The sequence below is a fragment of the Muntiacus reevesi genome, chromosome 5 (assembly GCF_963930625.1).
Source record: "Muntiacus reevesi chromosome 5, mMunRee1.1, whole genome shotgun sequence".
Lineage (NCBI taxonomy): Eukaryota > Metazoa > Chordata > Mammalia > Artiodactyla > Cervidae > Muntiacus > Muntiacus reevesi.
In genome coordinates, this window is record NC_089253.1 from 60,293,979 (window position 1) to 60,366,067 (window position 72,089).

Consider the following 72,089-nt stretch of genomic DNA (forward strand, 5'->3'; position numbering starts at 1 on the left):
ATATGTGCACAGATATATCACTGCATTTTCACAGTGCTTTTATTAATCACTAATTTGTTATAGCTTCCATTATGTTTATTAAGTCTTACTGAGAACAGCCTCTGTTCACCTAACTTTGTATTTTGCCAACATTTTCTTTTATGGTGTTCTTGATGTAATATGATAGGGTTTATTTTTAAAACTAAAAGTATAATTTTAGCTAGTAGTTCACAAAAGCTATTCCCTGTACTCTTTGCTGAGTACAAATAGTTTCATAGATAGCTGCATAAATGGACATTCCCATATGAATTTTTTAAAGAATTCTTTCTTTTGTGGGCCTTGATCTTTTGAGAATTGCAGGATGGCTTATACTCTATATCAACCCATACAGAAAATATTTGAGGCAGTCTAAATACTTGTGATTTTTGCGACTTTTTAAAAAGGATAAATGATTTTGTATATTGTGTTTTAATTGTTAACAGGAGCCCATTAAGTTGCAGGAAACTTTGGTAGCAGAATTGTGTTAAATCATTTTCCCCTTTCTTCCTTCCTCCCTTCCACCCCCCCTCTCTCTCTCTGCTTTAGAGCATACAACTTCTCCAGGAAAGGAAGAAGACAGGTCAGTATGGACATAATGAGTGCAAACTTTTATGGACAGATGACTTCTGTTTACTGCTAAGGTAGAGGTTTCAAAGTATATTCTTACAGGATCCAGCAGGGACTTAAAAAAATAGGAGTGGGAAACTCTAAGATAACGAGAGCTGTGAAAACCATCGTGGTCTGGAAACTGCAGTCATATGAACCAAACAAGTCACTTCTAAGAGCTTTATGTGGTTTTTGAGGGCCTTGTAGCTTCCTTATCTTAAAAAATGGGTCACTTTTGAGTAGAAGAGCAGAGAAGGTAATTTCTAAGACTGGAACCCACAGTCAGCATAGGTAAAGGGAAAAACGCAGATGGTGGGTGGGAGTGGAGTGAGGGATGCCAGTGGCCTGAGGGATGGGAGTGGCCTTAGAGATGGGAGTGGCCTGAGGGGTGGGAGTGGCCTGAGGGATGGGAGGGGCCTTGGGGGTGAGAGTGGCCTGAGGGGTAGGAGTGGCCTGAGGGGTGGGAGTGGCCTGAGGGATGGGAGTGGCCTGAGGGATGGGCGTGGCCTGAGGGGGTAGGAGTGGCCTGAGGGGTGGGAGTGGCCTGAGGGATGGGAGTGGCCTGAGGAGTGGGAGTGGCCTGAGGGGTGGGAGTGGCCTGAGGGATGGGAGTGACCTTAGGGAGCAAGCCTGACTCAGAGCAGGAGTGCTCACTCAGGGTGATGCTCCCTCCCTGGGATGCGAGGTCACTTCTGTAGGTGTGTTTGCTTATCACGGATGGAGGAGGGTGCTGCTGGCCTCCTGTGAGGAGACACCAGGACATCCTATAATACACAGCCTGTCCCCCTCCAGGAGAATTATCTAGTCTGAAACGTCAGTAGTGCCAAGGCTGAGAAACCCTGCTGCAGATGAATCTATGTGGAGGGAAGCAAATGGAGAGATTTTAGATGTTATGTCCTGCAATTTATCGTTAAATGCTTCAGCATAGAAAGTGCTAGTTAATTTAGTCTATACTCTAAGTTTGATTGGTTAGCATGTAGATACTGTGGTCAGGCATACGTACTTGAGGGGCAGTTAGTCAGGGTAGAAAGACGCTAAACAGAGGCCCAGGCAGGAGAGAGCTTCACTGTCTTTATTTCAGTAAATATCAGTTGCCTTATTAATCCATATAAAGAAAGAAAGAAAAGAAAGTGAAGTTGTTCAGTCATGTCCAACTCTTTGTGACTCCATGGACTGTAGCCTAACAGGCTCCTCAGTCCATAGAATTTTCCAGGCAAGAGTTCTGGAGTAGATTGCCATTTCCTTCACCAGGGGATCTTCCCGACCCAGAAATTGAACCTTGGTCTCCTGAATTGCAGGCAGATGCTTTACCATCTGAGCCACCAGGGAAGCCCATTAATTCACATGAAGGTGAAGGTGAAGTCGCTCGGTCCTGTCCGACTCTTTGCGACCCCACGGACTGTAGCCTACCAGGCTTTTCCATCCATGGGATTTTCCAGGCAACAGTACTGGAGTGGGTTGCCATTTCCTCCTCCAGAGGATCTTCCTGACCCAGGGATCGAACCCAGGTCTCCCACATTGTAGGCAGACGCTTTACTGTCTGAGTCACCAGGGAAGTCTACATTAATTTATATAGTGGCTGCTAAATATTATTTTTTTAATCCATGAAATGAGGGTGATCAGGGTAGAAACCTTGTACAGGCTTGGCAGCTGTGGCACAAACAAGGCACAGAGATCCCACGGACACTTGCTGTGGATGATACCTGGGCTCAGGTTTCTGCACCTGAGCTGTGCTCACTTGTTGAGCAGAGGATACTGTTACTCAGCCCTGATCAGGTTGGTTGCATCCTCCCATTAGAAGAGTGTAGAGGGTGGAAAGTGGAGAGATGCCCATTGAAGGGTACACACACCCTGTTATAATCAAATAAGTTCTGAGGACCTAGTGTACAGCACGGTGATTGTAGTTGGTAATATTCTATTATATACTTGAAAGTTTCTAAGAGAGTAGATCTTACTGTTCTCACCCCTCAAAAGAAATGGTAATTATGTTATGTGAGGGAGGCATTTGCTAACATAATGGTGGGAATCATTTTGCAATATATAGAAGTATCAAATCAACCTGTTGTACACCTTAAACTTACAGCATGCGGCATATGAATTGTATCTCAATAAAGCTGGGGAAAGAAATAATGGGGTAGAATCTGCTTTAGGTGAACATTCCATACAGAACACCATTGGAACACCAGGAAGAATAGAGGATGCGCCTCCGCCAGGCTTCTGGAATGGGTGGCATGGTTATTTTGGGGTCAGTCACTGTTTGCATAGGTGGTAGGCGCAGCTCTCAGACTTGCTCTCATTTTGGTGTAACTCTGAGTGCTGGAGTCTTGGGAGGAAGACTTATAGCTTCATCTCCCTCTAACCATTGTTTGCTACTGAAAACGACAGAGAAGAATCCATTGTGTGTTACCAATACATTTAGGTTGTTTTAGTGATGTCAGGTTACAGAACAACTTGACAGTGAGGCACAAGAATGTATTCAAGCCAGGAACTTGAAATGACGGGAAGTTGACGTTCAGTTCAGTTGCTCAGTCATGTCCATCTCTTTGTGACCCCATGGATCGCAGGACACCAGGCTTCCCTGTCCATCACCAACTCCTGGAGCTTACTCAAACTCACGTCCATCGAGTGGGTGATGCCCTCCAACCATCTCATCCTCTGTCGTCTCCTTCTCCTCCCACCTTCAATCTTTCCAGCATCAGGGTCTTTTCCAATGAGTCAGTTCTTTGTATCAGGTGGCCAAATTATTGGAGTTTCAGCTTCAGCATCAGTCCTTGCAATGAATATTTAGGACTGATTTCCTTTAGGATTGACTTATTTGATTTCCTTGCAGTCCAAGGGACTCTCAAGTGTCTTCTCCAACACCACAGTTCAAAAGCATCAATTCTTTGGTACTCAGCTTTCTTTATAGTTCAATGCTCACATCCATGCGTGACTACTGGAAAAACCATAACTTTGACTAGACAGACCTTTGTTGGCAAAATAATGTCTCTGCTTTTTAATATGCTGTCTATGTTCAGCATAGCTTTTCTTCCAAGGAGCAAGTGTCTTAATTTCCTGGCTGCAGTCACTATTTGCAGTGATTTTGGAGTCCTCAAAAATAAAGTCTGTCACTGTTTCCATTATTTCCCCATCTTTTTGCCATGAAGTGATGGGACCAGATAGCATGATCTTAATTTTTTGAATATTGAATTTAAGCCAGCTTTTTTCACTCTCCTCTTTCAGTTTCATCAAGGGGCTCTTTGGTTCTTTGCTTTCTGCCATAAGGGTGGTGTCATTTGCATATCTGAGATTATTGATATTTCTCCTGGCAATCTTGATTCCAGCTTGTGCTTCATCCAGCCTGGTATTTCGCATGGTGTATTCTGCATAGAAGTTAAATAAGCAAGGTGACGATATACAGCCTTGACGTGCTCCTTTCCCATTTCGGAACCAGTCTGTTCCATGTCCATTTCTAACTGTTGCTTCCTGACCTGCATACAGATTTCTCAGGAGGCAGGTAAGGTGGTCTGGTTTCCCATCTCTTGAAGAATTTTTCACAGTTTATTGTGATCCACGTAGTCAAAGGCTTTGGCATGATCAATAAAGCAGAAGTAGATGTTTTTCTGGAACTCTCTTGCTTTTTCGATGATCCAGGGGATGTTGGTAATTTGATCTCTGGTTCCTCTGCCTTTTCTAAAGCTTGAACGTCTGGAAGTTCACAGTTCATGTACTGTTGAAGCCTCGCTTGGAGAATTTTGAGAATTACTTTGTTAGTGTGTGGGATGAGTGCAATTGTGTGGTAGTTTGAGCATTCTTTGCCATCCCCTTTCTTTGGGCTTGGAATGAAAACTGACCTTTCCCATTCCTGTGGCCATTGCTGACTTTTCCAAATTTGCTGGCATGTTGAGTGCAGCACTTTCACAGCATCATCTTTTAGGATTTGAACAGCATCATCCAACATTCTCCTGACAATGGTTGTTCAGCAGCAAGTTGTAATTTTGGACATGAGTTTGAGCAAGTTCTGGGAGTTGGTGATGGACAGGGAAGCCTGGCGTGCTGCAGTCTATGGGGTCACAAAGAGTCAGACATTTTTGAGCGACTGAACTGAACTGAAGTTGAAGAGGAAAAAATTGATGGTAAGAGAACCAGTGATAAAGCTCTCAAAATAAGGAGAGGTGTGAGGTGATGAGTTAAGGTTCTGTTGGAGTCAACAGCAGTTGAGAAGAGGCAGAATCTGAGAGAACTGTTGAAGGCATGAATAGGAAAAATACCTAAAATGTGTAGTTCTCTATTTTTTACTTATTGTGCTTACCCCTTTTCATGTATGGTCTTAAACCCCTGAACAACTCTAAACGCTAGATATTATTATCACCATTTTCAAGTGAGACAAGTCAAGAGTTTAAGTGTTTCCCTTGTGATTTCAATACTATTAAATGATGAGCCAGAATATTTGGGATAGATTAGCACAGGTTTATCTGGTGAGCCTGGTGTGATGCCAGCTTCCAAAATGGGTGTGTTGGAGATGGAGCCAGTTACCACAGGGAAGGGAGGAGGGTGGGTATGGACCTGCCAGACCTGCCAGGGCAGAGTGTAGTAGGAGTTGTTGGTTTATGGAGCTTCCATCGAAGCTGAGCCAGAATAGACAGAGCCAAAAAATGGTAATTTCATGAAGTTAAAGTGTCCTGTGTTCCTGGATCTGCCTGGGTTTCTTGAGTAGATTTATTTAACTTTCAGTGCTTCAGTAATTCTACATTGCAGCTGCTGATGAGTTTTGGTTTAGGAGTTAGACCCTTTGGACTCCAAAGACTTGTATCAAGAAAACATTTATTCATGATTCTTAAGCATGCATATATGATACTCAGACCTACTAAAATTCACCATTTACTAAAACCAGAGCTTTCTGCCGATTGTAATTCCAGACACTTTGGGTTAACTAGAACTTGTAGTTTTTAAATTGTCGTCTGGATAGCTTCTATTCTGTGATTTTGTGCTTGACCTCACAAGCTCGGAGGATGACGCTATCTTCCTTAGGATTTTGTGAAAGATGGTTACAGATTAATCTATAATTTATACTATAATAGATTAACTGATTTAATCTATAGAGTCCCTCCATTCATGATGGAAAAATAGGGTAAACCATTCCATCCAACCTTTTGCCCTCAAACCTGAGTACTGAAAAGCCAGTGAATATTTCCAGGGGTCCTTCCTATAGTGTCTTGGAGTCTTTGCTAGACATTTTCCAAAAAATAATTTTTCTTATGTTTCCCTCATGAATGACCTCCTCTACCATTCACTTCCCTGGCAACCTACACTTATTTAAAGGATTTGATCCATGCAATATCTTTTTGAAGCTTATTTTTCTTGCTGGCTTCTTTTGTAGCTCAGCTGGTAAAGAATCCACCCGCAATGCAGGAGACCTGGGCTCGATCCCTGGGTTGGGAAGATTCCCTAGAGAAGGGAAAGGTTACCCACTCCAGTATTCTGACCTGGAGAATTCCATGGACTGTATAGCCCATGGGGTTGCAAAGAGTTGGACACGACTGAGCGACTTTCACTTTCTTGATAGAATAAAAGCTTCTTGAAGATAGAGAACTTGTCTCGTTTGCAGGTCTACTTTTGGTGCCTAAATTAATGTATGACATATTGTAGGAACTGAGAATAGAAACAAATTCCAGTTCCTGTGTTAAATGATACTGGGGCCAAGCAATACAAAATGTATTGATTTTGTTTGTTTTATTCCAGGAAGCTAAGACTGTAGACCAATTAAAATGGATATCATAGCTTGCTTCTCAGCACTGCTTCAAAAACAGTTTGTGTATCAGCACCCATCCCCAGACCTCACTTCACTGTGACAAAGTACACACAGTACTGTACAGAGTTACTGTGTCCTTAATTCTGCCCAATCCTGGGTGTTTCTCTGCTTTTCAAAAACATCTGAAAGTTCTGCAACAAGGGTCCTCTAAGTAATCTTCCTTTATTTTTTTCCTTTGGAGATTCTAACACTGTCTCAAGGCCGTGTCCTTATTTGCTGCAGTAAATTTAGGAAACTTCTTCTGATCAGTGAGCGTTTTGGGTTGTCTTCCTGGGGACTTCCCACTGAGCTAACACTGGGCAAGGGATCACTGGTATTGATCCTTCTGTTTAATAGGTGTGGATGCTAAAGCTCAGAAGGGTGAAGTACTTGATTAAAGTAAGTAGACTGTGTGTTCAAATTCATTCAGTCTTTCTGCAAAGCACTATTTGCATATGGCTCTTCTGTGGTTTCTTTTTTCCTTCAAGGTTGCCTTGAAGTTGTTTGAACCTGATCCAGGGCTGTGTTATGGGCAGGGGAGAGGAAGGGGGTGAAGAGCATTTGTACCCTGTGTGTTGTCTTGACCACCTCTTTTAAGGGGAGCACCTAGACTTGGGGTGTGCCTGTTTCACCAGTTTGTATGGGAAACAGAGTAGCTCTGTGTCCGTGAGAATATGTAATTTAGACAATGAAAGAGGCAGGTAGAATGAAGCCTCTGGTGAACACAGTCTCAGCAGGGGTGACCTTGTTCCCAGGGGATGAAAACAAGTTCTTGGGGGATCAAGAAAATCTCGGGTGCCACAGGTTTGTGGTCCTATAAAGGGCCATAGTACATAACCAGCTATAGTGTATCTGAGGTATTAAAATCTTGTGAGGTGAGGACGATAAGAAAAAAAAGTCTAAAGTTGGGTGTTAATGAACAAAAGGTTGAGAAACACACCTCTAGTGACAATTTCTTCTAGATGAGCATGATTCAAAAGATGTCACATAGTGTTCAAAGATTGCATATCTAATATTGGATCTGGTGCAGCCACTCATGGACTCAGAAAAAAAAGGCATTTAGTTTCTTAAAAACAAACCACATTTAAAAAGACATTCTTAAATAGAAAGAAAAGTACATACAGACAGTGACTGGGATCTCTTAGCCCCTCTTAGTAGGTTTGGTTCTATATGCTGTTAATTCTGAAACTGAAGTGAGTGTGTGTGTGTTGGGGGGGCGGGGGCACAGAGAAAGATAGATAGACAAGACAGAGAGCAAATTTTCTGAGATAGAGGACTCTGAAAACTTAGGTTCCGCTAGCATGAACTTCACTTGGTAACGAGATTAAGTGGAGTCTAGCATCTCTGGCAGATTGCATCAGTTCAGTTCAGTTCAGTTCAGTTCAGTCGCTCAGTCACGTCGGATTCTTTGCGACCCCAGGAACCGCAGCATGCCAGGCCTCCCTGTCCATCATCAACTCTCGGAGTTTACCCAAACTCATGTCCATTGAGTTGGTGATGTCATCCAGTCTCATCTCATCCTCTGTCGTCCCCTTCTTCTCCTGCCCCCAATCCCTCCCAGCATCAGGGTCTTTTCCAATGAGTCAGCTCTTCGCATCAGGTGGCCAAAGTATTGGAGTTTCAACTTCAGAATCAGTCCTTCCAATGAACACCCAGGACTGATCTCCTTTAGGATGGACTGGTTGGATCTCCTTGCCGTCCAAGGGACTCTCAAGAGTCTTCTCCAGCACCAAGTTCAGAAGCATCAATTCTTTGGCACTCAGCTTTCTTCAACAGTCCAACTCTCACTAGCTACAAATGAAGCAAGTCATTAGAGACCATGATTTCCTAGCCCTGGAAAACATAACAAGCCCCAATATTTACTGTCATCTATCACATTAGCAAGATGTACCAGTCAAAATTAATCACAGCTGCTGGAAAGCAGATAATTAACATGTCTCATATTATTCATCCTCTCAGCTTGTGGAGAGCTGATAATGGGATCTCTGTGTGCTACTTGACTGTTTGCATTTAATTTGAATTCTAATGAGAAAATGCTGAACGATTCCTGAAACATTAGATGGCATAATATAATAGCCTGAGCTTATTGACACAAGATCTAGTGTTTCTTCCTAAATAATCAGTTTCCAAGAAATATCAGATAAGAAAATAGATACCGTCTATATAAGCATACTCCCTTGTGACTCAGACAATAAAGAATCTGCCCACAATGTGGGAGACCCAGGTTTAATCCCTGGGTCAGGAAGATCCTTTGGGGAAGAAAACGACAATCCACTCCGGTAGTCTTGCCTAGAGGACTCCACAGATAGAGGAGCCTGGTGGGATACAGTCTGTGGGGTCACAAAGAGTCAGACAACTGAGTGACCACACTGTCACATAACCATATTTACTGAAATAAAATTATCATGAAACTTGGTCCTTCAAACACCTTAACATTGGTAGGTGTGATTTCAGAGAGAAGACGGTCCATAGTGTAACGTAATGAAGATCATAATAATCTGGATTTTTATGAGGCTATTTTGCTTTTTATGAAATCTTGGATGTAGGTTATTATTGTAAGCAATGTAAACTAGTAGGCCTATACTTATCACTCTTCAGTTTGCAGATTAATGGTTACTGTGTTTCATACTTCTCAGGTGATTGAATCATCACATTCTAGGCAGTTAACACTAATTTTATTTAATTTTTTTAGGGCCGTTTTAGGTTCACAGAAAAATTGAGAGGAATGTGTAGAGATTTCCTGTATACTCCTTGCACCCCCATTATCAGCCTCCTCCCCCATAGTGGTGCATTTGTTGCAATTGATAAACCTGCACTGACGTATCTTAATTGCCCAGAGTCTGTAGTTTACACTACAATTCACTGTTGGTCTTATACATTCTATGGATTTGGACAAATGTACAATGACATGTATCATTATACTATCACACAGGGTGTTTTCACTGTTCTAAAACCCATCTGTTCTCTGCCTATTCATCCTTCCTTCTTACCCCAATTCCCAGAAACTTAACCTTACTGTCTCCATTGTTTTATCTTTTCCAAAATGCAATATAGTTGGATTCACACAATATAAAGCCTTTTAAGATTAGCTTCTTTCACTTAGTAATCAACTCTTAGGGTTGCTCCATGTCTTTTCATGGCTTGATAGCTCATTTCTTTTTAGCACTGAATAATGTTCCATTGTCTGGGTGTACCACAGTTTACCTATTGAGGAACATCTTGGTTGCTTCCAAGTTTGGGCAGTGATGAATAAAGCTGCTGTAAATATCTGTGTGCAGGATTTTGTAAGGATATACGTTTTCATTAATAATACTTTTAATCCCTAGCCTTTCTTTTTGGCAGCCCTACTTCATGCATTTTGCAATTGCATTTTTGGACATCTGCATTGTTGAGAAGTTTGCAAAATGACCAAAATATGTATACATTAAAAACTATTCTTTCTTTCTTTATTATAGACGCCTATTTTAGATTCCTGAATTTATTTATTGTAGACTCCTAAAGTAAGCATCTCAAGAGCTTATTTTAAAACATATACTATATATATTATATACATTAAAATAACATATTAGGGGTTGACAAGTGTTGTGAAGAATAATGTCAGGGGAATAGAAAGAGGTGGTGATGATAATGTTATTTTATGTAGGGTGATCTGAGAATATCTTTCTAAGACATTTGAGCAGAGAACTTGACTGAGAGCATTCCAGGCCCAGGGATTAGCAAGTGCAAATGCCTCGGGGTATAGGGAGAAGAGAATGATGAGTTCAAAGAAGAGCAAGGAGATCCCAGTGTCTGGAGCAGATGGAAGAGTGATGATTTTGCTGGTGGTAGAAAATGGTAGGAGGAAGATTAATTAGCCTTGTTGTTGAGGTACTGGTGGGTCTCACTGTCCAAAGTAAAGATTTGGGGTTTTTTCCTTCAGTGTTACTGAAATCGCTGGAGAATTCTGAAGAGTGACATAATCGGACACATTTTTAAAAGAATATTCTGGCTCGTGTGTGTGGTGTGTGTGTGTTGGGGAAATGATGGCAGTGAAGAGGCAGAGGCTGTACGGCCAGCTAAGAGTCTATTGCAATCGTGCAGGCACAGTGTGACAATAGCTTGGTCAAGTCGTGGCAAAGAAACTGATGACCAGACTGACTTCTGCATGGCATGTGGGCGCTGACAGAAAGAGCAGAGTTCAGGAAGACTTGAGGATTGGGGTCTGAATATATGGCGCATGGATCACATTGATGATGGTCACTGTGGGCACTCAGCGGTGGCAGAGGGATAGTGCTCTAACCTGGAGAGATCATGAGAACTTTGGGAAAACATGGTGGAATTTGAACTGGATATTGAGGGAGGTACAGAGTTTGTTTAAAGCCAAGAGGAAAGGGGCAGGACTTTAAGGCTAGTGAAACAGGGCCTGGAACAGGGAGGGGAAAGTGCAGAACTTGGAAAAGGCAATGGTGTTTCCTGAGATGAAGAAAATTGGGAAGGAATAGTTTTTGAAAGACTGTTAAGAATTCATTTCAAACGTATCAGTTTTGTAATGTCTTATTAAACATCTCAGCTATTATGAGTCCTTTCATATTTCATAGACTTTTTATGTATAATAGTTCTTTGTCATTTTTTATGTATAATAGTTCTTTGTCAGAAGCAATAAACCAAGAACAGATAGTGTTGTACTCAAAGTACTTTATAATCTCTTTGTCTTTATCTTCTTTAGTTATGATTCACATGTAGATGATGTCACCAATTCCAGATCCCATTAGGATGTTTTTAAAAACACACTTTTCTCTCTCACAGTGATTTAGTTGACAATAATTATTTTATTCCATGTTGAACTTTTAAACTGCCTAGTTGTTTTTCAGAATTATCATTACCTCTAATGTTTAGAAAACTTTGTGTAATATTTATCATTTTTTCTTAGAGTTCTGGTTCATTATGTTTTCTTTTAATGTGATTTAGTTTTTGTTTTCCATGAAAATTTATGTTACTTCATTAAAACCATGAAGCACCTTTAACAGCATTCACTTCTTACTTGTGGAGACCATTACGGAGGGCCTTCCTATTGCTCTCAGGTGATCTAGATACTGGAATGGAGATCGGCTTTTGATGAAGAATACTTTTTCTAAAACAATGACATCAAAAAACAGATAATAAATTTTGTCCACCTGAGGAAGTCCTACATGTGGGTTCCTATAAGTAGGAATTTAACATTGAAGACAAAACTAAGTTATGATTTTTCTACTTCTAGCTGTGTAGCCTAGAACAAGTTAAATGACTTAACACTTTGGACTCTAAAGCCTGTCTGTCTTGTAAAAAAGAATAAATAAATAAAGCCTGTCTTGTCTGCTAAACAATAAAGGTAATAATGGAACCAAATTCCTAAATTTGTATGAGATTTAAAGGAGATAATCCACATGAAGAGACTCACACATAGTAAATGCTTAGTAAATTATTACTATAATCATCACGACCAAAGATAAAATACCATATCAAATATGCGTTTAGCATTTACTCCTTGCAAACCACTGATGCAGTCTCTGGTCGATATAAAGATGGAAAATATATTTAGTTCCCTCCAAAAATTTATACTCTAGTTACTGAAATAAGAGTACTATTTTCAAGAAGAATATGATAGTAAAAATATTAAAATGTAGTTCAGTAAAGATAAAACTTATGGCAAAATGGCACAAGATTTCTGGCCCATGGATTTCATTGATAATAGTGGTTGAGGGCATTCAGAGGTGAGAGAGATGGCTTTCTGGCCTGGGGTGATCATGAAGCACTTTAGGAAAACACAGTGGGATTTGAACTGGATATTAAGGGAGAAACAGGATTTATTTAAACCCAAGAGAAAAGGGACAGACATTTCATACAGGTGAAATTTAACAGGGAAAAGTGCAAACTGAGAAGAGTCAAGTTTGTTTATAGAAACAGTGTTCAAAATATAGAGAGCTATGGTTTATATCAAGGTAAAGTAGACTTTTCTGATGAGCTCTTTTTTAAAGTTCTATTGACAAAATAAAGTATAAAAAACTAGAAATATAAGTGAATAGATGTATGATATAAACAAGAATTAAAATTTCCCTTGCTAAAGACAAAAAGTTTCAAAATTGTCAGTAAAGAGTGATTCTAAGTACTCCTTATTAAATCTTTTATTTACTTTTGACATTTGAGCAGAGAACTTGACTGAGAGCATTCCAGGCCCAGGGATTAGCAAGTGCAAATGCCTCGGGTTATAGGGAGAAGAGAATGATGAGTTCAAAGAAGAGCAAGGAGATCCCAGTGTCTGGAGCAGATGGAAGAGTGATGATTTTGCTGGTGGTAGAAAATGGTAGGAGGAAGATTAATTAGCCTTGTTGTTGAGGTATATAAACATTATGCCTGGGTTTTCAAGACAACTAGACAACCATTTGAGAGTAGAAAAAGTCTTTGCTTGCTGATAAAAATCTTTAAATATAAGGTCTTTGGCTTTACTACAAGTTTCAGATCTTTATTTTGGAACTCAAAAGCCAAGACTTTGGCCATTTCCTTTTTGGGCTCTGTTTTCTTGAGCTATTATTTGCTGCTGACAAAATAGGAGAGGGACATAGAAATGCAAGTAAAATGTATTTTTAAAAATTGAGATATAATTGACACATAATATTGTATTAGTTTTATGTATACAACATAAATATTTGATATTTGTTTATATTGTGAAATGATCAGCATAATGTCTTTGGTTAGCATCCATCACCACATGTAGTAACAAAATTTATTTTTCTTATGAAGAGATCTTATAACATTTACTCTCTTAGCAACACTCAAATACGCTGTACAGTATTATTGTTATTATTGTTAACTAGTCACCATGCTGTACATTACATCTCCGGGACTTATAACTGGAAGTTTATACCTTTGATCCCTTCATTCATCCATTCACAATACCCACAACTTAAAAACCTTGGTTAATATCTCACATATTATTTTTTTGCTACAAATACTACCTAGTAATGAAGGTCAGATCGACTAAAATATAAAAATAATAACAGATAAGAAAATAATTGGTTGTATTTAATGCAAGCACTAAATTTACATATTTTGAATATGTAAAATTAGGTGCATGTATTTTAATGATTAGAAATTTTATGCAATGGATCACATGTTTAAGGACTATCACTTTGTTTTTTATTTTTATTACTTTTATTGAAGTATAATTGACAATACTATATTAACTTCAGGTGAATAACATAGTGATTCTACATTTATATATCTTAAAAATTGATCACAATGTCTAGTAACTATCTGTTACCATACAAAGTTATTACAATATTACTGACTATAATTCAGTGCTGTACATTACATCCCAATGACTAATTTATTTTATAGCTGAAAGTTTATGCTTAATCTCTTCACCTGTTTCACCCAATTCCCCATACTCCCAGTCCTCTGGCAACCCCAGTTTGCTTTCTGTATCTGAGTCTCTGTTATGTGTTTTCTTTTGCTTTTTAGACTCTACATATAAATATTGTATGATATTTGTACAGTATTTGTCTTTGATGACTTATTTCACTTGGCATAAACCCTCTAGATTCATGTCTCAAATGGCAAGATTTCATTCTTTTTTGTGGCTGGGTAATATTCCATTGTTTGTATATATACCACATCTTCTTTATCTGCTTTAAACATTTAAGTTGCTTCCATATCTTGGCAAGGAAATTGCAACCCACTCCAGTATTCTTGCCTAGAGAATCCTGTGGACAGAGGAGCCTGGTAGACTGCTGTCCATAGGATTGCATAGAGTTGGACACAACTGAAGCAACTTAGCATGCATGCATGCATTGGAGAAGGAAATGGCAGCCCACTCCAGTATTCTTGCCTGGAGAATCCCAGAGACAGAGGAGCCTGGTGGGCTGCTGTCTATGGGGTTGCACAGTCAGACATGACTGGAGTGACTTAGCAGCAGCAGCAGCATATCTTGGGTATTGTAAATAGTTCTGCAGTGAACATAAGAGTACATTTATCTTTTCAAATTAGTCTTTTTCTTTTCTTTGGATAAATACCTGGAAATGGAATTACTAGATCATCTAGCAATTCTATTTTTAATTTTTTAAGGAATCTCCATACTTTTTTCCCTAGAGGCTGCACCAACTTACATTCCCACCAGCAGTACATGAGAATTCCCTTTTAATCTACATCCTCATCAACATCTGTTATTTGCTGTCTTTTTGTCTTTTTGATAATAGCCATTCTGTCAGGTATAAAGTGATATATCATTTTGGTTTTGATTTGTATTTCCCTGATGATTAGTGATTGTGAGCATCTTTTCATGTGCTTTTGACCATCTGCATGTCTTTGGGAAAACATCTATTCAGATGCTCTGTTCACTTTTCTTAATATTGAGTTGTGTAAGTTCTTTATATATTTTGGATATCAACATCATTTCCCTTTAAGAAGTTGCCTATTTATTTCATTGATGGTTTCCTTCATGGTGCAGAAACTTTTTGCTTTGATGTAGTCCATTTTTTAAATATTTGCTTTTGCTTCCTTTGACGGAGGAGACAGACCCAAACAAAATATTTCCAAGACTGATGTCAAAGACCATACTGCCAATGTTTACTTCTAGGAGTTTTATGGCTTGGGTCTTAAAATTAAGGTTTTAGGTCTGTCTAGTCAAAGCTTCGGTTTTTCCAGTAGTCATGTATAGATATCAGAGTTGGACTGTAAAGAGAGCTGAGCACCAGAGAACTGATGCTTTTGAACTGTGGTGTTGGAGAAGATTCCTGAGAGTCCCTTGGACAGCAAGGAGATCCAACCAGTCCATCCTAAAGGAAATCAGTCCTGGATATTCATTGGAACGACTGATGTTGAAGCTGAAACTCCAGTACTTTGGCCACCTCATGCAAAGAGTTGACTCATTTGAAAAGACCCTGATTCTGGGGAAAATTGAAGGTGGGAGGAGAACAGGATGACAGAGGATGAAATGGTTGGATGGCATCACCGCTCAATGGACATGAGTTTGAGTAAACTCCGGGAGCTGGTGATGGACAGGGAGGCCTGGCATGCTGAAGTCCATAGGGTTGTAAAGAGTCAGATAGCACTGAGTGACTGAACTGAACTGAATCTATTTTTAGTTTATTTTTATATGTAATGTAAGAAAGTGGTCCAGTTTCATTCTTTTGCTTGCAGCTTTTCAGTTTTCCCATTGCTATTTGTTGTTGTTGTTATTTAATCACTAAGTTGTGTCCAACTCTTTTGCGACACTGTGGACCATTATCATGTCAGGCTCCTCTGTCCATGGGATTTCCCAGGCAAGAATATTGGAGTTGGTTGCATTTTCTTCTCCAGGGGATCTTCCCGACCTAGAGATTGAACCCATATTTCCTGCTTGGCAAACCTATTCTTTACCTCTGAGCCACCAAGGAAGCTCTTGTCATACATTAGTTGACCATATATGCATGGTTTTTATTTCTGGGCTCCCTATTCTGTTGTTTCCGTTGATCTGTGTATCTGTTTTTGTGCTAGTATCATATAGTTTTGATTGCTATAACTTTGTAGTATAGCTTGAAATTAGGGAGCATGAGAACTCAACTTTCTTCTTCTTTCTTAAAATTTCTTTTTCTGTTCAGAGTCTGGTTTCAATACAAAATTCTGAATTATTTCTTTCAATTCCATGAAAAATACCATTGGTGTTTTGAAAGGTATGGCATTGAGTCTGTAGATTGCTTGGAGGTAGTATAGACATTTTAATGATATTAATGCTTCTAATTCACTAGGACAGTATATTTTCCCACTTGGTTTGGTTGTTTTCATTTCTTTTGTCAATATTTTATAGTTTCCAGAGTATAGCTGTTCACCTTCTTGGTTCAGTTTATTCCTAAGTAATTTTTTCTTTTTTATACAGTTGTACATGGGATTTTCTTAATTTCTCTTTCTGATAGTTTGTTCCGTTCAGTTCAGTTCAGTTGCCCATTTGTGTTCAACTCTTTGCAACCCCATGGACTGCAGCACACCAGGTCTCCCTGTCCATCACCAACTTCCAGAGTTTACTCAAACTCATGTCCATTGAACAGTGATGCCATCCAACCATCTCATCCTCTGTCATACCCTTCTCCTCCTGCCTTCAATATTTCCCAGCATAAGGGTCTTTTCCAGTGAGTCAGTTCTTCACATCAGGTGGCAAAAGTATTGGAGTTTCAACTTCAGCATCAGTCATTCCAATGAATATTCAGGACTGATTTCCTTTAGGATGGACTGGTTGGATCTCCTTGCAGTCCAAGGGACTCTCAAGAGTATTCTCCAACACCACAGTTCAAAAGCATCAATTTTTTGGCTGTCAGCTTTCTTTATAGTCCAACTCTGATATCTGTACATGACTACTGGAAAAACCATAGCTTTGACTAAATGGACCTTTTTTGGCAAAGTAATGTCTCTGCTTTTTAATATGTTGTCTAGGTTGGTCATAACTTTTCTTCCAAGGAGTAAGCGTCCTTTAATTTCATGGCTGCAGTCACCATCTGCAGTGATTTTGGAGCCCCAAAATATAAAATCTGTCACTATTTCCACAGTTTCCCCATCTATTTGCCATGAAGTGATGGGACCAGATGTCATGATCTAAGTTTTCTGAATGTTGAATTTTAAGCCAGTTTTCACTCTCCTCTTTCATGTTCATCAAGAGGCTCTTTAGTTCTTCTTCGCTTTCTGCCATAAGGGTGGTATCATCTGCATATCTGAAGTTATTGATATTTCTCCCAGCAATATTGATTCCAGCTTGTGATTCATCCAGTCCAGAATTTCTCATGATATACTCTGCATATAAATTAAATAAGCCGGATGACAATATACAGCCTTGATGTCCTCCTTTCCCGATTTGAAACCAGTCTGTTGTTCCATATCCAGTGTATAGAATTATAACAGATTTATGTATATTTATTTTGATTCTGCCACTTTACTAATTTATTTATTAGTTCTAATAATTTTATGATGGAGTCTTTGGGGGTTTTCTGTATATAGCATCATGTCATCTGCAGATTTACTTCTTCCTTTCCAGTTTGAATGCCTTTTATTCCTTTCCTTTTCTGATTGCTGTGGCTAGGACTTCCAGTACAATATTAAATAAAAATGAAAATAGTGGGCATCCTCATCTCTTTCCTGATTTTAGAGGAAATGCTTTCAGCCTTTCACCATTGAATATGATGCTAACTGTGGGTTTGTTGTATATAGGTTTTACTATGTTGATATATGTTCCTTCTATGCCTAATTTACTATGTGTTATTAACTTATTAAGAGTTTTTTTAAAATCATAAATGGATGTTGAATTATATCAAATGGTTTTTCTATACCTATTTATATAATCATATGATTTTAATTATTCATTTTGTTAATATGGTGCATCACATTGTTTGATATGCCTATATTGAATCATGCTTGCATCTATGGAATAAATATCACTTGATGGTGAATAATCCTTTCAACATGTTGTTGAATTTGGCATGCTAGTATTTTGTTGAGGATTTCTGAATTTATGTTCCTCAGGGATTTTCACCTGTAATTTTCATTTTTTTTTTTTAAACTTCTTGGATTTGGACAGCTGTTTTCTTCGCCAGGTTAGGAAGGTTTTCAGTCATTATATTTTCAGATGTTTTCTGTTGTTGTTTCTTTTTTTCTCTCCTTCTGGGACCCCTATCATGTGAATGTTAGCATGCTTGATGTTGTCCTAGAGGACCCTTAAATTATCTTCGTTTTTTGGATTATTATTATTTTTTGCTCTTCCAGTAGGTTAATTTCCATTTCCCTATCTTCCAGATTGCTGATCTGTTCTTCTGCATCCTCTAACCTGCTGTTGATTCCCCGTAGTGTAGTTTTCATTTCAGCTATTGTGTTCTTTAGTTCTTATTGGTTCTTTTTTGTATTTTCTGTCTCTTTGCTGAAGTTCTCATTGAGTTCATCCATTCTTCTTCCAAGTTCAGTTAGAATCTTTATGAATATTTATTTCTACTCTTTCCCTGGTAAATTTTATATATCCATTTTGTTTAGTTCTTTTTCTGAAACTTTTGTCTTGTTTCTTTTGTTTGGAAGGTATTGTTTTTGTCTCCTCATTTTGCTTAACTCTTTGTGTTTGTTTCTATGTATTAGGCATATGAGGTATGTCTCGCAGTCTTTAAAGAGTAGCCTTATGTAGATGTTGTCCTGTGGGCCCGGTGACACAGTCCCCTAGTCACCAGAGCCAGCTGCTCCAGGTGTATCCCCAGTGTGGGCTGTGTGTCCTTTTGCTGTGGTTGGGCTGTGATTGCTGCAGGCATGCTCTTTGGCAGGGTTGGCCCTCAGGTCGGTTGGCTGAAAGGTCTGCATGTGATTGCTGTGAGCTTGTTGAAATGTGGAGCTGGCCCCCACTGTGACTGGCTCTGAAGCCTTGCTATGGCTGTTGTGAACATGCTGTGGTTGAGGGCTGACCCTCCGGAGCAGCAGCTGCTTTGCAGGGGCCATGATGCTGGTAGAGGATACCTGCTGGGCGGGGTGGGCTGGGAGCTGCTTTGGAGAGGCCCTCTGGAGGGTGTGCTGAGCAGGAGAGAACACCTTGGAAGAACACCTGGGTGGGAGCATTTTTTTAACCAAGATGATGGAAAGTAACAGAAATGGCACGTACCAGTGCCAGGCCAGGCAGGTGGAAAGAGAACCAAAGAAAATGGCACCCACCAGTGCCTCTGTCACGAAGAAAGTTTTACCAGATCCCTGCCACTCCAGCACACTCCCTAAATTAGTTGACCTCCTTGTCTGACCCAGGCAGTTTTCCAAGTTGCTTCTTCTGTGCTAGGACACAGTGTGAGTCTGTGCAGACTCTTCAGGAGCAGAATCTTGGTTTTCCATAGCCCTGTGGCTCTCGCTGATAGAAGTCCCACTGGTTTTCAAGGTCTGATGTTAAGGGGCTCATCTTCCTGGTGCAGGTCCCCTGAGCTGGGGAGCCCAGTGTGAAGCGTGGATTGTTCCTCAGGTAACATCTGTGATTGTGATGTTCCCCGCCCCCACCCCAACCTGTGGGCCACTGCATCAGGAGTGTGTGTTGTGACTAGACTGCATCTCTTCTCTTTCTACCCATCTCCATATGGCCTTTTCTTTATATCCCTAATTGTAGAAAATCGGTCCTGCTAGTCCTCAGGTTGTTCTCAGAGATAGTTGTTCTATGTGTGGTTGTGGTTTGTGGTGTCTGTGGCGGGAGGCGCACTCAGGAGTCTCCTACTCTGCCATCTTGATCCACCAGATGTGAAGACTGTCACTTTAAAAGGAGGACAAATTATTAACCTTTGACTGGCCTTTTATTTAGAAATGTATGAGGTTAGTAAATGGTAAAAGGGCATTTCTTGTGCAGGAAACCATACAGTGGAGAGAAGTCACATAGATCTAAGGGACTTATAAGCATTTTATAATGGCTAGACCATACTGTTTGTGTGTATGTGTTTGTGCGTGAACACACAGCTGTGGAGGGTGGGGAAGGGGGCCAGACGGAGGGAGGGAGAAGGCATGAGAGAGCCAGTAAATGCTGAGGTTAGAGTGGCTTGCAAGGGTAAGAGCTCTGAAGAGACATGTATCATTGAAGAAGCGATGAGTTACTGCAAAATTGGACCACACTTAAGAGTGTTTTTAATGGGAATCACCCCAGAGAGAAGGTTGTTTCCATCATTCAGAAGAAAACTGTGGCAATCCAAGCAAGAGTGGTAGAAACCGTATCTAAGGCAGTCACGATGGAAAACTGAAGACAGCATCATGAGACATTTAAAGAAGAACAGATGAGACTTCATTACTAATAGGTCTTGGGGACAGGAGAGGAATGAGTCTTGAATGACCTCTGGAGTTCTGGTTAAGGTGACTGGAGAGCATCATTTACTTCATAAATAATTATATATTAATGTGTCAAACTCTTTGTCAGCCTTTCTGAAAGGTTGTAGGCACACAAGGGTAACTGAAAACTTTCTGGAACACAAAGGTAAGTGAACATACAAATATATTACAGTTGGTAAGTGATGCAGTTCATCCTGAAAAAGAATCCAGGAGAAAAATAAAGCAGAGATTAATTATAAGGAGAAAAAGTGGCATTCAGTTATAGACACAAAAGTATCAGGAGAGCTCTGGAACTGCTGAATGGGAACTGAGAAATATACGGAGAGGCAGCCAGTATGTGCGGCACAAGAATCCACCTTGGAATCAGAAATACCTGGGCTTGAATTGCTGCCTGGCTCCATCAGTTGTTAGGTTTATGACTTCAGGTGTCATCACCTAGGTTTATGATTTCAGTTTCATCATCTGAAAAATGGGATTCAGGTCACCCCCTTTCCAGAGTTATTGAGGATGAGTGATAATAATCTCTTCCATCTTTAGTGCAGTAAGTGACAAAGAGGGTGCAGGGTACACGGTGGTTCTGAAGTGTGGTGGCCTTGCACAGTGCTGGTCTGGAGTTCAGGTGGGACTCTCAGCTGGGGGAAGCAGATGATTCGTGATGCTGCAGTAGGGGAGAGACCACTCCAGAGAAGTCTAGCAAGAAGTAAGCATGATGATTGCTAAACATCCTCCTGTTTTCTGAATGGTTGCTCAGTTACAAAAATTCAGATTATTCAATTCAGTTTATCTGGATAATTTTCTTGCTTTTGGGAAGACAGAGAATTACTAAAGATAGTAATGTCTTTTGAAATTAAGTCTTTATGTTTTTTTCCTTAAAATATGCACATATCAATAACTGTTACATATTGCATACAAAGAACTCTAACTTGTCCATCTTTAGGATGATGACTGTGACCATCCTTACAATATAATTTAATGATGACACTATTTCGTTTGAGATCTACCTTAAAAATCAGTCATTATTTAGTCACAAAAGAGTCTCCTCAATTTCAGTGGCTGAGTTGTAAGCATGTGACTGACTGAAAGAGGTTGCAGTTTTGGTTTTTAATCGGCAAAATCTTGCTTGATTTATGGGAAAATCGGGTTCAGAGTCAGAGTCAGAATGTTCCTAGGTTTAGTTCTGGCTTGGTTTCCTGGTTCCTTGAGGGAATTTGGAAAAGTTTCTAATCTCTCTGAACCTCAATTTTCTCAGGCTTAAAATGTAGTTAATAATAACTTCATTGCACATTTATTGTAAGACTAAAATGAAATGAGAAATGAAGAATGACCATCACAGTGCCTGGCACCTAGTAGTGTCCAAGTTCTTTCCCTGGACACAGCACCTCAGCAACTTTTTTGTTTCCTCTTCTCAAAGAATAAGTATCAATGTCACTTTTCACCAATCCTTTGAGTTAATAATAGCATTCATTTGTGGCAACTCTGGAAACAAGCTGCCACACTAAGACACAGAATCTGAGCTAGCATGTACAGTCTAATTTTAGGTTTAGTTGCTTTGGAGGTAACTTGCGTGAGTCACTGAAGGGCTGGGGTGCTAACAGACAGCCTTACAGCTTAACAGCAGACTGTATTTACCTTGAGTGTCTTTTATTATCCGTCTTACTAGCAGAGGTCGGTGAGAAAGAACTCAGTTACTGCTGCTGCCAGAAAAACACATCCAAGTGTCTAATAATATAGCTAAATGCATTATTAATTAGAAGCAACAAGACGAGCTATAACCCTGTCAAGAAGTCAAATGATCCAGTAGGTTTTCCCACCTCCTAGGGAAACCCTCTTTCTGTATACCATTCCTTTTAAAGAATAAGTTTCAAGCTAAGTATGTTTATAGATCTGGCAGGTTCTTTTCTTGTATTGAGAAGTTTCCTTTCCTTTTTAAGAGTGGAAGCTCTCTAATGAAGGGTGTTTATCACTGTTACTGCTGCTTATTTACTATCATTGCCCTTCTGCATGCAGCTTATTTCTTCATTTCCCCCTCCGCCTTTCTGGCATTTGCCATCTGAGACCGCTGCTTCCCTGCATTTGCAACACTGCTTCTCTTGTTTTACCTCAGTGTGTTTCATTTTATTTTTCTTTTGTATTCCATCTGCAGCTTTCCTCCATTTATGTTCTCACATGCCATTACTCTCTAAAATCCCACACTCTGTCTGAATAGCACACTTTTAGGCTCACGGTGACCTGCCAGTCACAGTGGTCTGGGCGTCTGATCCATCAACTCACTTCACACTGCACCTCTGTGGGGCAGTTCCAGTTACTACCTGCTACTGGATTTTTGTTTTCATGTTAGGACCCCACCACTCAACCATGGGCCTATGTGCTCTTTGGCCCTCACCACTCTCCTCTATACATGAGGGATAAAAATGCATAGTGGTAGGATTGTTTTGAGGCTCAGGTAAAATAATGGATATCAATATTTTTCATGAACTCTGAAGACTTCACTGATTATTGAAAAGGAGTTATTCTTTCTAAGCCATTCTGCCCATAAAGTGTTCAAATTTGAAAATACCACTGGTCAAATCCTTTTAGTAAACACATCTCTTTGTAGTTAGGTAAATGATCTAACCCCCTAAGTGACTGGTTCCTAGTTTTAAGCAAAACCATAGGACAAAGTGACTGTGATAGGTGCCAGATGTTGGCTGGTGTCTTCAGAAAGTGGCAGATGCTGCTGCATGTATGGCTGACAGATTTTTTTTTAATGACCGCAGATGAGAAAGATACTGCTTGTTAAAATAGATAAAATACACTCATGATTTCCTACTTTATTTTCTCTAAGTTAGTCAGCTGTAGGGCCTAGATTCCTTCAGCACTTTCTTTCTTTGGTTTTTGTTGCTTCTAAAGACATTTTTCACTATTTGCGTACACCTGTTCCTCTAGGCTTTCAAACTGAAGATGCAGCTGTTACTACTGACTGGCCATGGCTGTGGTCCTGAGCCGGGGTCTCCTGCTCGTTTTCCACCCAGGACAGTGGTGAGAGCATGGGATGCCGCACTGTGAGTACTGTGACCTCCAGCCTCTTGCCAGGCTGAGAGCTTGGCTCCTCTTTAGTTTCCTGCCTTTGCTTTCATGAATATATGCTGACTACTCAGTATGTGTGTTTCAGTTCCTGGCTTAAACATTGTATTTGCTAACTAAAGAGAGGAGGATTCCTCTTATTATTGGAACTTTGGCATCATTACATCAATCAGTTTCCCAGTAATTCTTCTTTCTAGAAGAGACCTAAGCCTCGGTGATGTTTTAAACCCACCTGTGTGAGTTTGTTAGTAGCAGTGCCTAGTGATGGCTATGACAATGTGACAGTGATCTTCCATGCTAAAACTGTCTGTGTAGGTAATGGCACTTTATACTTGAATGCGTATTTTAATATATTTATTGTGCACTTACTTGCCACTTAGCTTATTTGTGGGAGTCTGTACTTATTGTGGTTATGGTATTGGTTAGAAAAATCTTGATTCTAGCCAAGAGGCACTGAAAAAGTTATTTAATTTCTCAAAACTTTGGAGTCAGCCTCAATTAGGGTTGTTAGGACAGAGGAGCACATGAACTGTATAGAGAAGATTCCCTGACCTTTCTCCAACTGTCCCTACCCTACCTCTATTGTGTTATTTTCTTTCCCTTTCTTTGTAGCATATGTCATAATCTGATGTCATATTCTTTATTTGGTAGTGGTTTAAGACAATGCAAGCTCCATGCAGGTAGCCATGTGCTGCTTGGCTTGTTGGTGAATCTCAGGTTCTCTCCTGAGAACCACGTTGACAATTTGACAGGTGCTCTGTACCTGTTGAATGAATGAGTAATGTAGCCAAACACTTGGCACAATATCCACAGTATCCACAGAGTAACTCAATAAATGATCGTTATCATTACTGTAAATATCATGATGAGCTTACAGTGAGAATTTAGGAGTCATTTGTCTGTTATTTTTTTCTCTAAGGTTTATGTGAGTGCTTTGGGTTTCTACCCTCTGTTTCCCTGTTAAACAATCTCTGCTTAGGGACTCAGCCATACTAACAACCCCAGATCTGCATTTCTGCCTCCCTCTGGATTCCCAGGTGTGGCTTGTGGATGCTCATTCAGCAGGTCTCTCAGTCCTGCTCACCTTTCCCAGTCTGCCTCTCTCTGTTCATGGCACTGTACCAGCCCTGATGCTCAAATTAGGATCTTCAGATCAGCCTTGATCTTGCCCTGATTGCCCTTGTCTAACCAGTTCACAGTTTTTCCCTCAAAAACATCTCTTTTCCTCACTTGCCTAGCTCTGACTACATTGCCTCTCATCTGGACTTTGAAGGTAGTTTCATAATATGTTTAAATTTTATTGAACACAGTGTCAAAACTTGATATACATTTAAACATAGAGAAGCCTATGAGGTAAATTAAAGTGAAGTGAAAGTCGCTCAGTCGTGTCCAACTCTTTGTGATCCCATGGACTGCAGACTGCCAGGCTATTCTGTCCATGGGATTTCCCCAGCAAGAATACTGAAGTAGATTGCCATTTCCTTCTCCAGGTGATCTTCCTGAGACAGGGATTGAACCCGGGTCTCCTGCCTTGGAGGCAAATTCTTTACTGTCTGAACGCCCAGGGATGGGGTATATGTTATTAATGTTATTGTTATTATCATTTTACAGATGCACAGAAAAAAAGTTCAGTGAGGTTAAGTAGTTTTTTAAATCTCCAAAGTCACTCACTGTTGAATTTGACCTTAGATCTGATTTCAAAGCTTCGATCAGCTTTTATACCTTCCTCATTGCTGCTGAATTCCTCATCCTGAGCACTTGTGTCTGTCTACACTGCCTTTCCCCCTTCCTCTGAATGTTCCCTTAATCACTCTTCAAGAATCATCTTACACAGCATCTCTCCACCTCTTTCCAAATTCTCCAGGGTAGAAACATGTTTCTGCAGGGTTCCACAGCACTATGTCACACGTCAACCTTGGCCATTATTTTCCATTTTAATTGTCAGCTTACATGTCCTTCAGAACAGAAACCTCATCTAATTAGTGTCCATATGTATAGTATTTGTACTCAGTAGGAACTGGATAGGTGTTTTGATTAAAGGAATGCTTCTATAAATACTATTTGTTGGGGAATATAATACTTGGTATTTTATTTTTATAGGAATGCTATTTATTTTTTTCTATTAAAATGTGAAATTAACAGTTGGAAACAACTGCCTTTTTTCAATCATTCAACATCTCTTTATTCAGTGGAAAATAGTATTTCAAAATAGCCTGTACAGGCAGATTTTTTTCTTGTATATTTTATTTTATTATTAACATTTTTTTTTTTAACTGAGGTATAGTTGACATTCTTTATCTACTGAGCTATCTGGGAAGCTGGCTTCGCTGGTGGCTCAGAGAGTAAAGCATCTGCCTGTTATGTGGGAGACCCAGGTTTGATCCCTGGGTCGGGAGTGTCCCCTGGAGAAGGAAATGGCAACCCACTCCAGTATTCTTGCTTGGAGAATCCCATGGACAGAGGAGCCTGGTGGGCTTCAGTCCACAGGGTCTCAAAGAGTCGGACACGACTGAGTGACTACACTTTTCTTTTTTCTTTCCATAGTTGACATATGGAGAAGGGAACAGCAGCCCACTCCAGGTTTCTTGTCTGGAGAATCCCACGGACAGAGGAGCCTGGTGGGCTACAGTCCATAGGGTCACAGAGAGTCAGACACGACGGAAGCCATTTAGCACGGCACATAGTTGACTTATAATATTATATTATTTTCAGGTGTACAGATTAGGGATTCAAAATTTTAATACATTCCATTCCATTTGAAGTTATCATAAAGTATTGGCCATATTCTCTATGCTGTTCAATATATTCTTATAGCGTATTTATTTTATATATAGTAGTTTGTACCTCTTAGGAAATGACAACCCATTCAGTATTCTTGCCTGAAAAAAATCCCATGGACAGAGGAGCCTGGCAGGCTACAGTCCAAAAGGTCACAAAGAGTCAGACTCACCTGAGCAACAGCACGGCACAGTTTGTACCTCTTAGTACTCGCTTTTTAAACTGACTCCCCTTCCCCTTTTGGTTTTCTATTAGCAACATAAGATTTTAATAAGAAATTCTTTTCCACTTATCCTCCAAGTTCCCGCTTGTGTTTGGTATGTGGTGACCTCTATTTATCCTGATATCTTTGTTCTCTCAGCCTTTTTTCCTGTTTGACCCTATATGCCTGGGCCTGTTTTCTCAGAGTTTTGCTTTCTGCTGGTCAACAGGTAATATGTCAGCACTAGTGTCTCATTCTTCACCTAAAACTTGAAAGCAGATTCCGTTTTTGATCTTTTATGATCATGATGGAAATTTCAGGCCCTAGATATGGGAAGACTATTTTGGGGCTGTGGAATCTTATGACTTTATTCAGATCACACCCTATTACATGTTTGGAGAAAGCTTTGTACATTTCTTTTCTGTAATCATCCTTCTAAAATTGGTTAAAACGTCTTCTGTAGTTGATGAAACTGTGGTGTGGCTGATATATTATAAACAGGGAAGTGTTCATCTCTGCCAAGATGCTTGAATCGGAATTGTACAAATCTTTGTTGTTGTCTTTTTTGGAGATGATAAGACTATTTTTTATGAGGAAACAATGAAGACTTATCTTGTGTCTCCAAAATTTGAAAGTATGTATCTAAAAATGGGAAAAAAGTTATAAACACATCCAGGTTCTTACATCGGAAATTGAATATATGCTTTAAATTTATTAACCTGAAAATACTGAGGATAAAATAAATGTGTGAAAATGCATGAACATATCCACATAGCCATTTAAGAAATATCATCAATTTTTTATTTATCTTAATAAAATAAAATATTTATTATTTTTTTGAATTCTGAGAAAAACAAGCAAGATTTAAAATATTAAGTTAAAATGGTATGAAAACTATTTTAACTTTCAGTCACATGAAACATATACTTCCATATATTCTTGAACGGATGGCACTTTAAATTCTCTGTTCCTAAGTAAACAAATTTAAAACTCCCTCAGCTGGTGTTAAACATGAAATAGTTCATTGTCCACTTCCCCATGAAAATGTCAATTTTTGGAGGAATTACTTTTCAAAATGACTTCAAACTTGAAGGAAATGATGAATACAGCAGTAATCAGATGTATTAAAGCATACCTGCACGGGGTCACTCCATCAACTAGTCCCATTTCTTTATTTTATAGTTGAAGAAACTGAGGTCTGTTGGTACTAGAGGTGCAGACTTCAGATGCATGAACAGACACTAGCCCAGTGGCTTTGGCCAAAACTTTTTGTTTCTTGTTACCATGTAGCACTGGCTTTCCCCAGCATGAGGTGGACTTGCTATGGCATGCTATGGCAGAGGGAGTGTATTTAGAAGGTAATGTCAGCACATAACAGCCTTATCCTGTATTGGAATACAAGGGGGAAAATAAGTAGCAAGCAGTGCTTATTATTCTATTTGTTAGTTACATTAGTGTCTGGCTGATTTAGTGTAATTGCATGAGAAGGGATCAAGGGGTCCTGAAACCACATGTCTCAAGGGCATGGGTGTAAGACTTTTCTGACTTGTCCATAAATATATTCATTTGCCAGTGGTGAGTTGATGAGATTATTTGACACATGTGGAAGCATTTTTATTTTTCCTGGCTTCTTGTGCCTGGTGCATGGTTTAGCCACTCAGTTGTGTCCGACTCTTCCATCACCCCATGGACTGTAGTCTGCCAGTCTCTCTGTCCATGGGGTTCTCCAGCAAGAGTACTGGAGTGGGTAGCGATTTCTCTCTCTAGGGCATCTTCCTGATGCAGGGGTTGAACCCAATCTCTTGCACTGTAGGTGGATTCTTTACTGTCTGAGCCACCAGGGAAGGGATCTGTTGTGCTTAGGGATCATTATCAAGTTCAGATATCTAAGACTTAAATTTGAATTCTTATATTGGTATTTTTAAAAGAAATAAATTCAATTCAGTGGATTAGACAAAATTGGACTACTGTGGTAACACCTTCTACAAGCAACTGCTGCTGCTGCTGCTGCTGCTAAGTCGCTTCAGTCGTGTCCGACTCTGGGCAACCCCATAGATGGCAGCCCACCAGGCTCCCCCGTCCCTGGGATTCTCCAGGCAAGAACACTGAAGTGGGTTGCCATTTCCTTCTCCAGTGCCTGAAAGTGAAAAGTGAAAGTGAAGTCACTCAGTCATTAGCGACCCCATGGACTGCAGCCTACCAGGCTCCTCCGTTTATGGGATTTTCCAGGCAAGAGTACTGGAGTGGGGTGCCATTGCCTCCTCCCTACAAGCAACTAAAGCCTCATTAATCAACTCTAAACTTTCAAAGAAAAAATTTTCTCTTGCACAGCTAAACCCCAAAGTTAGTAGGAGGAAAGAAAAAATAAAAATCAGAGCAGAAATAACTGAAAAAGAAATAAAGGAGATTATAGCAAAAATCAACAAGACTAAAATCTGGCTCTTTGAGAAGATAAATAAAATAGACAAACTATCAGCCTGAGTCATCAAGAAAAAATGGGAGAAGAATCAAATCAATAAAATTAGAAATGAAAACGGAGAAATCACAACAGACAACACAGAAATCCAAAGGATCATAAGAGGCTACTATCAGCAACTATATGCCAATAAAATGGACAACTTGGAAGAAAGGGACAAATTCTTAGAAAAGTATAATCTTCCAAAACTGAACCGGGAAGAAATAGAAAATCTTAAACAGACCCACTACAAGCATGGAAATCTAAACTGTAATCAAAAATCTTTCAACAAACAGAAGCCCAGGACCAGATAGCTTCACAGGTAAATTCTACTAAAAATTTAAAGAAGAGCTAACACCTGTCCTACTCAAACTCTTCCAGAAACTTGAAGAGGAAAGTCTCAAACTCATTCTATGAGGCCACCATCACCCTAATACCAAAACCAGATAAAGATGCCACAAAGAAAGAAAACTACAGGCCAATATCACTGATGAATATAGATGCAAAAATCCTCAACAAAATTCTAGCAAACAGAGTCCAACAACATATTAAAAAGATCATACATCATAACCAAGTGGGCTTTATCCCAGGGATACAAGAATGTGATACACCATATTAACAAATTGAAAGATAAAACCATATTATTATCTCAATAGGTGCAGAGAAAGCCTTTGACAAAATTCAACACCCATTTATGATAAAAGCTCTCCAGAAAGCAGGCATAGAAGGAACATACCTCAACACAATGAAAGCCATCTATGATAAACCCAAAGCAAACATCCTCAATGGCAAAAAATTGAAAGCATTTCCTCTAAAATCAGGAAAAAGACTAGGGTGCCCACTCTCACCACTACTATACAACATAGTTTTGGAAGTCCTAGGCAGAGCAATCAGAGAGGAAAAAGAAATAAAGGGAATCCAGATAGGAAAAGAAGAAGTAAAATTCTCACTGTTTGCAGATGACATAATCCTCTACATTGAAAACCCTAAAGACACCACCAGAAAATTACTAGAGCTAATCAGTGAATATAGTAAAGTTGCAGGATATAAAAATAATACATAGAAATCCCTTCCGTTCCTATACACTAACAATGAGAAAACAGAAAGAGAAATTAAGGAAACAATCCCATTCACCATTGCAATGAAAAGAATAAAATAGTTAGGAATAAATTTACCTGAAGAAACAAAAGACCTAGATATACAAAACTATAAAACATTGATGAAAGAAATCAGAGATGACACAAATAGATGGAGAAATATACTATGTTCATGGATCAAAAGAATTGATACAGTGAAATTTAGTATACTACCCAAAACAATTTATAGATTCAATGCAATCCTTATCAAGCTACCAATGGTATTTTTCATAGAACTAGAACAAATGATTTCACAATTTGTATGGAAACACAAAAAACCTCGAATAGCCAAAGCAGTCTTGAGAAAGAAGAATGAAACTGGAGGAATCAACCTGTCTGATTTCAGACTACACTACAAAGCTACAGTCATCAAGACAGTATGGTACTGGCACAAAGCCAGAAATATAGATCAATGGGACAAAATAGAAAGCCCAGATATAGATCCATGTACCTATGGACACCTTATCTTTGACAAAGGAGGCAAAAATATACAATGGAGAAAAGACAATCTCTTTAACAAGTGGCGCTGGGAAAACTGGTGAAACACCTGTAAAAGCATGAAAATAGAACAGTTTGTAGCACTATACACAAAAATAAACTCAAAATGGATTAAAGATCTAAACGTCAGACCAGAAACTATAAAATTCCTAGAAGAAAACATAGGCAAAACACTCTCTGACATAAATCAGAGCAAGATCCTCTATGACCCACCTCCCAGAGTGATGGAAATAAAAGCAAAAGTAAACAAATGGGACCTAATTAAGCTTAAAAACTTTTGCACAATGAAGAAAACTAAGCAAGGTGAAAAGACAGCATTCAGAATGGGAGAAAATAATAGCAAACAAAGCAAGTAACAAAGAGTTAATCTCCAAAATATACAAGCAACTCATGCAGCTCAATACCAGAAAAATAAATGACTTAATCAAAAAATGGCCTGAAGATCTAAACAGACATTTCTCCAAAGAAGACATACAGATGGCTAACAAACACATGAAATATGCTCAACATCACTCATTATCAGAGAAATGCAGATCAGAATCACAATGAGGTATCGTCTCATGCCGGTCAGAATGGTTGCCATCAAAAAGTCTGCAAACAATAAATGCTGGAGAGGGTGTGGAGAAAAGGGAGCCCTCTTACACTGTTGGTGGGAATGCAAACTAGTACAGCCACTATGGAGAACAGTGTGGAGATTCCTTAAAAAACTGGAAATATAAATTCCACATGACCCAACAATCCCACTGCTGGGCATACACATCAAGGAAACCAGAACTGAAAGAGACACGTGTACCCCGGTGTTCATTGCAGCACTGTTTGCAATAGCCAGGACATGGAAGCAACCTAGATGTCCATTGGCCCACAAATGGATAAGAAAGTTGTGGTACATATATACAATGGAATATTACTCAACTATAAAAAAGACTGCATTTGAGTCAGTTCTAATGAGGTGGATGAAACTGGAGCCTATTACACAGAGTGAAGTAAGTCAGAAAGAGAAACACCAATACAGTATATTAACACATATATATGGAATTTATAAAGATGGTAATGCTGACCCTATATGCAAGACAGCAAAAGAGACACAGATGTAAAGAACAGACTTTTGGACACTGTTGGGAGAAGGTGGGGTGGGAACATTTGAAAGGATAGCATTGAAACGTGTATATTACCATATATGAAATAGATGACCAGTCCAAGTTCAATGCATGAAGCAGGGCACTCAATGCCGATGCACTGAAATGACCCAGAGAAATGGGATGGGGAGGGAGGTGGGTGGTGGGTTCAGGATGGGGGACACATGGTTCACCCGTGGCTGATTCATGTCAATGTATGGCAAAAACCACCACAGTATTGTAAAGTAATTAGCCTACAATTAAAATAAATAAATTTTAAAAAATAATAAAAAAGAAATGAACTCCTAAATATTGATTCTATGTTATAATAATTCTTTGTTTAATGAGAATGATTCCAGTTAATCCTTACTTTCATGTGATACAGCTTAGGTTTATAGGCATTTTAAAATAAATGCTATTGCAGTCGAATTTGAGACCTGAGAAATACTTTTCCTACTAAAGCTAAAAATCTCAATCAAAACTTTCCTACAGTTAGTTCTTTGGAATAATGGTATTAAATATATTAAGGAACTTATTCTCGATCAAAAGTAAAGAATGTTAATCCATTCCTATGGCACATGTATCCTTTTGCTATGTGCTGAACAAAGCAAGTCAAACAGACATATGAGTTCTTTCTCTGGAATCTCCTGACGGAGTCTAAGAAGCTTCTATAACAGGGCAGATAAAACAGTCTTTTAACTGGAAAAATAACTTGATCATGTCTTTGAAAAAAATAGCATACTTATAAAGTTTTTAGTTTATATTTGTATTTATTGATTTTCAGGATTGTGATAGATTCACACTGTGAGAAGAAAAATCTCAAAATATAGGAACCAAATTTCCTATCCCATAGCAATATAAGTACAGAAATAAATGAGGAAATTCATTTAAATAGCTTAGACTCATTTGGAATTTTTCACATGTAGAAGATCTGTATGATATAGAAGTAGAGTTATGCACATAATAGCAGGAAAATTTTAAAATATCTTTAAAGAACACATCTTTTTATATTGCTCATGATATAATACCATTGATTATACTCTGAGTACCAGGTTTGTCTACTAGTTATTAATAAAGTTACCACAAGCACTCTGTTTAAAGAATACATTCATGCTAGAGACACAACTCTTATAGCTATAATTTTTAAAGAACTGAACTATCTGTGCGTTATGACAGCAAAATTTCATTAATTAAAAAATCCACTTAGTTGATTTGTACAGTAAAAACTTTATCATTTAGTTGATTTGTACAGTAAAATCCCTTGTTCACATTTATATATTTATGTTACATATGTTGTTTATGAAGAAAGACCTTCCTTCTCCATATATATCAAGTGAGCTACATAGGTATGCCATAAATTGTATTATTCATGTTGTAAGAGTTCTGTAGTCCATCTGTTTCTATTTGAGAACCAGAAATCAATTTATGGCTTGATTTCTTCTATTTCTTTTCTACTCTATTTCTGATTTTATTTATTTAGTTTTATATGAGAAGAACAAAACCAACACTTTCTGTATACCATCTTCAGTTTAAACTTTTGAGTGGTGGTCAAGAATTGTTGTTGGCTTGAATAGTCTTCAGAAGTTTCTGGTACATTTCTGACTTCAGAAACCTGGGATAGGAATCCCTTTCCATGTGCATGTACACTATTTTTTGAGCCTCTTCAAAACACGCTTGAGTGGGTTCTTGAATATTTTTGATGATAGCTTCTCTTGTTGAACTGTCAATGTTAATCTGCAGAGTGAAATTACATGTGAAGCATAAGTAGGCATAATTGAAGATGAGAATAGAATGGAAAGGTTTATTTCCTGCTGTACTTTTCAGTGGAATAGGGTAATTTTGTCTGCACTTTCATTGACATCTTAAAAGACTTGTATGAGATAAGCTCCTTGCTTTTTAAAAAATAAACATCCAACTCCACATCCCAGATTAAAACACACACACACACACACACACACACACACACACAAGACATGAAGCCCACGACCAGAGAAATCTCAGAAACCACTGCTTACATAGGCGAATGCAAGTGGTTTGTTAGTGGACTCTGCAAACAAGGAAGTTTATGAGATGGAGTCCTCTTTTAAAGGAAAGGGAAGTTGGTGCTATTTTAAAGTTTACCTTCCTTAAATAGTCATAGATGTTGATTTAACTGAACATCTCCTGAAATGGGAAGAAAGTGAAGAGAAGTAGAGAAATAGGGGAGAGAAGTGGTTATTTCAATAAACCAAATATTTTCCAGACAAGAGTTTTGAGGAACAAGTCAATAATATCGGACTCTCCTGAGAGACAGGAATCTCATAAACCATCCTCTGTCCTCTTCCTCATGATCAGAATTTTCACTCCTGGTTCCCTCTCCACCAGGAGGAGTCTCAGTGTATCTATTTCACTTCTAACTTGTTATTTTCTTTCTGCAGTGGTAAGTGATGGGCAGTAATAACAGTGTGACCCTTCTGCTGGTTTTAAACTAAGCAGAGCAGGAGCCCTGGTGGGGTGCGCCAGACTCTGCCCACCCTACTAGGGAAGTCAGCACTATGGTATGTGTATCTGTAGGTCCTTGTAGCAGAGTCAACTCTTCTTATAAGGACTTCTTTTTATACTTTCCTGAGAATTAAGATAATTTAACGAGGAGAGGCTTTGGAGCCAGGCAGGCCTAATTTTCCCTCTTAACTGCTGTGTGATACTGGAGAAGGTATTAATAAGTTAACCTTTCAGATTCTTAGGTTTCTTATCTGTAAACTCAGGTTAACATTACTGACTTCATAGCATTATAGGAGGTACTGGGTGTAGACTGCTGGCACATATGTGTGCTTGACAGACACTAACGCTTTCCTGGGAGGTATTGATTTCCAGTTTCTGGCATAGTCAGGTGTGGTTACCTCTCTAGGGGACTGTGGCTGGATGTAAACCTTATAAAGCTTCTTTGCTCTGGAAGTCCTGCTCCACTGTGAGGCAGTTTTCTTGTAGGTTTCACATGCCATCCAAAATTTAATATTCTCATCACTGTGCTCTGTTTTTAAGTATGCTGCATAGACCACCGGACCATCTAGAAGTAGAGAAGAAATCAGTTTATTTTCTTGGGTCAAAATCATAAAAAAAAGTCTGAACAATATGTAGTACAATTTAAAACTAATGCCTGAATCAGAGTCCCCAAATTATTTAACAATATATTTTATATTATATAATGATACACACACACATCCCACATCTCACTTAGGTCTATGCATCGGAAGCGTGTTTTGACAACAGCAGTCAGTGGTGGGGTCCTTCCTTCATCCCTTTATTCTGTGTAACTCAGAGCAAGATGCCTACTAGTGTGGCTGGGATAGGTCACAGGGACCCAGAAACAGGACTTAAATGGGATCAGTGTACAGAGCGCTGATCATGAAACTGAGATGAAAAATCTAAAACCTCTAGACAAACTAGAGGATAAGAGCAAGGTTTAAAGCTAAACAGGTATGTTAAGGTTGCAAAGAGAATAGCCAATCCATGTAAAAATGATAAAGTGGTCAGGCTGTATAGTCTGGGATGTGTCTCATATGCAACTAAAGTGGGAGAACATGGATAATGAAAAATTCAACTTCATGTTCATGGTTTATGGTTCACACCAGAAATGAAGGACTAGGCAATGACTGGAATTCAGATGGGGTCTTGGAAACTATCCCAGAATCTAGAACAGCACAGTGAGGATGTGCAGAACAACCAGTAAGTGACACTTGATGCCAGAGATGGCCGTCCTGTGCTCTGGTCTTTTCTGAAGTGGGAAGATAAGTGCAGACATGTGGGAGGAACTTTTTCCATTAAGCCACTATTCTGTGGGTGCTAGTGTTTGAAGAAGAGAGTTAAGTGAGCTTTCACAAATCTAACGCTTTAGTAAGAATCTTTGAGGAGATCAAGTATTGTGAAGATTAAAGATGAACACTCTGAGAAAAACATTAAACTTCTTTTGGTGGCTAGGAAGTCTCTTGGCACATCTGAGAAACTGAATTGCTAAATGCAGATAATGGAGTAACTTTCCGTTAATAGTGATAGAAACAGGTATGTAGGCACATTGAATACATGAAGAAACATAGGCTTTTGATGAACAATAACTTAAATCATTAACTGTTACAAGAAATAATAGTTATCAGAGGGAATGGCAATGGTGAGTAGAATCATATTTTCCTAAATCTTCACAATGAGACAGTGGATCTAATGAGTTTCCTAGCATAGAAACTGGGCTCCTTGACTCCTGAATTCTACTGCTTGTTAGCACAGATACAAAAATGAAGAGGACAATTAAGGTATTTTGTGTTCACGAGAAAAACTCAAATGGAGACAGATTTTAATAATGCCTTCTGAGGAAGCTTTAGGGTTCAGGAACGTTGGTGATCTGCAAGAAATGTGCTATCCTAGGAAGACACAAAATTAGAGTTTAGTTCATTATTATTATGGAAGCAAGTGTAGCCTTCAGAACATTGGGTGGAAGATAGTTCAAAAGAAGCATGTTTGAATTGAGAGGACAGATGAGATGGGTGTAGGGCATATATAAAAATGTAACACAGGAAAGGATATGGGATTCAAAATTTCTACCCATTGGGGAATATGTTTTACCTTAAACTTAAAACAAGAATGTTTATTTTCACAGCAATTTACTTTTAAGATGTGCCTAACCTCATCACAGGCACAGAAAAGCGGGCTCAGAGAATACAGATGTAGCAATTGGCATTCCTGTTGGAGAAAGAGCTGAATGGGTAGGCACATCATGAAACAGAACAAATCAAAATAGAAAACCATTTCTGGCCTAACAAGTAAAGCTGGAAGCCAATAATTTGCAGTATGCATTGAAAGAACTAGAATTCTATTTAAGAAAATAAAAAGCAATTTTTTATACTTGGAGAAATTTTGACTGAGTGCTTCATTAGGAACAGAAAACAGGATCCTAAAATAAACGAGTTGGGGAGTAGGGGAAAAACGAGCTGCCAGATGAAATCTACAGGCCCTGGAAAGACAGGCACCAGGCTGGTTGCATGGGTTGAGTGGATGGGCTGGGGTGGGGGGATAATTTGGAAGCCAGTATGAGATTCCATGTTATAGTATTCTGAATTTGTGTTTGTCTTTATGTTTAGCTTCATTTTATAGTGAAAAGTTTATTCTAGAACTTGCCTGCATCTGTGTCTTCCTTAACTTCCCTCCTGATTGAGCCCAGGAAGGGTCTTTTGGGGCCAGCCAAGTAGTTTAACAATTCTCAATATTCCCAGGTCCTCTGCTGATGAAACCACATGTATTTTTCTATAGCTGTTTAATGTGGTAGATGGTGGTATTGTTCTCAATTATCCCTGCCCTTCTTGTAGGAGAATTGTACTTTCATGTCCCATTTATATCAGCCTCGCTCACTGAACTTGTTTCAGCGATGCACAGTGCCATGGGCGGGTCAGACAGAAAGCTCAGGGACCATCTGGCGGTTCCACCACTGCTCCTCTCCCCACTGTGAGCAGGACACGTTCTGGGAGAGCTGCTCCTTTAGTCTGAAGGCCAGAGTAAAGACCTGCACCAGAGCTACAGTTGACCCCAGTCACTGTGTAGTGTGAACAAGAAAGGCATTTCTCTTGTAATAAATCAGGGAGTTTGCATACCATATGTTACTATATCATAACCTAGTGAAAGCTGACTGGGACCACTTGAACTTGTCTGAGATTTCTGATATGACTGATGTGTACAGCAAATGCTCACATGATGGGTATGTTTTATAGGATTTTGTCTTAGATATGACAGTTTTTTGTGTTAGGCAAGTTAAGCAGCCTACAATGCATTTGTACAAAAGAGTTTCAGGAATCCAAGCTATTATTAAAGTCAGACCTGAGATGCTCACTTTAGCCTTTCTACTGATTCTACAACAAGAGGATTACAAGGTGGGAAAGCCTCTCCCAAATCAGGTGAGGCAGGTCTGCGTGGCTCATTCTCCTCCATTCTGAGCAGAGACCTTGATTCTGCTTGAGCAGGGTAACAGGGATACACAGCAGAACTGCTCATTAAACTCAGAAGGTAGAAGAACTAGGTTCATCTCACACGTAGTGTACACTGTTTTCCTTGAAGAATGAGAGCAGTGCCTTTGGTGCTCCCTAGTGTGTTCTTTGGAGAAGGCAATGGCACCCACTCCAGTGCTCTTGCCTGGAAAATCCCATGGACGGAGGAGCCTGGTGGGCTGCAGTCCATGGGGTCGCTAAGAGTCGAACACGACTCAGCGGCTTCACTTTCACTTTTCACTTTTATTCGTTGGAGAAGGAAGTGGCAACCCACTCCAGTGTTCTTGCCTGGAGAATCCCAAGGACAAGGGAGCCTGGTGGGCTGCCGTCTATGGGGTCGCACGGAGTCGGACACGACTGAAGTGACTTAGCAGTAGCATTGTGTTCTTCATATATTTGTCACCACAATTAGTATTTCCATGATACACAAGGTGACACATGCTGGTATCTCGATGTAAGAAGGAAACGTGACATTGCTCTTGTCTGGGTCAGAATGGTGGCCCATCTATCCCAGGACCATTTTCTGCAAGGCGGCAAGGCTCATGGCATGCATTAAATCCTGAGTGAGCTGTGCAGCTGTCTGCCATCAGAAATGTTTCTAAAGCAATATTGAATCCATTTTATTTTTAATATAAACCACCAGGGAAAATGAGCTCCATAATTCTACCAGCCTCTGCATGAAGTTTTAAATAAGTCTGTTTTATTAAAATTCTCTGATTTGACTTCTATGACATTAATCATTTCTGGTTTTTCTCCTAACTTCTCTTTGCTGTATTATTGTATAGCAAAAGAACTTAAAGTACTATTAAATGGTTTTTAAATAGAGAATTTAACAACTTGATATACTTCCTTCTGCTCTTTTAGTCTTTTGCTCATGTTTAACTTTCTATTTAAACAGTATTCATTCATCTTCACAAATATAGACACACTCTCAAATTACCTTACTGGCATTTACAGTGAAAGCAATTTTGTATCATTCTTGCAAACACTTTCTCTTGTTTGCTCCTTTTTTTCTCCTGTTTACTCTTAAAATTAAAAGACACTTGCTCCTTAGAAGAAAAGCGATCACCAACCTAGACAACATATTAAAAAGCAGAGGCATTACTTTGCCAACAAAGGTCCTTGTAGTCAAAGCTATAGTTTTTGCAATAGTCATGTATGGATGTGAAGTTGGACCATAAAGAAGGCTGAGTTCCAAAGAATTGATTCTTTTGAACTGTTGGACCATAAAGAAAACTGAGTGCTGAAAAATTGATGCTTTTGAACTGTGGTGTTGGAGAACACTCTTGAGAGTCCCTTGGACTGCAAGGAGATCCAACCAGTCCATCATAAAGGAAATAAGTCCTGAATATTCATTGGAAGGACTGATGCTGAAGCTGAAACTTCAATACTTTGGCCACCTGATGCAAAGAACCGACTCATTGGTTGTCTGAGGCGGCCTTACAAATAGCTGAGAAAAGAAGAGCAGCTAAAGGCAAAAGAGAAAAGGAGAGACATACCAGTGAATGCAGCGTTCCAAAGAGAAGCAAGGAGAGATGAGAAAGCCTTTCTCAGTAACTGAACTGAACTCTTAAAGGTTGCAATGGTACTGCTGCACTATATTACATTTAGCCAAGTTGTCATTACTGAACGTTTAGATTATTTACCCTGTATATGTTGTAACTGTACTACAATTGAACATTTTGGATTATAAATCTTTACACCTCTAATTATTTCCTTAGAATTGAAAGAGTGGAATTACTAGATTGATGATGTATTATTTTTGGAGATTCCTGATACCTATTCTAACATTTCTTTCAGAAAGATTTCATTATTTTTCATTTGTAACAGCAGTGTTGACATGTCTACTCACTCCTTCCAATCCAATCAGATTGTGTAAAACCAGTGACTTGCAATTACTTAAATTTGTATTTTAAAATGTTAATGCATATATATGGAATTTAAAAAGATGGTAACGATAACCCTATATGCAAAACAGAAAAAGAGACACAGATGTACAGAACAGACTTTTAGACTCTGTGGGAGAAGGCGAGGGTGGGATGTTCTGAGAGAACAGCATTGAAACAAGTATACTATCAAGGGTGAGACAGATCACCAGCCCAGGTTGGATGCATGAGACAAGTGCTCAGGGCTGGTGCACTGGGAAGACCCAGAGGGATGGGATGGAGAGGGAGATGGGAGGGGAGATGGGGAACACATGTAAATCCATGGCTGATTCATGTCAATGTATGGCAAAAACCACTCCAAAAAAAAAAAAAAAAAAAAAACATTACTGCTTAAGCATGTTTTTTTTTTCCAGATCATTTCTTTTCTTTCTGTGAATTTCAAATCTTTCATCTACTTTTCTTTTGCACTGTTAGTGTATTCTTGAATTTCTAGGTCTTTTTGTATATTAAAGATACTATCTGTTTTATTTATGGCATTATCTTCTGCTTACTTTTATATGTTACTTTTGTTTATGATTTGAGGAGAATATTTGTAAACTCTCTAATCTTAAAAAGTCTAAGTTCATCCATCTGATCTGCTTTCAGTCTTTTCTGCACTTTTATTAGAGAAAAGTCTCTGAGACAAACATCTGGCCATGACCTGTTATTCACAGCCTTCAGCCTCTCCTATTGCTCTCATGGTGAGTCCCCGCCTCTCCAGCCTCTTGGCACCCCTGCACACCATCCTGACGTGGGCCCTGCTGTTCTGGCCAGCTAGCGTGTGACCACCAGGCTGCTGCCTACGCGGGCTTTGTACACGGGTCTCAGACCAAGTTCGGTGTCTCAGTTTCTGAAAAAAACATCTCTTTGAAGCCACTGTCCCTCCAGGAGGTTGGATAGGTACTTCCTGTCATTTGACAAACAGCACATCACCCACGCTTATTTTCACTCTCATTCCATCTCCATGTGTGTCAGGGTCTGTCTGGTTGCTGGGTTACTTCTCCCTCGCCCCTCACCTGCCAGCCCCTTGAGAACGAGGACTGCAGCGCCCTCACTTTTGCATGCCCTGTGCTGACCTGCTGCGCCACACATAGCAGATAAGGAAATGTTGGTCCCAATAAGAAAATGTTGGTCCATCCAGGCTTTTGGATCCCTCATGCGTCTGTATTTTAAAGAGACTCTCTATAGGTTTGGAAAAGTAAAGAGACCGCCTCTAATTATACAGCATCCGGGAAGCACTAAAGACCAGAGGCTTATAGGAGGCACTGTTGCTACTTTTGGTTTATTGAGAGAGAGATAGAAGATGTACTAACTGAACAGCAAGGTCTAGAAAAGGCCAGGTTTTGTTTGATTGTTTTCCCTACAAGGTGAGGATTTGCATGAGAAGTTAAAGAAAACAGAAGTGCCAAGCAGGAAGGGCTGGGCGTGGCAGCATCGGGAGTATGAGCTTGAGGAGGGTACAGTTGGCAACCACACTGGGTAGCGAAGCAGAGGATAAAGGATGGTGTAGGAAACTGCCGGTCCCCAGGGAGCAGCACAGATGCGGCGAGCTGAGGGAGGGAGGGACGACGGTGTCCCTCAGTGACTTGCAGTGTCCACCCTCTGCCGTGATGAAGCTTCCCCAGCAGCGCAGGCCTTCACGGTGTGGAGCAGCCACTGTGCCTCCAGCCCTACGATAAGCCTGCACTTTCCACCTGGCGTTCCCAAGGCTGTCTGCGGTGGCTGTAACCAGTGAGAAACCGAGGAGAGCATTCAGTACATTTAAGGATGATTCTGACCAAAAGTAAGATTGATGCCATCTTAATTCAGAGTCAGAACTTGGGCTGATCCAAAAGTGCTTAACTACGTGTCTATTCTCGTGTTTGTACCCAAGTGAACGGCAACAGGCCAAGGAAAAATGCACAACGTGCTTTCTTGCTTGAAATCATTGCTGAAAATTTTAAGATGGGCACTCAATATCACCCTTAGTGATAGTCATCCTGCTATCTTCCGCTAATATTGTGCCTCTCCAGAATCTCAAGAAACGATTTCCTACCCTTTTAAACTGATGCTTTTGAACTGTGGTATTGGAGAAGACTCTTGAGAGTCCCTTGATTGCAAGGAGATCCAGCCAGCCAATCCTAAAGGAAATCAGTCCTGAATATTCATTGGAAGGACTGATGCTGAAGATGAAACTCCAATACTTTGGCAACCTGATGTGAAGAACTGACTTATTAGAAAAGACCCTGATGCTGTATAAGATTGAAGGCAGGAGGAGAAGGGGACGACAGAGGATGAGATGGTTGGATGGCATCACCTACTCGATGGACATGAGTTTGAGCAAACTCCGGGAGTTGGTGATGGACAGGCAAGCCTGGTGTGCCGCAGTCCATGGGGTCACAAAGAGTTGGGCACGACTGAGCGACTGAACTGAATTGACCCTTTTAAAATGCCAACTCATCCTCTCCTCCGTTTGCTGCCTCAGACTTAGCTGAGAACACACGTTTAATCAGGCGGAGGTTCCCTTATCTTCCCTCCAGCAAATCAACCAAGCCCCCTCCACGGTACCTGCCCTTTCTAACTCTCTTCCCGAGAGGAAGGATCCCAGCTCCTTTTTGGGTTGGCCAAACAATTTTTTTGTGACTCCTACCTAACTGCTTTCTTGGTTACCTTGTGTTTCTCCTTCACCCTTACAATGGCGCCCCCCACTGTTCTATGCCATCCGTTTCTTCCTCACTAACGGTTGCCGTCATCTGCAAATGTGCTGCTCTATTTCCCAAGTAAAACCAGTAACAACCCCCAGACTGCTCTGATCAGGGCACCATGGATCTCCATGTTGCCACTCCCTGTGGTCACCCTTCCTTCTGCCTCTTCCCTGACTCCCCTGCAGCCTCAGACAGTGCACACCTCCAGAAGTGCTCTCTTCTTTGCCTCCAGTGAAGATAAGCCGCCCTGGTCACCCTCCACTCCGCCTGACCCTTCTTTTCCATCTCCTTCACAAAGCCCTCCTCATCTCTGTATTTGGAAATATTCCTGTGCACCTAAGCTCCACGTCTGGATCTCTGCTTACCTCTCTGAACGCTCCCTCTAAGTGATCTTATAGCCCTGTGGCTTTGATTAACATCTATATGCTAATTACTCCTCCTTTTGTCTTCCCCACTGAATTCCAGTCCTAGCTGGTTTATTGAAATAGCCTTCTAACTAGTCTCTCAGCTTCCTTTCTTCAGAAGAGAACCAGTAGGTACTTTTATTAACTTTTTAATTGACTTGTTATATTACTGTCAGGGATAAAACATAATGATTTGATATTTTTATAGATTGTACTCTGTATAAAGTTATCATAAAATACTGGTAATAGTCCCTGTGTTGTACATTGCATCCTTGTAGCTTGCGTATTTTATACCTAGAAGTTTGTACCTCTTAATACCCTTTCCTCCCTCACCTACTCGCACCCCCCCGAAAGGGTATTTGTAAAAGTACATTAATGCTCATTACTCTGCTGTTTGAAGTTGTTCATGTGGCCTGTAAGGCCTTGGTCTCCTATGCTACTAAATTTCTCTTGGTTGATTTAAGGTGCTAACCTCACTCACACCTCAGGGCCTGTCTTCTGCTCGAGTTTCTCTGACCCCAGTGCTACTGGCCACTCCTTGTCATTCAATTCTTAGCTCAAAGCTTTACACCGTCCTACAGTTTGTCTCTAATCATGTCATTGAATTTCCTTCTTACTCCTGCCTTTCTTTGTCATACAGCCTGGCTTATTTTCTTCAAAGCACTTAACTGCTTTCTGGAATTAATTTATCTATTAATTGGCTTGCCTGTTTGTCTCTCTCCTCCCTCTAGAGGGTGCACATGAGCTGAGCACGGTGACCCTCTGGGCCTCTCACTGGTGCCTGGATCGAATGACTCATCCAAGGGCATTAGTCGCAGTTTTAAACTTATTTTTATTTATGTTTACTCAAACATAAACATAAATAAACCTCTATCCTCATCTTTTGAGATTTGGTCAGTAAATATATGTATGAGCCTTCTGCACTCTTTTCTAACATTTTAATCAAAATAATAATAAAAACTTTGATAAAGCAAAGTGATCATTGGCCCCCTAGTCTTTTCAAATGTACATTTCTGTGTCTTTTCTAGTTCTACTGATTTAGCCTTCAGAAATACCCACACGGTTTTCTTTCTACTTTACATCTTAGTGATGCCTCTCACTCTGATAATAGTTTGGGGTGCAATGACATATTTTAGGTCAGCCTCACTCAAGGAAAAATCTTTGATAATACTCAGGTATTTTTATGGGGCAATGAGTAATAGCTCAGACAATTTTTTTCCTGACCCATTCAAAAAGTTATTACTACTTTTATGCCCATTTGAAAATAATTTATTTTTTTCCATAAAATTGTTGATGTTTGGAAACTTGAAGAACTTTCTATCATCTTTTGAAGGGTACTTTCTATTTAATTCATTGTGGAGATTTTTTAATGAGACCAGTTTTCACAGCAAATCCTGAGGAATCCTACACCTTCATTGAAAGAAGCACTCATTAGTCTTTCAGTTCAGTTCAGTCACTCAGTCGTGTCCGACTCTTTGCGACCCCGTGAACCGCAGCATGCCAGGCCTTCCTGTCCATCACCAACTCCTGGAGTTTACCCAAACTCATGTCCATTGTGTCGGTGATGCCATCCAACCATCTCATCCTCTGTCGTCCCCTTCTCCTGACCTCAATCTTTCCCAGCTTCAGGGTCTTTTCAAATGAGTCAGCTCTTCACATCAGGTGGCCAAAGTATTAGTCTTTACTTCTTCTAAAACTGTTCCCTATCTTTAACATACTTAGAGTCAGAACTTTATCAAATAACAAAAATTTGAGTCATTTACATCTCAGCTCAAAATTTGCCCCTTGCAAGAAACTTTGCCCTGTGGATTTCTGAACTACATGTTGTTAGAAACTGTCTTTTAATCTGTATGGAGGCATCTGCATGTCTTAGCTAGAGGAAGCATTTTATTCCTGTCCTTGGTTAAAGTAAACACACTCTATTCTCTGGCACATTTAATGTTTATATTCTTAGTTTTATCTTTGTAATTGCATGTCTTAGAAAATGATTTGTTTTTTCAACTTTTAATTGTGTGATTTTTGAGTTTGTACGTGAATTTCACAGGAATTCAATTTCTGGTAAGATTCCTACCCTATTTTGGTGATTTCTGTAAAGAGCAGTATGCTGTCTCCCTGTGCTTGTCTTTTCTTTAGACTTAGCCTCATGATGCTAGATCTCGAAATTGCTAAGTCTAGCCAAGATCCCACTTGAAATTTTTTTTCCAAGTAATTAACTTCATTTACTTTGTTTATAAGGCTGAAAAGACTGGCACAGAAACTCTTACACAATATGGTTTGGTGTTTTGATCTTTTCTTAGTAGCATTTGCCTTGTATTTATTCATTAAACATTTATTGCATGCCCATTAGGTACAAAGTATGCTTTCAGCCTCTGGGAGGAAAGATGAAAGGTGAATGAGAAGTGATCTGTGCTTTTAGGAATTTATAATCTAGTGAGAAAGGGGATATGGCAAAAAACCCAGTACACAAAATAGCTATAATTAAAAGCAAAGTAAATAATGATATTAACTAATAGAAGAGAGAGAAAAAAATACTTCCAGGAGTTTTCCAAGAGGAGAAAGTGGCAGTTGAATGTTACCTCTCAGGATGGGCAGAGTAGATAAAGGAGGCGGAGAAGGGTTAGTGCAGAGCTGGACCAGGCGTCATGGATGTCGAAGGTGGAGTAGTCATCACACGGGCAGAAGAGCATGTATGTGAAGGGACAGAGCTGGAGGTACCTGTTAGCAAGAGCACTGGGGTAAGGTACAGAGCTGAAAACCAAGTTGGAGATTTTGGACTTCTGAGTAGGCAGCAGAGAAAAAGGAATGATATTCAAAACAAGCACTTTATTACTAAGAGAAAGAAAGAAAGAGAAGTCGCTCAGTCATGTCCGACTCTTTGTGACCCCGTGGGCTGTAGCCTACCACGCTCCTCCGTCCATGGGATTTTCCAGGCATGAATACTGGAGTGGGTTGCCATTGCCTCCTCCAGAGGATCTTCCCGACCCATGGATCGAACCCGGGTCTCCCACATTGTAAGCAGACGCCTTACCGTCTGAGCCACCAGGGAACTCTCAATCACTTTGTGCCTCATCTGTATCAGGCATTGAGCCGGGGGATGTATATCTAACCTGCGCAGCAATGCTGAAGGGAGAGATGACCTCAGACCATTCTACAGATGAAGAATAATAAACTCTAGGAGGGAAATTAATCTGGCAATGTTGCACCATCTGGATTGCTGGTGGTTGGGAATGAACTCCAAATTATTAACAGAGGATTAATCAGTGTAGTCAACTGAACTTACACCTTTATCTCTTCCTCCTATACCAGTGTCCTAAAATTGACCAGAAAGATTATCTTAAAATCGGCAATCATGCTGGCAAACTGGATCACAGGCTGTGAGGTCCCCCTGAAAAGTGAGAGGCGGGGGCGAGGGCATCAGAGAAAGGAGGTGCGGGCTTCCCTGCTCACCAGGCAGGGCTGCTGCATCAGGCGGGCTCAGGGGGTGACGGAGCCCGGAGCGGTGGGTCCCAGCCCTGCGGGGCCGTGGCGCCAGAGCCGGGGCAGCTGGCTGAGGGGCCAGGAGGCGCGGCCGGCCTGGCGCCTGCACCGTGGCCCTGCAGGCCTGGCAGCTACAGCCGTCTCCGGGCCGCGTGGGGCCCTGCAGTCAGAGGAGCGTGGCCGGCCCCTGGGGCCGGGAAGTACCCTGCCCAGAATAACTGCAGCGCGCCAGGCTCCTCTGTCCGTGGGGTTTCCCTGGCAAGAATACTGGAGTGGATTTGCATTTCCTACTCCAAGGGACCGTCCCGACTCAGGGATTGAACCCAGGTCTCTTGTGTTTCCTGCATTGGCGGCAGGTGGATTCTCCACCACGAGCAGCACGTGGGAAGCCCACATTGGAAGCACAGCCAACTCCACTTCCACAGTCAATAGGTGTGAACAGATTCACCAGTCACAGAGAGGCGAACAGTGACTCTAAGGTAAAAAGAGATATAAATCATGGGCAGACATTTGAGGGGAACAAATGGCATTTTGAAAAAATTGCCACGTTCAGCAAACCTAGGAATTTTCTTTGAGTTTCCCCTAGTTGTTCTTTGTACCTGTCTTCTGTGTTTATCATTTCTTCTGTGTGTGTGTGTGATCAGTCACTCAGTTGTGTCTGACTCTTTGCAACCCCATGGGCTGTAGACCACCAGTCTCCCCTGTCTGTGGAGTTTTCCAGGGAAGAATACTGGAGTGGGTTGCCATTTCCTTCTCCAGGGGACCTTCCCGACCCAGGGATCAAACCCACATCTCCTGCATTGACAGGTGGATTCTATACCACTGCACCATCTAAGAAGTCCCTTATCATTCCCTACAGCCTCCCAACTTCCCAACCAAACAGTTGACTGCTCCTTCAGTTTCCTATGTTGAGCCTCTGACTCTATCTTCCTGACACCCACTGCTGTCATCTTCCATTTATGCCATCTGAATGCCGACACATGTAACTAAATATGGACTTATTTCCATTTATATGACCTGAATGCTGACACATATAACTAAATATGGACTTATTTCCATTTATGCCATCTGAATGCTGACACATGTAACTAAATATGGACTTATTTCCATTTATACGATCTGAATGCTGACACATTTAACGAAATATGAACCTATATAAAGTCCCATTTCAGTTAGACACTGATAAAGTTAGAAGCAAACTTTGAGGAGTTTTAGAACATCAAAACTCAAATTTATTCTACTTCTCAAGACACTGAGAACAGCAAATTGTCAGGTTTTTTTTTTTCATTATAACTTTAGAAAACTGCTGTAAGGCAATATATTTCAGTATGTGTTACTATTTAAGCATATTTCCATGAGATTTTACACATATACTCATGAAGAATAAACATTGACAGTGACTAATCTTGCTTTAATTAATACCAAAGAAAATAATAGTGGTTGACACGACATACTATTTTCAGGTTTCTTGTTTTAACTGGCAGTTGCCATTTAGAAGGGTGTGAGAAGAGCAGAACATGTACATCATCAAGTGCCTCCTTTCTCCAAGCATAAAATTGACTCGTTATTAACAAATGACATACACATGATACTCACATTTTGTAGCCATCAATGTTTCAAAAGACTGGGCCCACTGTAATACCTCTTCCAGAGTAAGGCTTTGAAAAGAAGCAAAAGGTTCTCATTGCACTAAAATATTGTCAAGCGTTTTTTTTTTTTTCTTCTGTTAAGTAGAAATATGCTATCTTGAAAATAATGTCACAATATAGTTGTACTCTCTTTTTGTATAGTTTTGGATGGAAATTTGTTTCCCAGTGATCTTTTACATTTTATTTTTACTAAGTGATAAAAATATCATTTACTAAATGATAAAAATATAAAAGCAGAATAAACTTGAAAATCTGATAAGATGTTTTAAGATGAATTTTAAAAAGATAAAGAATCAGTGTTCTACAATCTACAGTCTCTGTACCCCAAATTGCCATTGTTAATGTTTTGATGTATTTCTTTTTAGTATTTTGGTTGTAGGCATGTTTGTGTGCTTTTAACCAAGAAGTAATCATTCTGAGCATGTGTGTATGTGTGTTTGTGTGTGTGTATGTGCATGCTTCATGTATGTGTGGATGTATATATACATGTACACATACATATGTGTATAATATATATATATATATATATACACACACACACACACCCTTTTAATCAGCCTTTTCTGTCTTCACGATTGTCTTAGCAACCATTTGTAGTATTATAATTTATAGCTGTAAATTTATAATCACTGATCGTCACTATCATTTGCAGTGGTCATGCAGTAATCTACAAGGGGGCATTCCATAGTGTATGTAATTATTCTCAATGAGTGTTTTGGTAAATTCTAATTTTTTACCATTAAAACCAAATACACCCCAGCTGTCATTGAGGTTTGCCATGCCCATGGGTAAGGTAATTCCTTCTGAGATTAACAGGAGTAGAACCAATGCTTTAAAAAGGATTGTAGGTCTTGTGCTGCTGCCACCAGCCATGTGTTTACCCATGTGTTTACTAGAATCTTAGAGTTTATCCACAAAACCTATTGGCCTGCATTCATGTGATAAGGTTAGTACTCTGTATTTATAATGTATAAATATTTCTTGGTCAGTTATTGGATTTTTTAAATATATTGAGTGTTTTAGTTTTTATTACTCTGAATGATATATCAAGTTACATTTGATCCAAACAGTATAAGAAGAGTTTTGAAAATATCCATGGAAGATACTGGCTTCAAGACTTCATTTCTGCTCATTTTAGTGGACTTTTTGAGGTGAACTGGTAAGTGACTGTTCTTACCTGTGAGTCATTTTATTTCCCCTCTTTAAAATACTCAATGCATTCATTGCCATTCAGTTTATGATACATTCTTAATTTTCCTCATTTTAATGACTGCATCTAATCAAAGGCCACTACAGATACCAGCAAGCACTGCCCATTGGCTGTTACCTGGTATAGTTAGCTCAGTACTCAGTGTTGAGGGGACAGCCATCAGCATTAGCAGGTATTTAACACAATGAAGGCAGATTAAAGAGGCTAAAAAAGTAATCTGGGAAATGGAAAATGCTGAGAGTCCTAAAATGGTCCAATATCCTTTGTTTTCTGAGCCTTCAGATGACGCTTGCTAGCTCTAGATGGACTGTTTGCATCATTGCTGAGGCTTAACAGTACACTGCCGTGGAGATCGCTTTCAACAAACATTTCCATGAAATGGTGTCTGACTCATTGTTCTCTTCTCTTATTAGAACTCTAAAAACAGAAGCCTAAAATAACCTTTTCAGTCCAGTGAGATGAAAAGCGTTTGCAAGGTGTAAAGCAGACCTAATCGTCATGTAGGAAAGAAGACAACCTTCATCATGGGAGGAGATGCTATTGCTGTCTCGGGGTAGCTCAGAGTTTGGCATTGGTGATCGTTGGCAGGGGAATTCCTGTGCCTCCAAGGAGCATGAGATTTATGGAGATACATCACAATTAGGGTGATTATGGTTAGGGGAAAAGTTGTGAAGCTAAGTTTGGTTTTGGTTTAATCCCAGTTTTGCTTGTGGTTTTTCCTATTTCATGCTCTTCCATAGCTACAATTTTCCCTTATCAGAATAATCCTGATCAGATTTGTTCCCTCATCTACCGAATTCTCTGATAACCTGCTCCACTTCTGTGCTCTCTCCTCCTTCTGGGTAGAGAGAGAGCAGGTACCAAACACGTACAGGAACATCTGAGCCGCTGCAACACGGTGCGGAGAGGAATGAGGAGAGTTTGGAGTCTGACAGTCCTTGGTTCTAATTCCTATGCTGGACTCAATAGCTCTTAGTCTAAATTAAAATTAACAAGCTTCAGTTTTATTATCTACAAAGTTATCATGAAAATTAAGTCAAGTCAAGAGTGTAAAGCATTTATCAAGTGACCATTATCTCCTGGTTTTTGAGGAACATGAATTCTGTTTCCTTGGCCTTCACCTTCCCTGATGGTGGGTCTCCAGGGCAGGTAGAAGGAAGGCAAGCATTGATGGCGGTGCTTTATGAAAATTATCAGCAGACCCAAAGGAAGCTCTCCCCAAGCCAGCCTTCTCCTCTTTCTTCTCACACAGGTCTATACAGTTCAGCAGCGTCAGCGGGTCAGTTGAAATGCTGAGCTTTGGGTCTTTCCGCTTCTCCCACCCACCACCAGAAACTCTCCATTCCCCATAAATGTGGTAGTTGGTCAGCATCTTTGGATGTTTGGGCACTTCAGGGCGGGAGCCTGCACTCCAGGATTTCTGATTGTGATGGGGACGTGTGTCTACAGCCGAGTCTCCAAGCAGACGGTCCGGCTCCCTGGCTAACCTCACAGGAATCCTCCACCTGGGGGTTCTTTGAGGTGAGCAAATCCACTCAAATGGTTTGTTACCCTCCTCAGGCATTACACTTTCCACCTTAGTGTAGCCACTGCCCCATCCAAACAGCTGTGTTTTGAGTTATGACAAAATGTAGAAGAGACCTGGACACTTGATGAGCATTTGGTTATCCCTCCAGTCTCACCTTTTCCAACCAGGGATAAGGTCTGGCACTTTGTAGATAAAGGACTTGAACTATATAAATATTTTGGATCAAAGAATCTCATCTTAACATATAAAGTTTTAGCTCTATAGGACTTAAAAAAAAAATCTAAGAATATTTGTTCATAATAGACTCTCTAAAAACATTAACTTGCTGAATTCTCAAGTATAAACCATGAATAAGGAAAATGGAACTTTAGTGTAATACGTGATTACCCTTCTGGTGGAATTACTCATGTGTAAATGCAAATTTTACTTTCTGAATAAAATGTATTGACAAGTTGAATACACATACCCCTACTTATCATATGAAAAATATACATTAAAATGGTAATAGAATTTACATGTGACTTACTGTGAAGGGGGTCTCTTAGATTCATCTCTGCACACCTTACAAATCCAACACTTCCGCCTGCTCATTTTTCTGGAGAAATGCAGCATTTACTCAGTATAATTTAGTCTTTTAAAAGTACTATATGTTAGAGTCTATTTCTAGAGAACACACAAAGTTTAATCATAAAAAATAAGGATGGGCTCTTGAAGTTAATGGAACACAACTACTATGGGAATGAGAAGGAGGGATGAGAACAAAATGACTCATAAATACATCATAAATAATTTTGAAAATATAGGAATATAAGCACATTGAGTTGTGACTTTAGAAGCCATCTGGCCCACCTGTTCTCTAATAACATCTTTAAAAAAAATATAGCTCTTCCAAAAAAATCTTTCCATGTAGGGCCTCCCAACAATGAATTCACCAACTCTCAAGTCTTATGTCAAGTGATTCATTTTTATAGGAAGATCTCTCAATATATGGAACAAGAGCTGGCCTCTTTGTAGTTAACCAAGTAAAACATTGTAAATAGTCAAGTAAAAAGTAAGATTTTTTTAAGAGCAAATTCTGAGTGGAGTGTTGCTTACCTGACTTTCCCCACTCTGGTCACTGTAACTTTTGGCTTTAAAATTCAGGTAGAGTTTAGTCAGCCCAGGCTTTATCTGACAATGTATTGCATAGAAAGTTTTTAATTCTGGATTTTGAGAAAACACTCAAACGCTTGTTAAAAATAATCAAATCTACATCTTACAATGAGGGCTGGAAATATTTTGCTAAATATACATTCACACTTAACTACAGCGAGTTGTTAAGGGTAAACAGTTTTATGTCTGTCTTTCTTGACTCATGGGTAGCCTCTGTTGAACACTTGTTATGTGCCAAGTTCTGGCTGCCAGGGGTCTACATAGATCCTGTCTTGCCTCTTCCCATCCTCACTCATAGGCAGTGAAAATTTGTGTTGTGGGGACTCTGCGACAGAAAGTATAGGGGGTCCCTGAGTACACACGGGAGCAGAACCTAACCGGACCTGGAGGTGGTGAGAGAAGGCATTGAGGTGAAGTGGTAGCTGGGCTGGAACCTAGGGGATGAGCAGGAACTGCTGAGTGAAGGAGAGATGCAGCTTGGGTCCAGGTCAGGAGCCAGTGGGTCAAATCCTCGCTGACGAAATGAAAGGATGTGGTCACTGTGTGAGTCTGCAGTGTGGCAGGGAGGGAGCTCGAAGAGTTTCTGAAGTGTTCACTGTAGCAGGAGTGTGGTAGGAGATGAAGTTATTAGGGAGGGAGAAGCCAAGCACCATAGGCTTTCCATACCATCAGTTTCGTAGTAAGTAGCTGGAAATCAGTGAAAGTTTGAAAATATGGAACAGGCGTGTTAGCATCTGAGATTGGTTTTGTGGAAGAATGGATAGTAGGCTGGCCAGGGTGGAACTGGGGAGACCAGTTAGGAGGTGACTGCAAGAGTCCGGGAGAGGGACGGTACAGGCTTAGATGAGGAAGGCGGCATCAGAAATAGTGGGAAGGGATAGATTTCAGGGGTTTGGGAGGAGGAATTCCCATAACGTGTTGATGTATTGGCTCTTCCGGGTGGGAGAAAGCAAGAAAACAAGTTCAGGTAAAAGAGATTCAATCTCAAGGTAAACATGGGCAGTTTTCATAAAACACAGAGGATAAGCCAAAAGAAAAGGGGAGATGGTCCAGAAGACAGTGTAACCTGAGAAAAGCAGGTGGCTCCAGACAGATGAATGAACACATGTATTTCAGAAGGAGACTGATAAAGAGAGGCTTGCAGGAGGAAAATCAGAATAATAGAGTGTCACAGAAACCAAGGCATGAACTGTCAAAAGGGGAAAATGGCTAGCTCTTAGGACCTGGGTAGAGATTCAGAGAGCAAAGGACTGAAACTGTCCGTCAGAAGCGAGAAGGTCATCTCTAACCCCAGGGAGAGTTATTTCAGTGGAGTGGCAAGGGCAGGAAGAAGGAAGAATATAAGAGTCAATGAAGACCTGGACAGACATAGGGCTGCTTGTACAGGCTATTTGCACTTTCTTTCCCTCCTTTCTCCCTTCCTTTCTTCCCTCCCTCCTTCTCTCCTTCCTTCCTTCTGAGAGCTGTAGATAGAAAGGCATACTGGAGATGGAGAGGCAGGGCTATGCTGTGTGGCCATCCTGACCCGCACATCTCTGGGGACATCATTCACGAAGTCAACACTGTGAGTGGTTCAGCCTGAGGCTGGCCGTGGTAACCATGGACAGAAGATGAAGACATAGGAGAAAGAGAGAAATCAGTAGAATCTCAGGTTTCTGAAAAATGAGGAGGAGGAGCGATTCAGTATGTGGGAGCTTGGACTTTGAGACGTCTTGGTGGAAGCACAGGAGGAAGTTACTCCCTCCTTGTAACTGGGACGGGTGGGGAAAGCAGGAGCAAATCTAAGTGTATTTGCAGGTTTGGGGACAAGAACTTATGGGTGCTGTGGTCTGATGGACTTCACTTTCTGTATGAGTCTCTGCTGTCAGGGGGACCAAGGGACAGATTGTTAAATATCTCTGTAGGATGGGACAAAATTAGGACTCTTGAGTGCAAATATAGATACATGCAAATTAAAGCAAAGGGAGAGTTTATTATAGGGATGTGTTCGCTCATGGATTCTGGATGGCCTTCAGTGCTGGGCTCTACTCTGATGGTAGGAATAACTCACTGAGGACTTTAAATAACAGTGTGATGAAAAGAAGTCTTTTTCCAGAAGAACAGATCTGACTGAAGGTGATTAACACCGAAATAATGGAGGCCGAGAAAACAATTGCAGTGACTGACTGTACTTAACTGATCCCGTGTGTAAATCAGACAGACCCTGAACTGTGTTCATGTTGTCCAGATTCCAAGATTCTCCCATCTCTGTGCTGGCCCCCCATGACTGTCTGCCTGTCTTGTAAGTGGGAGGATGGTGGAGGACTTCTTTCCTTCGTGTGCCTCTCCTGTCAGTGTTGCTGATCATCTCTGCCTTCCACTGGCCTGGACTTATGCTCCCAGCTCTACTTTACCCATAGTTTTTATTCCTCACTATTGCCTTGCTTGATCTACTGGCTCTACATGCACACATTGGTGATCTGTGTATCTAAAGTTCACATCTGTTGATAAGTCGTCCTATTTGCTTTTAAAAATTGGATGGGCCTGTTTGACAAAAGCAGAGCAGTTCTAGTGTGCAACACCCACAAGGTCAGAAGCACAGTAAAGGTTAATTTCCAGGCGCACCAGCATTTAGGGGGCTTCTGCAGCTCCTGAGAGGTGACAGGGTGTATTAAAGTAATCCTGGGCTCTGAAGCCAGACAGACATGCGCTTGAGTTCAGGCTCTTACTAGCTGTGTGAACTTAGGTATATTAATTAAATTCTCAGTTGCCTAATTTCCTTTTCTCTAAAACGGAACTGCAAATATTAGAAAAAAAACATGCATGCACAAACTTTGTTCCAGTTAATGTGATTGATCCTCCGGCTTCTTATACCCTGCCCCTCAGAAAGTATTTCCTAAGGCTTCTGCATGCACAGGAAGCCTGCGTTGTCAGACTGCATTCCTTCCTCTTTTTCAAGTTCAGCTCAAACTTCGTAAATTGTTCCAGTTAATCTTATTCGTGTGTCAGCATACATCCCCTGTAATCTTCCTTGGTAAATATTTAGTGACAGAGTTATGCAGAAGATATATTTTACATAGAAAAATTAGATCACCAAAGCTGTGTTTGGTGACGTTTTCTGGTTTTCTAGTCCATTAAGAAATGGAACCTGTTGGCTACTGTCCTGGTGACTGGAATCACGCTGTTCATCTTGTGAGATTCCTGGGACTGCGTGTCCCTTGCATGCCTGCGTTCCCCCTTTCCATTGCTGCTGGATTCACTGTCAGTATGCACCTCCACTTTGCTGGAGCATCGCAGAACACTCCCCGTGTCCTCGTGATGCCTCCGACATTGAAACCAAGAGATAGATGTGCAAATATTTAACCCAGTTTCTAGTACTAGAACAGACTGAACTTCTAAATTTATTACTTCTTCCAACCAACACTACTAAAATTATAGTGAAGGAATGTAGAAGGCTTAAACATGAAGGAAAAGGGAGATTAAACAAGGAGACAGAAAACAAAGTATTTCAAACAAATTCTGGAAGATGGAGAGCAGGTAAATTTCAGAAATTATAATTCTCATACCTCTAAAAAGAGAATAGAAAAGGCAGACTTTGGAACTTCATCTGACAAAATGAAGAAAATACAATTCACAGTGTGAGGACAAAGAACTTCCAAAATAACTAGTGGTTTAAAGAGAAATGTCTGCAGTCTTGCATTCAACAATATTTATCATTAAGTAGCCTATCCATGTCTAGAGTTATCAAAACATAGAGGGACAGAGTGAAACACTTTCTTATTTACAATTGCAAACTTTTAAGAAATATTTTTGTTCCCAACAGGAGTAAATTCTAAAGAAAATTTAAAGTATAGTTCTTGACAGTTAGAATTTGATTAAAATATCCTGTTGATAAATCATATTTGTCTTGATTATAGTTAAATCCAATTAAGAACATTTTTGGTGAAATTAGACCTTTAAATTAGAACATACATGGTCATTTACTGGTAAAAATAAAAATGAGCCTCAACTATTCCATAGAACAACAATTCTGTTTTGACAAGGAAAAGAGTTTCCTGTGAAAGAATGACTTAAACTGAGAAGGTATAGAATTGATTTAAATTGGAGAAACTCACCAAGCTTCTCAGCAACAATAATCATTTTTTTCTCATATTGGTGGTAAGATATGTAGAAACATTCCATTGACCTAAAAATGAAATAATAACAAAAACAAACAAAAAATTATCACGTGAGTTATAGAGAACACACATTTGGCAAAGATTTCTATAAATACCTGCCTTACATTTTAAGCAAATATTTTTTCCACTTTGTAAGTACTGGATTATGATTATCCCCATTTTTTATTTATTAGCTCCTTATTTAGTTTTTTTTTTGTTTAATGCATTGATATTATAAAAATTCCTATACTTAAAAGTATAAAATTATATATTATAAAATTATAAAAGTATAAAATTAAAATTTGTATTTTCCATTGCTGTATTAAAATTATTTTTTCTTACTTAATATTGTGTTAACTTACCTATTATTTAATATCCTCTGGGTAAAACTAGTGTGCATTTTTACTATCTAAGCATAGAATATTTAGAACAAATTCAGGTTTCCATTTGATTTTGCCTCCAACTTTTTTCCTGATTATTTTAAAGAAAGACTATTTTTTATCTATGAGATTGAATTTGTATAGTGGTTTTAAATGAGTTACTATTAAGAGAGTCAGATATATAATATGCCAGGAATAGATTCAATTTCCTCTAATACTTAAATGAAATTTCTCAAACTAATAGGAAAATAAATACATTTTCTTAAATGGAGGCTTTTAACATATTTAAAGACATTTTTATTATCCCGATAGTCTTTCAGTTCATAAGTTGTTTTGGCATTTAAATGCATTTATTTTACAGTGTAACATCATGTAAGATTTAGAAAATTTTTTATCATAGTGAGATTTTGTTTGCCACAGCACACAAAATTGTTGCCATTAAAAAAAAATAATAATATGTGTAGTTGTGCTTAGGTATAACATTAAAGAATGAAGAAATTTCATAAAATCAAGTTAATGGTTTATAGAAACTAACAACCTACACCTGGAATCAGTACAGCTTATTATATGATGGAACTAATCATTTAGTAATGCATGGTTTTTGAAACAAACAATTTTGAAATACCTGACTTTATGTCTTTATCTAAACATATACACACATTCACTCAAAAAACACATAAAACGAAAGACCATACTTTAAAACTGTAATATTTCCTTTGCTCAAGTTAGAAGCTTCACTTATTATACACATATCACTTTAAGTTTTAAGTATTCAAAACCTAGGCCACACAAATGTGTGTTTACAGGTTTGCTTCTTTGTTTCTGTAGAAGGAAACTGCTAACACTTCTACTGTTGAAATAAATATCCAGTAGTCATTTATATCAAGCAAACATCATTGTATTCAACTATTTTACAGAATGTCATACTTACAAATATATGCTGTAGAGGAGTCCACCATGCTAAGCTTTATTTCCTCCCTGTATGATCCTTTTGAAATCAGGTTCTGAAATTCCCTGAAACACCCAGTGTTTTTGCTGGTGTAAAAGAACTTTACTGTCCCTATAATTACCTTCGATGGCACTCTGGCCTCTGTACTGAATGTTCTGTTTTTACATACATATCTATGCAAAGAGAGGTTTTGTCGACTATGGAAATTAGTGCTGTGGGGTGCGATGCATTGCTGATAAAGAGGTTTTATCTAACATTGTCAGCCCATCTGAAATGATCAGATGATTGGAAGCCATAGCTCCATGAAATCTTTAGTGTAGTAATCAACTTTTTTTTTCCCCATTCAATTTTCCTAGTTTTAGGAAATGTATAGCTTAAAGTTAAAATACCCCCTTTAAAAAAGACAGGGAACTGAATGCCAGCAAGTTGGCTACCACAGCAAACACTTGCTATCAAACTATCAAGAACTATTAAAATCAATCTGGAGCAGTCAAATCACTAAAGACTTATAACAAGGGAAAGATCTAAAGAGGCCTGTTTTCTAGTTAAATCTTTCTAGTTCTTTCAACTGGCCCTCACAGGGTAGTTTTGGGACTTCCCATTATTATCCAGTTTGTTAAAACACCTGTTAAAATCTAAACAGCCCAGCACTGCAGATGAGGACTGGTGAATTTAAAGGGTGGTGAGATTGCCAGTGTCCCTGTCCTATGTCTGGTGTAAATGTGTGTGTCGGGGGGCAGCAGAGGAGTAGGGTGATGGGGGAGAGAAACAGAGCGGGGGTGGAAGAATGCTAAATAAAACAATAGGAAAGAAGAGCAGGCTGTGGTTGATGGAGTGTTTCTTAATGTAATTAGGAGCCTAATGATGTAGAAGTGTATCTTTATGTGTATTTTATGATTTTGAGGTTTAAACCCAGGGAAATGAATATGTCAAGCTGAAACGGTAAGTGTGGGAGTAGAAAAGGCAGACAGACTTCAGAAAGTCAGAAGCTGAATAGATGTAGCAATGTTGCAGGAAATAAAGGGTGAGGTTTGGATTAGTTGGGAAACATCCAGGTCCTTTGCTGAATGCAGTCATTTTCACTGGCTTCTAGCTATGCAGTTCCTTCCCCAGCTTAGAACATTTGGGACTCTCTCCAGGCACCCAGCCTGGAATTCAGGAATGACTCCTCTTTCTCATGGTTTGGGTGCAGGAAGCAGGCAGGAAGTTTCTGAAAGTAACACTCTGAACGAGTGGCAGTTTCACAGGCTATGTCACTGAACAAAACTGGAGCATCTACCACTAGACTGAAAACTGGGTATCAACAGGGGCTGGGGAACAAAAAAGCCCACGGAACAAAGAGTAACAGAGTGCGGAGGTGGAGGGCAGTCCTGGAAGAATTCCAGAACAGGTGTGGATACTTGTGGTAGATTTCATAGCGTTTGTGCTTTCTCTGGAAAAGTGTAGGTCAGGACAATTAATGGGGTTGGAGCAGTGCAGTTCTTGGTGCGTAAGAGGGTGTGACTGATTCAGTGGTGGCAGGTCAAGGCGGGTACAAGGATCCTGGTGCTTCTGGTGGTGCAGCTCTGGATCGCCATTGCCTTTGGAAGGCTTTTTTTTTTGTTTTTTCTGATTAACTTCGATCTGCATATTCTGCATAATCACTTTTACTCTATTTCTATTTCAGCCAAACTAAGTCCAAAGTAACACAAGTTCAAATGTGTATGGTCAGTTAATATTTAATATTTTTGTATGGTTAAAATCCAAAATGAACTTTATAGGAATAAAATAATAAAATATTGGATACTGATTGGTGGTGGTGGTGGTAGTTTAAGAAATAAGCCTACTATTTGCAGTGCACCCTACTTACGTAGTTGTTGCCGTTCGTTCGTAGGGTAGCGCTTCTTAGTATATTCTAGACGCAAAAGAAACACCTAGTGTCTTGACTGGGGGCACTGGTGAGTTCGTCAGAGCAATGTACCCAGTAGTCGACAGTTTGTGGCGGTGTTTTCATTCCCATGTAGGAGATTTTCTGACATAGTCACAAAACCTGCTTTGAGAGCTTATGGAATGGTTACTACACTTACTGCTATGGAGAACTGCTATGGAAGAACAAACTTTTATTTTCTACCTGCACACAGAGGTATATTTCTTTTCAAACCAAATTTTATATTCAGCAGTTATTTCTAGCTGTGTTCATCTGATACTTAGAAAAACTCAATTAGAATGTTTTTGTTTCCTTTAAACTGAAAATTAAATGGTTAGATAATAAGTTACAAAAACATTTACAGTGATACTTAGTACTGTATAAAAATGCTCATTCCTGTTTGCTAATTTAAAAAGACAAATGAAATGAAAAGTGAGTTGGAACAATCTGTCAAAGCCAGTCTTGGGTGGTGTGAATATGCCAGACATATCTTCTTTAGTCTTTCACAGAAGCATTTTTTAAGCAATTGTTTTAGCTCTACATTCCTTCATTAAATAACTTAAAGACATTTTATTCAAGTTCTTATCTACAAAGATACAGAATTTTTACTAAAAATTTAGGAAACATCTGAGTTCTCTGTCATTCACACATAATTCCTTGCTCTAAGAAACTGCCCAGGCTACTAGTCTCTTAGCCATGGTCCTCACTGTATCACCGAGTAAGAGAAGAGGCCCTTTTTCTGGGGTGAGCACATATTCATGATGTGCATTGCATGAGGGACTGCATTGCATTGCATTGGATTGTATCGCCTCTCCCAGATCCCCTTGGTTTCTGGGTGGATTTCCGCTCGTCCCACCTGTGCCCCAGTCAGGATAACTGGAGTCTGCTCCTGCTTTCTTTCAGCTCTGGATCTGCCGCTAGCCTGGCACCCGACCCTCTCTGCCTGCACTGCCTTCCCATGTTGCATCCTGGCAGAGCCAGGATCTGTCGTCATGCACTCAAGGTCCATGTCCTAGTGTGTAGCCCCGGGTCTGCCCCCGCGCCCTGACTCACCTCCTGGTCTTGTTGGCTCTGGCTTGCTGCCAATTTAGACACACTCTAACTTTGGCTTCTCCCCGGTGTAAGCCAGAAACACAGTGACAACATATATTAGAAGCAAGTCAACAGAGCATCGGACACTGTTCCCAGGACAGAATACACCTAAACAGCAATTAAAACTAGCTTTCAGTTTTGTCTGCATTCATTCAAATGACTGACGCTAAAGATGCCTTTGTTACAATCATAGTTCTGCCAGCCGATAAAGCTCAATCACTAATGTGCGATCGTTATTGTTTCCATGTGGCGACTGTTCCGAATCTGTTCTCTTGGCCTTCCCAGGAAATCAGCAATGCTCTCGGGACCCTGATCTCCAGTTCATAATTGCACAGCGACAGCAGCCTTGCTTGGTTTCCATTCTCTCCTGAGCATGTAACAAGTGGTCTCATTCTGTCCTCACCAATTAGGCTCCAGGGACCAGTAAGAAGTTTATTGTTTTCCCTGCTGTATTTAAAGCAACATTAACTTAGCTAGGAAAGTGATGTTCTTTTCCTGGAAAAAAGAAGACATTGCACAGTTGCTTCATTTGGACTGGGATGCATCTATTAGCTTTATTGTACTTTCACATTATCTGTGGAAGCCTCTGCTGGGGGCTGAGGGTACACCCCTTTAAAGAGGATTTGCATTGGCTCTGTCAGGGGGCCCAGGTCCTTCGAATCCAGGACGGCTTTGTTAGTTTTTGACTTGGGGTTTGGGGTGGGAGTTGGGGGGATGTTCCTGGACCACACAGATAGGGGAAGTTTAAATGATAAGCCCAGCAAAGCACACACCTGGTAGTGGGCTGAATCCAGCACACTTGCTCAGTCTTATCCTCAGTCTTTTCAGCTAACTGGCCTTTCCTGTCTCTTCTCTCACTGAAGATGCAGCATGTTGAGGGTCTTTGACTCATCTTCCTACGTAATACAGACTGGGGCCTCTCTTTCTGGCTTTCAAAGGACTCCTAAAAGCTGGCCTTCTAGATAAATGAGATTAGCAAATGCTAAGCTCAGCTGTACATTTCTTTCTAGTTTACTGCCCTGCTCTGGTTTGGAATCCTTTCTGTTTTTCCTGGGATTTCTCTTACCTTTTGTGAGCTCAACTCTGCATTTAAATGGGGTTATTTGTTATAGAAATATTTTTTTCCCCTCACATTTCTATGTGTCTGGTAGTGAGAAGATCTTTTCTTTTGTATGTATATATAATATACAATGTATTTATTTTTTCACAAAGTTAAATGCAATGAAATAGCAAGGAAGCTGGAACTCCATCCAGTATTTCCTTGTTGTCACAGATGGAAACACCATCATTTGCTTCTTTAAGTGAAAAATGCCTGAGACAAACTGGGCGTGCTGGACATGGTTGCAGAGCTGAGGCCCATCTGGTTTCTCATCATCTAAACAATTCACCTCACTACCCTTATTCTTTATACAAGCTAGGGATTTCCTGTAAGGTGTGTGAATTTTCTGCTCTAGATGGGAGGAACAAACACACCTGGGCTATATTTCCTGTGCTTTGTTTAATTTTTTTTTTTTTAATTGCAGAGATTAAAATGGCCCTTGTGCAGATCACTACTGCAAAACATGCTGACACTCTGGAAACAAAGCAAATCTGTCCCCAGGGCAGTGCTGAGTGGTGATGAAGAGCTCCATTCCCCTATTGGCTGTCTCTCTGGTGTCCAGGGACTCAGGGAAGCAGCTGGCTAGGTAGCGGCTCAGAGGAGGTCTGAGAAGAAATAACTCCTTCCATGGTGGGGAGGGAACTTCAAAGGGTAGAGAACTCAGGGTCAGCTTGCGTGCCTCTCCCTCCTTGACCGAAGGAATTCGGTCTTCTCACCCAGCCTTCAGCTGCATGTGTGGATGGGGCCCTGAGACTGCAGTGGATGCTCAGTCAGCATTTGAACGATTCATGAATGTGTTCCCTTTCTAACAAGACTCAGCAAAAACAAAAACCACCCTTAACGTTCTTTTAGCCAAGGTTTACTTTTATAAAAATTGTGGAATTTAGGGAAAAGGATTGTATTGCATAAGTTTTCCCGTCACAAACCTTCCTTAGAGACAGCCCTGTGTCTTCCCTGTAACCTTTTTATAATCTATAATTAGTATAGTAGTTAATGACAGATGTCAGCAGATTCTGAGCTTTGTAAGTATAATTTACTCAAATATGTATTTTTATGCAACATGCAAATTTGAACAATAGAGTCCTTGTGAGTCTATCAAATAAGGAACTAGAATAAACACAAAGCAAATGTTCGTCTTTGGATCTGAAAAATGAAATGAAATGACATAGTAGAACCTTTGAAAGGATATTATAGGCAAATAAAATGAGTTAAAATACATTTAATTTTTAGGAAAAGCAGGGAATTAAAAAAATTGCAATCCCAGAGCTTTAGAAATCTACTTTGATATGCCTTCCTCCATAAAAAAATACATATTTTCCTCCCTCAAGTTTGAGTATGTGGGGATTGCTTTAGCGACTGTAGAACTAGTCAATTAAATAAAAATGTTTTTTCAAGATATAGAAAATCTATGCTTAAAGCAGTTTTATACAAAGGAAAAATAACTTGGCCCAAAGAAAGTTATATACAAAGAAAAATCAGAAGTATTGCCATTATAAAAAATATAATCCTGGGGACCTAGAATCACTTGAGGCATTCTGAATATAAACATCATGACAATATAGATTATTGAATGATTTTTATAGATGAAGTCAAGGAAAGGGGCAGAATAGGAATTAGATAAGAGGGACTGAGGTGTGACAGAGTCTGAAAAAGAAAAATTTCTGGGTTGTCATCACAAACATCCATTTTCCTCAGACATATTTTCAAATAAAACAGAAAATAATGTTTACTAAAAGATGAAATTTGTTTAACTACTGAAAGCTTTCAAATATAATAGGGAAGGTGGCATTTTTTTTAGGTTAATGAACATGTACCCCATTTTATTGATTTTCTAAGTAGGCAGAGGGTAAATAAAAGTGTGAAAATTATATTAATTGGTTGTTTTATTAATACCTTTGCTGAACAGCTTTGTGAATGAGATTTTTACAACAAGGGTGAAACTTCAATGTTTAAATCTTGGTGTTCTCTAGGTAACGAGTTGCAGAGCTTGTACCAGAGCTGCTTCTCCAATCCTGTTTTAAAGCAGAAGCTCTATCAAGGAAATTTAGAGTTTAAAGGAACTTTGGAGTTAGTCAAGTTGAAAGCTTCGTTTTATTGGCAGAGAAACTGATCTGTTTTTCATTGTTCCAAATCAGAAAAAACCCAGGACTCCTGACCCCTAAACTTCGTGTTCTTTTCGCTGTATGGTCTCACATCCCTTTTTGGATTTACTCCTGACTGAGAACTAGAGAACAGCACATATCTTACATTTTTATTTCAAGTTTTATGTAATAACTGAGAGTTTTCAGACACGTGTCCAGATGTTTTTCTTTACCAGAAAGACGTGTGGCACAGATGCTGTAGCTACATAAATCTTGTCCTATTCTTGCTGCACTGTATTCACTGTAGTTGATTCATTTCATATTGAGAACTTGGCCTCTGCACTGAAGTCTTAGTAACAAGGTTTCATAAGTTGAATAAATAGAATGCAGTGCTTCAAATTTTAGTTATGTGTCTCAGATGATGCAGCATGGGCGATGAAGCTTTGACCAAGCACAGTATATGCTGCCTACTGCCAGAATATGTAAAATATCTGACAGAAAATATAGATTATGGGATGATTATTCATACTGAAAGAAGTGGTTTATTTTACAAAAGAATTCTATAATGATTCCTTTAGTGAATTTCTCTAAATTTCTGAAACTCAGTTGATGTTCAGTATTTCAGAATGTAACATAAAGCAAAATGTACTTGAATTTGATGACACATGAAAAACACCAGACTTTTCTGAATAATGCTGGCAGTTCAAAATGCTGGTCATATTGGATGATGTGAGTGGTGATAGACGGTACTTATTAAAATATGTGTGTTAAGTCTCTTTAAGTCGTGTCTTGACTTTTCGTGAACCCACAGACTGTAGCCCACCAGGCTCCTCTGTCCGTGGATTCTCCAGGCAAGAATACTGAAGTGAGTTGCCATGCCCTCCTCCAGGGGATCTTCCCGACCCAGGGATTAAACTCACATGTCTTTTGTCCCCTGCATTGGCAGGTGGGTTCTTTACCACTAGTGCCACCTAGGAAGCCCTCTTCTTCTTCTTCTTTTTTTTAAATTTATTTTTTATTGAAGGATAATTGCTTTACAGAATTTTGTTGTTTTCTGTCAAACCTCAACATGAACCAGCCATAGGTATACATATATCCCCTCCCTTTTGAACCTCCCTCCCACCTCCCTCCCCATCCCACACCTCTAGGTTGATACAGAGCCCCTGCTTGAGTTTCCTGAGCCACACAGTAAATTCTTGTTGACTGTCTATTTTACACATGGTAATGTAAGTTTCCATGTTACTCTTTCCATACATCTCACCCTCTCCTCCCCTCTCCCCATGTCCGTAAGTCTGTTCTCTATGTCTGTTTCTCCATTGCTGCCCTGTAAATAAATTCTTCAGTACCATTTTTCTAGATTCTGTATATGTGTGTTAGAATACAATATTTATCTTTCTCTTTCTGATTCACTTCACTCTGTATAATAGGTTCTAGTTTCATCCACTTCATCAGAACTGACTGAAATGTATTCCTTTTTATGGCTGAGTAGTATTCCATTGTGTATATGTACCACTACTTCTTTATCCATTCATCTGTCAATGGGCATTTAGGTGGCTTCCATGTTCTAGCTATTGTAAATAGTGCTGCAATGAACCATGGGATGCATGTGTCTTTTTCAACCCTAGTTTCCTCAGGGTGTATTCCTAGTGTTTTAAGAAATCTCCATACCATCTTCCACAGTGGTTGTATCAATTTACATTCCCCAAACAGTGCAAGAGTGTTCCCTTTTTTCCACACCCTCTCCAGCATTTATTGTTTGTAGACTTTTTGGTGATGGCCATTCTGACCGGTGTGAGGTGATATCTCATTGTGGTTTTTATTCATTTCTTTAATAATGAGTTATGTTGAGCATTTTTTCATGTGTTTGTTAGCCATCTGTATGTCTTTTTTGGAGAAATGTCTGTTTAGGTCCTTTTCCCACTTTTTGATTGGGTTGTCTGTTTTTTGGCATTGAGTTGTATGAGCTGCTTGTATATTTTTGAAATTAATCCTTTGTCAGTTGTTTCATTTGCTATTATTTTCTCCTGTTCTGAGGGTTGTCTTTTCACTTTGCTTATAGTTTCCTTTGCTGTGCAAAACTTTTAAGTTTGATCATGGCCTACTTGTTTACTTTTGTTTTTATTTCCATTACTCTAGGAGGTGGGTCATAGAAGATCTTACTTTGATTTATGTCATCAAGTGTTCTGCCTATGTTTTTCTTTAAGAGTTTTATAGTTTCTGGTTTTACATTTAGGTCTTTAATCCATTTTGAGTTTATCTTTGTGTATGGTGTTAGAAAGTGTTCTAATTTCATTCTTTTACATGTAGCTGTCCAGTTTTCCCAGCACCATTTATTGAAGAGGCTTTCTTTCCCCCATTGTATATTCTTGCCTCCTTTGTCAAAAATAAGGTACCCATTGGTGCATGGATTTATTTCTGGGCTTTCTATCTTGTTACATTGGTCTGTATTTCTGTTTTTGTGCCAGTAACATACTTCCTTGATGACTGTAGCTTTGTAGTATAATCTGAAGTCAGGAATGTTGACTCCTCCAGCGCCATTCTTCTTTCTCAAGACTGCTTGGTTATATGGGGTATTTTGTGTTTCCATATGAATGTGAATTTTTTTGTTCTAGTTCTGTGGAAAATGCCATTGGTAATTTGATAGGGACCACATTGAATCTGTAGATTGCATTTGGTAGTATAGTCATTTTCACAGTATTGATTCTTCCTACCCAGAAACATGGACTATTTCTCCATCTGTTTATATCATTTTTTATTTCTTTCATTAGTGTCTTATAATTTTCTGTGTACAGTTCTTTTGTCTCCTTAGGTAAGTTTACTCCTAGATATTTATTTCCTTTTGTTGCAATGGTGAATGGGATTAATTCTTTAATTTCTCTTTCTGATTTTTCATTATTAGTATATAGAAATGCAAGTGATTTCTGTGTATTGATTTTGTATCCTGCAACTTTGCTAAATTCACTGATTAGCTCTAGTAATTTTCTGATACTATCTTTAGGGTTTTTTATGTACAGTATCATGTCATCTGCCAAAGATGAGAGCTTCACTTCTTCTTTTCCATTCCAGATTCCCTTTATTTCTTTTTCTTCTCTGATTGCTGTAGCTAGGACTTCCAGAACTATGTTGAATAATAGTGGCAAAAGTGGACACCCTTGTCTTGTTCCTGATCTTAGGGAGAATGATTTCAGTTTTTCACCATTGAGAATAATGTTTGCTGTAGGCTTATCATATACAGCCTTTACTGTGTTGAGGTAGGTTCCTTCTATGCCCATTTTTTGAAGAGTTTTAATCATAAATAGGTGCTAAGTTTTGTCAAAGGGTTTTCCTGCCTCCATTGAGATGATCATGGTTTTTATCTTTCAATTTTTTATGTTGCTGAATTCTGTTTGCTAAAATTTTGTTGAGTATTTTTGCATCTTATTTCATCAGTGATATTGGCCTGTAGTTTTCTTTTTTTGTGTTGTCTTTGGCTTTGGTATCAGGGTGATGGTGGCCTCATAGAATGAGTTTGGAAGTGTTCCTTCCTCAGCAAATTTTTGTAAGAGTTTTAGAAGAATAAGCATTAGTTCTTCTCTAAATGTTTTATAGAATTCTCCTGTGAAGCCATCTGGTCCTGGGCTTTTGTTTTTTGTGAGATTTTTTATGACAGTTTCAATTGCAGTGCTTGTAATTGGGTTGTTGATAATTTCTATTTCATCCTAGTTCAGTCTTGGAAGATTGAACTTTTCTAAGAACCTGTCCATTTTTTCCAGGTAATCCATCTTATTGCCAGATAGTTGTTTCATAATAGTCTCTTATAATCCTTTGTATTTCTGCATTGTCTCGTGTAACCTCTCTTTCATTTCTAATTTTGTTGATTTGATTCTTATCTCTTTTTTTCTTGATGAGTCTGGCTAAAGGTTTGTTAGTTTTGTTTATCTTCTCAAAGAATCAGCTTTTAGTTTTGTTAATCTTTACTATTGTTTCTTTCATTTCTTTCTCATTTATTTCTGCTCAGATCTTTATGATTTCTTTCCTTCTACTAATTTTGGGGGTTTTTTGTTCTTCTTTTTCCAGTTGTTTTAGGTGTAAAGTTAGCTTGTCTATTCAATGTTTTTCTTGTTTCTTGAGGTAGGATTGTATTGCTATAAATTTCTCTGTTAGAACTGCTTTTGTTGCATCACATAGGTTTTGAGTTGTCATGTTTTCATTGTCATTTGTTTCTAGAAATTTTTTTATTTCCCACTTGATTTCTTCAGTAACTTGTTGGTTATTTAGAAACATGTTGTTTAATCTCCATGTGTTTGTTTAATCTCTGTGTGTTTCTTACAGTTTTTTTTCTTGTAATTGATATCTAGTCTCATAGTGTTGTGGTTGGAGAAGATGCTTGAAATGATTTAAATTTCCTTAAATTTACTGAGGTTTGATTTGTGACCCAAGATGTGGTCTATCCTGGTGAATGTTCCATGTGCACTTGAGAAGAAGGTGTATTCTTCTACATTTGGAAGGAATGTCCTGAAGACATCAATGAGATCCATCTCCTCTAATGTATCATTTAAGACTTATGTTTCCTTATTAATTTTCTGTTTTTTTGTATTTTTTATTTTTTTAAATTAGTGGTCTGTCTGTCTTATTGGCAGCTGGAAGCTCAGGCCTTGACTGCGTACTTCCAGAGGGGGTACAGCCGCTCCTCCTGCTGCTGCTTCTTGGTCTTCAAGTTCTCTTCATGCTTGTTGAGCTGGCGGCGCATGGCACGTGTTTTCTTGGGCCGCAGATCCAGGGCCTTGTGCTTCTTGCCCTTATAGAATTTCCTGAGGTTCTCCTTCTTATTTTCTGTTTTGATGATCTGTCTATTGGTGTGAGTGGGGTGTTAAAGTCTTCTACTCTTGTGTTACTGTCAATTTCTCCTTTTAAGTCTGTTAGCGTTTGTCTTATGTACTGAGGTGCTCCTATACTGCGTGCATGGATATTTACAATTGTTATGTCTTCCTGTTGGATTGATCCCTTGATCATTTTGTAGTGTCCTTCCTTATCTCTTGTAATCTTCTTTATTTTAAAGTCTATTTTGTCTGATAAGAGGATTGCTGCTCCAATTTTATTTTTCTTTCCATTTGCATGGAATCTATTTTTCCATCCTCTCAGTTTCAGCCTATATGTGTCTTTAGGTCTGAAGTGGGTTTCTTGTAGACAGCATATATATGGGTCTTGTTTTTATATCCATTCAGTCAATCTGTGCCTTCTGGAGCATTTAATCCATTTACATTTAAGGTAATTATTGATATATATGTTCCTACTCCCATTTTCTTAATTGTTTGTCATTGATTTTTGTAGATCTTTTTTCTTCTCTTGTATTTCTTGACTATATAAGGGCCTCTAACATTTGTTGTAAAAATGGTTTGGTGGTACTGAATTCTCTTAACTTTTGCTTGTCAGAAAAGCTTTTTATTTCTCCATCAGTTTTGAATGAGAACCTTGCTGGGTACAGTAATCTTGGTTGCAGATTTTTCCCTTTCAGTATTTTAAGTATATCCTGCCATTCCCTTCTGGCCTGCAGAGTTTCTGCTGAAAGATCAGCTGTTAAGCATATGGAGTTTCCCTTGTATGTTTCTTGTTGCTTCTCCCTTGCTGCTTTTCATATTCTTTCTTGGTGTTTAGCCTTTGTTAGTTTGATTAGTATGTGTCTTGGCATGCTTCTCCCTGGGTTTATCCTGTATGGGACTCTTTGTGCCTCTTGGACTTGATTGACTATTTCATTTTCCATGTTGGGGAAATTTTCAACTATAATCTCTTCAAAAAATTTCTCATACTCTTTCTTTTTCTCTTCTGTAGAAGGAATCAATAGCAGAATATCTGAAGCAGAAGAGCGAATCAATGAGCTCGAAGATAAAATGTTGGAAATAATTTCCAGAGCAGAATAAAGTAAAAAGAATGAAAGGAACTGAGGATAGTCTCAGAGACCTCTGGGACAATATCAAACACACTTCTTATTATTTTATTTTTACTTTCTGTCAAGGCCCTGGGTTGTTTTGTAGGATGAACAGTACTATCTGGAGATTAGAAACAGATTTAAAATTGCTGAATTGCAATGCCTAGAAATACCCTGGAGAGTCAAACATGCCTGAGAAAAGAGGGTAAAAAAAAAAAAAAAAAAACTATTATGAAACAGTGGTAATTAAGGAATATTCCACTTTGGTCTGTTTTGAGCCAAGCAGTACTGCAAAGGGACTGTGTGGCTTTATTTTTAGGCTGCAGTTTATTGATTCAGGCTGTGGCCTCTGCTAATTGGCAGAGCTGTCCTTAGCTGACAAATGTGCATTTGGTTGTAGAGAATGAGAAATTAGATGTTTTGTCTATCTTCCTAGAGAAAGGAAACTCTGCTGAGGAGAACTTCCCCAGGCTTAAGCCTCTTTCCAGGTGGGCCACGTGCAAGGTCACTTGACTAGCGCTGGGATTCACACTGCACAGACACACACACACACACACATGCACACACACACACACACACATGCACACACACACACACACATGCACACAGGGTCCCCTGGGCCCGTAGGTGATGGATACCTCTTGGCATTGCAGCCAGGTTTCCGGAGGCCATGCCTGGTTGAAATGGGGCTGTGAGGGCTAGGGCTTCCAAGCTGACATGCGGCACAATTCGTCTAGTGAGTTAACTAGCTGGCACCTTGGTCTCTGAGGGGCTTTGATGGCACGTGGATGTCAGTGGTGTCAGAGATGGAGGGGTTGGCCGACAAGCTCTGCAGGCAGCTGTAGGGGCGGGACGACGTTTCTGGTGATGGAAGACACGGGCACACACCTCTGAACATGTTCAGAGCTCACGAAGGGCAGATGCTGAGAGTCCGGGCCGCAGTCCTGTGCGGGTGACACGTTCCACAGTGACACAGGCCTGGGGCTTGGCTTAATGCTCTGCTGCAATGCTCTTAGAATTCTTCTTCTTCTTTTTTTTAAACAAAAGGCTCTTTATTTTAATTTTGTACTAGGCCCCACAAATTGTTTAGCTGGTCTTGCTGGAAGGGGAGATAAAAGGTCAAGAGATAGATGCCAGGAAACTAATTTTGTATAAATTCTAATCTGGGCTGTGGAAAATCCTGTTCCCTGTAATAGGGTTTAGAGAGATGGCATTAAACAATCCTCCTGACTTTATGATTGGATAAAGAGGCTGGAGGGCTTTGGACCCTGAAGTTGTTGAGAGGGGAGAGGCTGCATACTGGAGCTGAGAGTGATGCTTATGGTGGAGTGAGGGCAGCTTCGAATGTCACATGGGGGGAGCACTGAGATGAGGGGGTGGGGTCCAAGGAAGAAGCACAGCGGTGGCCACCGGGGGTGAGATTCACAGCCGGGACCTTCCCAGTGGCCTGGGCCTTTGCAGATGACCTAATTAGAAGGTCTGAGGAGTAAAGAGAATTTGCAGAGTTCCCTAGCCTTTGCCTTTCGTGGTGCTCAAGAGAAAGTCGTTTAACTTTTCAGTATTTCAGATTCCTTATCAGTAGAAGGATTTTTCTCCTCACTGCTCTCAGACTCTAACAGTTTAGCGTGATAAAATCTGTCAAGTGCTCGAGCCCTGGGAGATAGGCTCTTTATCAGTCAGGATGGTAGCCTGCTCCTTCCAACAGAAAGTGAATTTGGGATCTTGCAGAATCACCCTGGAGGATGTGGTCTGAAGAAGTTTAAAAGTTCAAGTGTTCTGCTTAGCAGTTCTTCAGGGAAAGGGCGTATGTGCTGTCCACGTCCTCTCCCCAAAGCTCCTGTGCATTGTCTGGTTGTATTTCCTCACCAAGTAAAGTATGGAGTCAGTCCTGGACCTCCGTTCTCTCAGATACTGTGGTTGGGGCCTGCTTAATCTAGAGGATTCATAAAAATAACAGTCAGTGGCCTCTCAGGGGTATTACAGACAATTTAGGTGAACTGCTTCAATTTTCAAATGAGAAAAAGGGAAGAGAAGAAGGTCGTGGGTGGCCCAGGTCACATAGGTGAGTGTGCAGAGCTGTGTCCAGTGACCAGAGGTTTGACTTCTGGTCCAGGGGTTTTCCCTGATATCACATGTCTGCTGGGCACTCAGGCCCATAATCACTAGATTTGAGGAGTTCTGCTGCATTTCTTGTTTACACATGTCCTAAGGTTATCATGGAGTGCCTATTGATAAGAGTGATAATAATAGTGAGAAGTACCATTTATATAGGGCCTGCGATGGGCACAGGGAGCTCAGAACTTCACCCAATCCTTTCAACCACCTTTGGAGGGAGAGCTTGTTACTTTCACTTTTCAGAGGAGAAGACTAGGGCTCAATTATCACATGGCTCTTAGTTATCAGATCCTAGGTTTCATCAGCCTTCTAGCAGTTCTGGCAGCTCTTCTTCTCTGACAGGCTGCAGTGCAAGTAGTGGGAGCCCTTCCATCCCATCCTCTGCTAAGCAAGAGCTGGAGTTGGAGCGTGCGTTAGCTCATGGTAGTTAGTTTCATTATTTTTTTTCCAGCTGATAACACAGAGGACTTAATCCAGGCGAAAGAAGTGGAAGTAGACCAGAGGTATGAGGATGCTACTTTATGGAAACATTATGGTGATTTGTATATAATTGTCAATTGCCTGGAAGACACAGTCAAGCAAAGTAATTTGATTATAAGAAAGGACATTGTGTGAAGTCAATATAAGCAGACCTGCCTAGAAATTGAAAGGACAATGGAAGACTTCCAGGTTGTGCTTGGCCAGGACGTTCAGGCTGTAGCATACAGGCCAGGGCCTGCATATTCACCCCTCTGCTGGGCACAGAGCGGAGCAGGAGTGTGGTGAAGCCTGTCTGGGGAGGTGCAGAGACATGGTGGGCCTCCCACCTGCAGCTCTCTGCCACACCCATTCAGAGCAGAGGATATGCCCCCTACGGATGAACTCAAGGCCCTCTGTCACCTCTGTCATTTGTGTTAAACAGTAAAGCCATCAGCCTTCATTTACCTAAACTCACGTTGTTTTTCCCCCCTG

The 72,089-nt window shown here is 39.8% G+C and overlaps 1 protein-coding gene across 1 annotated transcript; it reads right to left on the minus strand.

Annotated features, from left to right (window-relative positions):
* Nucleotides 1-32,788: 32,788 nt before the first annotated feature.
* RGS13 (regulator of G protein signaling 13) lies at nucleotides 32,789-50,914 on the minus strand. The gene is made up of 4 exons (XM_065938145.1): nucleotides 50,850-50,914; nucleotides 47,533-47,594; nucleotides 34,321-34,487; nucleotides 32,789-33,175 (listed from the first exon to the last, which is right to left on the minus strand). Exons 1-4 carry the CDS (start codon nucleotides 50,912-50,914, stop codon nucleotides 32,990-32,992), a joined length of 480 nt encoding a protein of 159 aa, XP_065794217.1. The 3' UTR covers nucleotides 32,789-32,989.
* Nucleotides 50,915-72,089: the final 21,175 nt, after the last annotated feature.

What these genes read in the sequence shown, in the direction of transcription:
- RGS13 (XM_065938145.1), bottom strand. Translation starts at nt 50,914, where the DNA reads ATGAGCAGGCGGAAGTGTTGGATTTGTAAGGTGTGCAGAGATGAATCT. An exon ending in TCTAAGAGACCCCCTTCACA is followed by an intron (nt 47,595 to 50,849) that starts GTAAGTCACATG and finishes TTCTTTTCAAAG; the next exon opens with CCTTACTCTGGAAGAGGTAT. An exon ending in AGCCACAGTCCCCTAGAGAG is followed by an intron (nt 33,176 to 34,320) that starts GTAACCACACCT and finishes TTCACTCTGCAG; the next exon opens with ATTAACATTGACAGTTCAAC.